General features: G+C 30.7%; 4 protein-coding genes and 1 long non-coding RNA gene across 5 annotated transcripts in view; 3 read left to right on the top strand and 2 right to left on the bottom strand.

Annotated features, from left to right (window-relative positions):
- LOC111613826 (alpha-tocopherol transfer protein-like) overlaps positions 1-6,736 on the top strand; it is a 10,294-nt gene extending 3,558 nt beyond the window's left edge. The window contains exons 2-4 of the mRNA XM_023355177.1: positions 4,147-4,340; positions 5,494-5,607; positions 6,551-6,736. Coding sequence (XP_023210945.1) covers positions 4,147-4,340; positions 5,494-5,607; positions 6,551-6,736 — 494 coding nt within the window. The remainder of the gene's footprint in view (positions 1-4,146; positions 4,341-5,493; positions 5,608-6,550) is intronic.
- Positions 6,737-10,331: 3,595 nt separating this feature from the next.
- LOC111613825 lies at positions 10,332-10,998 on the top strand. Its single transcript, XR_002754829.1, has 3 exons — positions 10,332-10,494; positions 10,585-10,675; positions 10,767-10,998. It is a non-coding gene; the product is annotated as an uncharacterized LOC111613825 (long non-coding RNA).
- Positions 10,999-25,337: 14,339 nt separating this feature from the next.
- LOC111613824 (alpha-tocopherol transfer protein-like) lies at positions 25,338-44,505 on the top strand. The gene is made up of 6 exons (XM_023355175.1): positions 25,338-25,400; positions 26,477-26,595; positions 29,000-29,242; positions 39,837-40,030; positions 42,908-43,021; positions 43,983-44,505. Exons 2-6 carry the CDS (start codon positions 26,508-26,510, stop codon positions 44,166-44,168), a joined length of 825 nt encoding a protein of 274 aa, XP_023210943.1. The 5' UTR covers positions 25,338-25,400; positions 26,477-26,507; the 3' UTR covers positions 44,169-44,505.
- Positions 44,506-49,872: 5,367 nt separating this feature from the next.
- LOC111613827 (clavesin-1-like) lies at positions 49,873-51,464 on the bottom strand. The gene is made up of 2 exons (XM_023355178.1): positions 51,357-51,464; positions 49,873-50,395 (listed from the first exon to the last, which is right to left on the bottom strand). Exons 1-2 carry the CDS (start codon positions 51,438-51,440, stop codon positions 50,210-50,212), a joined length of 270 nt encoding a protein of 89 aa, XP_023210946.1. The 5' UTR covers positions 51,441-51,464; the 3' UTR covers positions 49,873-50,209.
- Positions 51,465-53,823: 2,359 nt separating this feature from the next.
- LOC111613823 (glutamate receptor ionotropic, delta-1-like) lies at positions 53,824-57,970 on the bottom strand. The gene is made up of 5 exons (XM_023355174.1): positions 57,866-57,970; positions 56,628-56,665; positions 56,471-56,556; positions 54,143-54,233; positions 53,824-53,994 (listed from the first exon to the last, which is right to left on the bottom strand). The coding sequence occupies exons 2-5, from the start codon at positions 56,628-56,630 to the stop codon at positions 53,824-53,826; spliced, it is 351 nt and encodes a 116-aa protein (XP_023210942.1). The 5' UTR covers positions 56,631-56,665; positions 57,866-57,970.
- Positions 57,971-72,089: the final 14,119 nt, after the last annotated feature.

Raw genomic sequence — 72,089 nt, 5'->3', positions numbered from 1 at the left:
ATGATATTCTAATAATATACAACGAAACAGAAATAAAGATAGAAGACGTCAATATAAAAATTAATAATATACAGGAAGAGATAAAATTTAATACAGAAATAGAAGACACAACCAGAAAAGAAATCAATTATTTAGACATTACGATAAGAAGATTAAAACAAAGTTTAGAATTTAGAACATCTAGAAAGCCTGGATCGAGTCAGATAACAATACGATACCAACACAACGTACCACTTCACGTCAATAATAACATATTTAAAATGGAATATTCTAAGATAAAAAACAGGACAAGTCAAGAAATACATAAATCCGCAGATTTAGCCGAATTAAAAAAGAAGTTTCTCCTGGCAGGCTACCCACAAAGACTAGTGAAAAAATGGGAACCTAAGTTAAGATAAATAATCCTAAAACACAACAGGATAATAAAAAAACAAATAGCATTAAGTATATTGGATTTCCATATATTAAAGGATTACACGAACAAATTGATAATGAAATAAGCAATATGCACTTTAAGTTAGCACCGTCATACCAAAAAATGTATACAAGATTAAAACAGTTCGAAATTGAGAAAAAACAACAACCACCAACAGAAACTAAGAATGTATAAAATTCATTGTACTTGTAGCAATAATAAATATTATATAGGAGAAACAAAAAGGAAGTTAAAAACTAGATTAAAAGAACATATAGCGGATCTGAAATACGATAAAATAAATTCTGCCTTCCATGATCATTGCACCATGAATGATTGTACAATAGATAAAGATAATATACAAATACTGCACAAAGAAAAAGAAACATATGGTAGAAAGTTTAAAGAAAGCGCAGAAATTATCAAAAGCAAAAAATGCATAAAGAAAAATGTAAGTATTAAAATTAATGAAAACTGTCTAAATATCTTATAATATTCAGAAAAGATAATCTATACTAATATTATAAAGAGGTAATGTTTGTATGTTAGTTTGTATGCAGCAGGTAATCTCCGAAACTACTCATCCGATTTCAAAAATTCTTTCACCAATATTTAGAATGGAACTTCAGGGTGGAAATAGGCTATATATTATTCCGTTAAACATGGGGGATGGACAGTTCTTTACGGTAAGCCTTATGGAAAAGGTTACCGTAAAGAACTCTGCTTCTATTTATACCATTTTAGATGCAGTTTTTTCCGTTTTTGATTGCATTTTAATAGGATACGTCAACAGAATGTACACTAAGAAGGGATTTTTCGAAAAATTTTCCTCCACTGGGCAAGTGTTATACATTTATAATAGATACATTTTGAGCCACAACAAGGCGTGGCGGGGTCTGCTAGTTTATGTAAAAAGGTAATTTCTTGAAAAGAAATAATTTGTATAAAAAAAGACATTTTAAGAAAAAAGATATTTTATGTAAGACGTAATACTGCCACAAGGTGGCCTACTAGTCATATGACTATAGTAACCAGTGGTACGCTTAACTTCAACTAAATAAAATTTGATGATAAAAATTGCCAAGTGCCTGAAAATAAATACAATAAAAATTTGTGTTTGCGATTATAAAGCGATAAAAGTAAAATAGCTATATCTCCGTTAACTGTGACCTATTGACACGGAAGTTTCTTTAGCACTATACTAATAACGATAGAGGCTTAAGTTTAAAATTTGAGTTTTTTAGATCCGATAGTTTTTTTTCTCGACGGGTGTCTGCAATATGACTGGTGAAATAAATAGAAGAAAAATTTCCAACAAGGCGTTACTTAACATTTCTGGCAACATTTTATGCCGCTATCTTCTATTATATTTTATTTAAAATGTTTTTTTATTTTTTTAATTACTATAAAATGAAAACATCTTAATTTTGAAGTAGGGATTGGATTTGTAAAAAATTGCAAATGTAAATAACGAATAAAATCCTCTTTAAGTCCGACCATAATGAAGGTATTATATGACTCCTTTTACTCTTCGCCTTCTCAAACTTAAATCACTAAAATGTAATAGCATCAATCCACCAATACAAAAACCTCCTTGCAGAATTTGATAAATTTTCGATAAAAAGAACGGGAGTTATTAGCTTCCAAGGTATTAGCTTCAGCTTATTAGCTCTTGAACAAAATCGTGCTTCCCAACACATTAACATCCATACATACGGAAAATAACCTAATTTTTTCTGCACGTTTCAAGGTCGCCTGAGTTCAAAAATTTTAAAGTATTCGGGGAAAAGTGTATTTTTCAATTGATTTTCATACTTTCTTTCTGTTATATATAAGAAAGCAAAGATGTTATTTTGGCGATTTTTGCACATTTCGATTACTAATATTTCGTCAAGCCCTTTATTGAAAATGCTGAAATTTTGCAGTCTACCTAAGTGAATAATTATATTTCGAATGAGATATACATAATTATTATAGGCTTTTACAGATGAAGAAATTGAACCAAAAAGTTTCCTGTATATTTAGTGAGTCAGTGACCTTTTCAATTCGAGTGGGGTCACTGCCGTCACTCTCGATGTGAAATCAGTATATACTTGTGAATTATAGAATGATCGAAGAAAAATAACAAAGATTTTCCGAAGATGAATAATAAGTAAATTTTCATTTTAAAATGTCGGGATAATTTGAATCTTTCATATGTTCGCTTTTGAGCAATTAGGCAACGTTATTCATTTCTCGGATTGTAGAAGACGAGAGTTGTAAGACACATAAATCTTCCACATCCTTCTAGATACTAATACGAATTAGCATTCCTGTGTGGAACGATTGCCTAATCGCAGATCGACGACGTTTTCCAGCCCAAAATTGGATAGATGGATGCATAAATAAGAACGTTTGACTAGAACAGGAGAATATTTTCATTGCAATATAAAACATCTCGTTTACTACCAGGTGAAGTGCACATGGTAAAATTATGCAAGAAATTTCAGGAGTATGTACTAGCTCGAAGTAACGAACAGCGATCAGAATTGCAGTAGAACGTATTAAAAACAATTTAGTTTTATCTTTACCTATGATTTGAGAAAACAAAGAAAATAACTACATAACGATGTGAGTTACTGCTAAACAACAAAATGACCACATAGGGTTTTCCATATATCTCATATCTAAATGGGGATATTTCTCAAAGATAGCATTTCGATGGTAGTAAATATACATTGTGTTCTATTTTGTTTACCTGTCAACGTTGAATTACATTTAATTCAAAATCTCAAACCTGCGAAATACACGAATTAGAACTACAGTATTATAATGTACTTCATGTTTTAATCTTATGTAATATATATGTAATTTTAGACTTAGTTTTGTAGTTTTAACATAAAGTTGAAATGCAGTGTACTTTTGCTAATCCGAACTAATAATAATACAGAGTTATACGAATTAGCCTAGTTATATATAAAGAAAAGAAAGTTAGCATACTGAAGACTCTGGATATTACGCTGTAATACATGAAAGGATTAACTACAAATTTCAAAAGTCAATTTTCCAAATGAGTATTTAAGAAACCATTAATTTATATCATGTGCAGAGTAATTATGATTAATATACAGTGGTACCTCAGGTTACGAACGCCCCAGCATACGAAATTTTCAGGATACGACATGAAATTCGAACATATTTTTGCTCCACGATACGAACAAAAACTCACGATACGACGTTACATTAGTTCGCATTTTTCATTTGTTTTTCTTACTACAGTTATTTTTTTAAATGTATTACTTGGCTTTAATTTGAGTATGTTTTTCGCGTTGGAACGAATTATTTGGTTTTACATGTAATCGTATGGGAAAAGATGATCCACCTTACGACATTTTCATGATACGATCTCAGTTTCGGAACGGATTAATTTCGTATCCTGAGGTACCACTGTAATATGAAGTTTACAAAAATGTATATACATAATTTATGAGCAACACCAATATTGAAGTATGTGAAAACAACTATACTGCATACACATAAACGTTGATCAAAGTGCACACTCCTCTTGCTAACAGCCACCAAGTACAACAAGCACGATGCTGGAAGACTTTATTCGAATTAAGATAAACATCCGGAAAATAAGGACGTTGTGAAATTTCGAAATTTATTTACTTACGGAGTAACAAAAGTGCACTGTATTTACATTTAAATAAGAATATTTTAATTTATTCTTGATATTTTTTAATATACAGGACATTGGGATCCTTCAGAAGTACTTTTGATAGATGTTTACCGCCTAACGTTCCTCTTAGCAGATTTATTCTTTACTTTACACCAATGTCAAGAGAACGGAATAGTTTTAATTTTAGACTGTAAAAATTCCACTTTTAAGCAATTAATGGAATACACACCAAGATTTATACACAACTTAGTAAGCTTAATAAGTGTAAGTATAAACTTTTACTTAACATTTTGTTTAAATTCAAAGTTAAAATCATTAATATTTAAACAAAATTTTAATAACATTTTTTATTAAATTTCTGTTTCTGATATCTCTGTTACAATAATCAACACAGCTGAATGCGCAAGTATACTTTTGCCACGACGTCAGCTGTTTGGGCTGGCTATATCGGATATGTGTGATTGTTTTTCTTTTTCTTTTGTTACCTCTAAAGCCATGGAGGCCTTGTCTTTTGTATTGGGTGTTTGTAATTTCTATTCATTGGAGTTATACAATTGACACTTGGTGGCACCCTAAAGTCTCATATTTCACCTTTTCCTGTCATTCTTTTTTTTTTTATTATTCTAATCACTTCTGCTATAACCCTTCATATTTCCTTTACCAAGGCTATACCTATTGATGGAGCCCTTCTAATCCTTTGGTAAATGTAAAATGTAAAATGTTACAAAATCTGAAATTCTACTTCCTCCTAAACAGTCAAATTTTACAATACACTTCCTACTAATGTATCATTAAACAGTAGTTTATTTTTACTAAAAAGTACTGCTTTGTTATGGGTTCCTACTAACAGCAGCAACTATTGTAATAATTTAATATTTAATAAGAAACTTATTTAGTTTTTAGTAGGTAAACCATTATTTAGCGGGTAATCGCTGTAAATTCTTGCATTATAGCGGAAAAAACTTTGATTACTACTAACGGTTTTGTACGAAAGTAAATAGTTTTTTACTAAATACTAACTTTTCTATTAAAATATTCAGAACATTTCAACAACACTGAGCTCATACTGATGATATCCTAAGCTGAGCGCTGTTGAGAGTAATGCTGAGGAATTTTTAATGGAAACAGAAACATTTTAATTGTAACCACTGTAATTTTAAACTAAGATGTATATTTATTAACACCTATCAAGATATTACAAAAGTAAGGCTGACAGAAGAGGGGCGAATACCCAAAACGCGTATCGCCCCACAAAATTTTACAGAATAAAGAGTCATGCCAAAATGCCCAGAGTCTATCAATGCACCTAGTTGTGATCCAAAAAAACAAACTATATTATCTATACGTTTAATTTTGTAATTAAAAAAATGAAGAAAAAATTGTTAATTGTATTAAATTTTTAACTTGTTTATATTAGAATGATTCCAATCAAGTATTTATCAAAGAAATGCATTTCGTCAATTTGAACGTCATTGTCAAAGGATTAGTAAAATTTTCTCTGTCACTTTTTCCTGCAAAACTACGAAATAAAGTAAGTAAAATTTATTCTAAAGAATAAAGCAATAAAGTTTGTATTTTAAAACAGTATATTTTTAAACTAATTACTTATTATCTATTATTTACGATTTACTTATGAAACAATACGCCAAGTTGTGCAACGTACATTTCTTTTTAAAATGTTCTATTACTGACAAATTACAGAACAACGTTTATAAAATAGAAATTTAAACATATCGCTGTTCTTATTGTTTCATATTATGAATATTTCGTCTATAAATGTTCCTGTTATTTCGAAACGGTGACATTTTTCTCAAGAGTATGCTTCCCTTTCCTTGGATACTGCTATTGTCTTCAAAACGCAAGAGTCAAACGTTTATGAAAATATTGCTGAAAACTTTCATTAAGATATTTTAAACGTATTATATTTAATTACTGAAACAGTATCAAAATAAATGATTGAGAACACTCTATATCAATAAATAAATAAAAGCCTGTTTAATGCACAGAAGAAGGAAATACTGATAACAAGACTACATAGGTGAATTTTTAAGTAATATATTGTTACAAATGCATAGAGTGTATAAATGTATAATATAATATCTCTCTCTGTTCTTTTTTCACAATCATGAAGTTATTACATTAATTAGTAAATATATAATTGTTCACGATGACAAAGGAATTCAGCTAGTTAAGTTACCTGGAGTGAAATTATGAATTTATTATTTAATTGCAGCAAACCCTCTACAATTACAATACAAAATAAAAAAAAACAAAGAATGAATCATTAAAAGAGAATCGACATATTAGTTAGAAACGCTCTCTCTGTATGCAATTGCAAAATAAGTTGTTTTTTGGCTATTATATAGACTTATACTTTTATTACACTGAATACGTAACGTAAATATTTCAAAAGTAAATGAATATTAATGACGTTAAATTATTGTTTTATAATAAATATAATAACTCGTTTACAGATATTTCCACATAGTGACATGACGTCTTTACATGAATTCGTTCATCCAGAATATCTTCCTATTGAATATGGAGGTGAATTACCATATTTCGATTCGAGTGAATTATTTGTAGTAGTAAGACAAAACGAAGAATTTTATGTAAGAAACGAAAAATTTCTCAAGATGTACAATGAAACAGTTCAATAAATATTTTTTCGAAAATTCAAATATTTTCTTCTGGTTAATATAAACTGTTAGCAAATACGAAAATTTATTTACTTTTGATACAAGAATTATATAAAACATGCCAAAGAAAATCAGTCTTTGAAGTTATACACTATTAATTCATGATGTTTGGTGTCTTCAGTACTTATTTAAATAATTTAGAATTCGAATGAAATATTGTATGACGTATTGAATGAATTAAAAAGTGTTGAATATTTGTGAAATTTCCAATATAATGATAATGTTTAGTGATTATTTTTAATGTGATCAGAAATTATTAATTAATTATACATTTAATTGTTACCGATTATAAACAAACTGTAATAAATTACTCATAAAATTAATTTTTAAAATTGAATTTTAAGTGTGTTAGAAATTTTATTTTAAAAGCGATTTACTGTGTTTAAAAAATTGCAGCGCACTTTAAATTAAATAATTAGAATTTTTAAATTATAAACATGTTTTAAAGTATTTTTAAAATACAAGAACACTTATTGAGATAAATAAAGTAAAACCTATAAAAAATAATATCATGAAGACAAACGTCCATTGTTCGGATGAATCCGTCGTTTTCAGGTTATTTTGTACGCAATGTTTATTGTCAAAGACAACTCCCAAACTACTATACGAAGTTACATAATTTTAAACATTATAAATGTAAAAATGCGAAAACGGCAGATCTGTACTCAGAGAGAAACACATCATTACAGGTGTGAGATTCGGAATTTTTACCGATTATTTTGCCGACTAATTGTCCCATATTCGCCTAAAAATGTTATTAAATTTTCCTTTAACTTAAAGTGAAACCTAACGGAAAAAAAAAACTTTTCGTTTATGTTTGACATAAACATCCGTTCAATTCGAAACCAATCCCACATTTCAATTGCTAAGTTGATAGTTAGCATGGTCCCGGGAACAACTCTGACCCATCTGCGTACCTTTTACCTCACAACAATCAATCACGTGACCATTCTCCCACGCCGATCTTATAAAAACCCCTTCCTTCCCCTTCTCGGGGGAGTCGTTCCAGAGCAGGTGCCAGGAGCCGAAACTTTAAAAATAGTGTCCTTTTTACCCAGTGAACTTCCCTTAATCATCGATTTAAATATTTAACCAGTGAACTCTCCTAATCAGTGAACTTTCCTAACCAGCGAATTTTTTACCAGTGAATTTTCCTAATTCAAAGAGTGGATAATTTTCCTCAGTGGATAACAAATCAAGAGGTATGGAACCAATTATTGTAAGCTCTCTCTTGGTCTCTCCGCGTTTTAGGGACGCGAACTAGACGTTGTATTACCCGAAACTTGTTTAAATAAATTGTTAATTTTTCTTATGTTACATCTGGTCTCCTCGTTTACTCGTATATCGCCTGTCGTCTCACCGACGCACTCCTCCCTCCGCCAGTCGACCCGAAACATTAAAGCCCGTTACTGCGGGAAAAAGACTCCTTCCACCCATCCTGACAGTGAAAGGGTTTAACAACCTGTTGCCGGATCGGGAGACCTACCCCCCTCCGGTGTTTTCACACAGGCATACCATATAAATTTAGAATTAATATTGTAGAAGAGATTGTTAATGTATGCACAGACAAATAGTCGCTCAAAACTCATCGTTGAAATGCCACCCATACACCAAATAATCAAACTCAAGCAAAAGTTGCAAGTTGTAACAAGAGACGTTGCTCCACGAACGCAGAGTTGAGACTGGCAAGGGAGTGACAGTAACAGTATTGATAGACAGTTACGACTAATAATAACATAATGAGGGAAAAACGGTGTTGCGATTCCCATTGCAGAGTGACGCCGCTAAATGACGTATCCAATAGGTGCATTAAAAACACTAGACGAATGATTGAGATAGAGATGAGAAAAATGACATACACGAACTATGTCACAGACTTCGAATAAGCTCAGACAGATCTGCGTCATAACACAACAGCTAAACATTACTGAAGTGTTATTGCAGAAATGGCAAATTTTAGTGTAAATTTATTCAACTTTACGTGAATTTTAACATTCAGTATATACGATCTTAAACATTACAACTTTGTACTTTTCAGATAATGACTGAAATGAATGTTAAAAAATTCCGATATGAGAATTGTTTTGAACACAATAATTACTATCTGTTTATACTGTTTTACACTTATTACACATAAAGACAAATTTAATCTATCTAAATACTTTTTATCGTCTTTTAAATTAACATAAATTTTCACTTAGCAGTAGAAATAATGTATATAAATCTGATTCACGTGTTAATAAAAATGTACAATAAAAGTTTATTCAAAAAACGTTCGAGTTTATAGTTAACGCAATAGGGTGAAATTATACTTATTTATATACGTACCGGCATTCAACAACCTTTTGATAATTTATCATTGTCTTCTTCATCAAGCACAGCTCTGGCCTTTTTATTTAGAAGAAATTCTAAAATAAAAACGATAATTGCTAACAAATATCCTGACACAAAAAGATAAAAGGCTCCTAAAAAGTTTGATAAATTTATTGCTTCAAATTGACTTTCTATTTTCTGATTTTTATACTTTGTTTTATTCTTGGCTTGAATTATTCCGGTTTCGAACAATCGAGAAACCCTAGAAATTGAAGAAAAACAATTTATATTTATGTACAGTAGAACCCCTCAAGTCCGCCCTCGGCTAGTCCGTCACTCCGGTTAATCCGACCGTGGTCGGAGTCCAGAAACTTGTCCCGACTCGTCGGTGACTCACCGTCCGTGGCGTTTTTCTGTGTTCGTTACAGTATATGTTTTACATTGTGTGTACATGTACAATTTTGTGTGTGTTTTTTAACATGTCAGGAGTGAAACGTAAACACGTTACTCTTTCATTAAATGAAAAATTAGCAGTGCTANCGTCAGGGACCCTTCCTCTTCTATCTTCCTTCCTTCCCACTTTTCCATCCCCTTTGGCCCCTGCCACCAATACTTTCTCTTACGTCTACTTTCTTCTCACTTCTTTTCACCCACTTTACGGAAATACCTCTGAGTAACGCCGTCTATTCTTTACTATAATAATAATAAGAATAGATCCTAAACAAACAAAAATAAAATACATTCGTTTTCCATACATAAAAGGCTTATACGAAGAAGTCAATAAAGAAGTAAAAAAATTAATGTAAAATTAGTACCGACATATGATAAGCTACTCTCCAGATTAAGTGCAAAACAAGTTAACAAAACAAATATAATAAAGAAAGAAGAAAGTAAAAATATATTAATTGTATCCACTAGATTAAAAATATTGTATTATTATTGTGATCAATCTGCTAATATATAATAATAAATATTAAACTGATAAATAAATCAACAATAACAAAAAACTGTAGTATTGTAATAGGTGTCAAATAATATGTAAATTTATATTAAATGTTAATCATGTTTTCCAATTTCAAGACATCGTATTATTATTAGTTCATATAATATTTTATAATATTAAAAATTAAAATGTTAAATAAATTAAAAACCATATACACCGTAAAAATATAATAGACGTCAGATATGTAAATTCGTACTATATTGTCAATGCGTATCAAAGGAAGTAAAGAATTTGTAAGGCGGGTTCGCAAAACTGATTTATGAGTGGAAAGCATAATCAATTATATATCATTTTGATAATTGTTGAGTCCAATGTATGTTTTAAATCAAGGATTTTACGAAACTGGTTTATAAGTGGAAAGTATAATCAATTATGTACAACTTTAACAACGGTCGTACTTAAGGTATGCTTCAATTCAAGATAATTTTAAAAATTTTATAAAAATTGTGTGTATTTTTGTATATATATGTCGTATACTCTCCTAATATTTTAGTTGGTTGAAAAAATTTTGAGAATAAGCTGATGTCACTGAAAAAATATCTAGAGTAAGCTGTCACTTCAATTTATAAAACTTGTATGCATAGGTATGTTTAAATCACGATAATTTTAAAAAATTTCTACAAAACTTGTGTATTTTTTATATGTATGTGTTATACCTTCTTTTTTATGTTTTAGTTGGTGAAGAGGGGTTTAAGAGCCCGAAACGTGTAATTTTTTCACACGTATCAACTAAATAAAAATAAGAGAACCCGCCAAGTGTCTTAATTTATAGCACTTCATTGTGTTAGGAGCAGCTACAGGAAAGGACTTTGACGATAAACGTTTAGGTCACATGAAATGCCTACGAGTGGTCGCTGTATTCAAACTTTTAATTATTAATGATCGCCATTTTCTAAATTTTTCCAAATACAGCATGATATAAAGAGGGGCATATAAAAATGCAAAGTGTTATCTTCTCATAATCTCATGTGGCACAAACAAGTGCAGTAATGTTTAGTATATTTCGAAAGTATTTTAATTATTTTTACTGTTATAAAATTTTTAAACGTTTAAACAAATTAAAACATAACGATCAAGAAGTTTTTCAAGAAAAAAACGGTTTATTCTTACAACTTTTACAACGTAAAGTTATTAGCTTAATTGTTAATTATTTGAAAATTTTTTGTTCTAAAATTATTCGATTCATTGTAACGTTACAAAGTTTAAAAGTTGAAATTATAAATTGTCATCTGAAGTAGCATAAATCGATCTTCACGCTCAGCAACTAAGAAAAAGAAATCATTTTTCAAAATATAAGTATGATTCACCGAATTTCATTCTTCACGTTGCGCAGATATATCAACTTGTAAAAAACACATTACTTCTTCACTTGATGCAAATTTTCTTTTTGTCAAAATAACTCCTTCCTATTTCACCCTTCCAGTTAAATCTCTAATTTCTCTGATGGATACAAACTTACACAATAATGAGGGACGACACCGCGAATCTTCCGAGCAAAACTCAGTTGTTACTTCTGTCTTCTTATGTTAAAAGAAGGTTTTTATTCCCACCAAATAAAAATCAATAAAGCAACACGTGATATATCTGAGGGCTTTTCTTTTTCGCCAAGAATATGATCGTTCTTGGCAGGGTTGATTAATACAAAGGTGGGTACTTTATGAATAATTACAAAGTTTAGAGAAGCATTTCCATTTGGAAATGCTTCTCTAAACGCTCGAAACGATGGAACGAAACACATATCATACTGGAAAATATACACGAAACATTTCTTTTGTCTCATTCTTGATTTTAAACCCTTCAATTTATGGAATTTTTCACTGACTGTCTTATAATCACATCGCTTGTATTCAATGCAGATTGAAAGAGCATTAACTCTCTCTCCATAGAATAAAGTGAATCTTCTAAGATGTGTTTCGATACTGAATTTACAGTTTGGTATTTGTAGATTTTTGCGGCTACCTTGCATTACATCTCCGTAAGCGATGAGACATTTTGCTTTTTCTAATGAAATATTTATTGTGTGGCATACATTCTGCAAGAGATGCTTTCCTCCTGTAGCCATCAAGTCATCTACTGTGGGTTTGTTTACAATAAAATTAAATGTATCACCAAAACCGTTAGCTGGTATGTCATAAATTTCACGATACAATATACTTCCATCTTCACTAAGATCGAACGGATATTTTAACAATATTAAACCTTGGAATATCCGGAAACATTAATAATATTATTTCTGTCGTTTCTTGGGTTGAAGGAAACTTGGAAGACGGGAGGAAACTCTGTACGTCACCCATGTGTACATCGGTTACGAACACGTTGTCTGTGTTAAAAATTAAACTGATTACATAAATTACTTTGTAAAAATACTGAAAATTACACACAAAACTTACCGCATGGTTGTGAAAGCAAGAACTTTATGTGAAAATCACTAATGTTTAGGTCTTCGTCAATTGCATATCGACATTCGTTTGACAAGAAGAACAAATTATACTGGAAGTTATTGTTAAAGCCAGTGTAATGTAGTAATTTGTCCGATTCGTGTATAGTATTAAATTCATACGAATTTTCTGTCGAAAATCATAATAATTAAAATAAATACAAAAATGTTTATAAAAGGAAGTTATTATTAGATTTAATGCCAAACGAATTGCATTTTACACTTAACTAAAAACTTAAAGCTCAAAATATTACGATGATTTTTCAACAATAAATTATAATAATTTTAAAATTTATTTAGATTTTCCAATTTTAGATTTATATCGTTAAAGTAGGAAAATTAATTTATAATTATGTCTGCAATTAATTCAGTAAACTTTGAAAGTAAGTATAACATTTCTTATGTGAAATCCCTGAATTTAACGCAGTTGTCAAGGAATAAAATGTAAAATAACCCCGATAGAATAAACGCTCCTGGTAGAGAATTAGATCGGAACTCACCGTTCGTGGTAACAATTAGATGGGAAAGTTGACACGGTAACAATTAGATGGGAAAGTTGACACATAGGTGTCAAGAATGCACCGTTATTGTCAACATCTGACGATCATGTGACTCCTTTGTGTAAACTGGAAATTATAATTGGTGATAGTGCCATTTTGTCTCCCTGACCTCCATTCAACGGACTTGATCCAGCCCAAGGAGAAGACACAAGTTGAAAGACATTTTAGCGGTATCGACTCTTCCAGGAATCAACGGTCGTCGCCTACAACTTCCCATTACGACTGAGAGGTATTATATATGTCAGGGCTAAAACTTTATCAACTCTCTCTCGAAGTAGAAATTAGGGCAAGCAACATAGGTTCGAGATTAGTCGCTCAATTTCTGTAAATAGTAGCACAGGGGTGGCCAACACGTAGACCGCGGTCGACCGGTCGACCGCAAAGCTGAAATTGAACAATTTGCTTTCACTTAAATTAATGTTTAAATATCTTAATTCGATAATTTATTCTTAATAGACTGTCTGTGCAACGTACCCATACTTTTTGTATTTATCTCGATGAACAATGCAAATGAAAACGCATGCGCATATAAAAATCCTAAAATTGCCCATATTCATATTCGCCCGCAGACTATATTTTACTAAAAAAGTAGCCCCTAAGGAATAAAAGTTTGGCCATACCTAGTATAGCATAACCGCATTTAATCTTAGCATTATTATCGCCTCCTGCAATCTAGATTAAAATTAACTAACTAATAAATGCTTGTTTCTTTGTTAAAACCTGTCTATAATTGTTCTAAGGATGCCTGCCGGCTTACTGACGCACACCCCACTCACTTTTTACTTTCCTAGCCATCCAACGACTCCAAGACTAGGTTTTAACAGCCAATGCGGATAACGTGGTCAGAAGGGATTAAACCCTGACCCCCTGCTTGTCTCACACTTATGACAAGTTTTGCATAGCAATTTTACGCTTACTTTTAAAGAAGTTATAGAGAGCAAGAAACAATCGAGTAATAAAAAATTAAATAGAAATGTAGTTTCAGAAAAAAGGAATAACTGCTGTAACAATTATTACATCGTAACAATTTTTAAAACGGCTGATGAATTGTTAAATTACAAGCTTTAGTTTTAAACCGATGTTAGAGTTTTCGACTAGTGGCACTAATAATAAAATTAACAAAACACAGTAATTACCCTTTTGATCATTGTCACTTTGGTAGACATGATTCTGTCCACAATATATGTACAATGCTTACAGACTTGTCTGCATACGTCTAATTCCGCATCTTTTAAGTATTCAAATATTTTATAAATTATTTCAGGCAATACTATAAAATTGCCTGATGTAATTCTATAAAATTGACGTATATCTGTTAATTGATCAAGTGACGTTTCTTCCATTTTGGGTTTTACCTATAAATAAACACAATTTATTAACTCTTGGTATTGTTTAGCTTAAGTTCAAAAAACTTACTACTGCTAATTTTACATTTGTTAAAATAGATGATATCCCGTGGATTACTTTTTAAAATGATATTACCATTTATCACCTTCTAAATTCGTATCACTCGCGCGAAAACGTATCTGCATCGTTGGTTTCGAACACTCTAATAGCAAATTTCTTAATGTACCGTAGGTCTAAAAAAAATGTATAAACGAGATTTAATTTTATTACCTTTCACCAGAATGAACAAACGGAAAGTGCGTGTAACGTTTCCTCTTATTCCCGTCGTTAATTAAACTTGGTACCTTCTCGTCTTGCTCTTTCGAAGCATCTGTCCACTGGTAAAAGCTTCGAGTAAACGTTTTCACTTTCTTCTTTTGTTTCAAACGTGTTCTTTTGTTTCAGTCGTCACACCGATGTTTAGGCACTGAACCGTGCTTCCGGTTTAGGTGGATTATCTTTACATTTTCACATGTAAAATTATTGTGCACGTGTTGATGACGGTATATTAGGAAAAATTTTAAAAATTCTAAAATTTTTTTTTCTGCTAGACTTAACCCGACATATGTACTGGATTAGATCAATTAAGCAAATTGCGAGAATGCTTCTTAGTATCGTCTTTTATTAAAATAAAAAGGGGAAAATTGTTTAAATTTGTTTTATCGTTCAATGAAAAACGCTATTCAATCTGATAAGATGTCCAGAAGCCTTAATTTACTAAAATCATTCTTTCCGACTTGCAGAAACGATTTAAAAGTTCTACTGAGATGCTTAAGTGCACCAACTCACTACGTTGAATGAAAATTCCATAAAATATTCCAAAATATTTCAACTTGTTGACAAAACTGCAACGTCATATCCTGTATTATACTTAAAATTGATTAACATGTATAATTGTCAGAACCATTCACACAGCGAGCTGGAAGTGGCTGAAGTTCTATCGCTCCCATGATACTTTGCGCTTTGTTCTACATAGGTGAATATTTTTCTACCTTCTCTGATATACTGATGTCATATTAATGATTAATTGCTTGTAATTTTAAAGCATTGATACATATAATTTCAGCGATTATAAAAGAAATTGTTATGTTCTGCTACAGAAAACAAAAAAACATTATTAAAATAACATTATTTTTCGTAGGTGCATCATTTTCATCAGTAACTTTTATTTTCGTAAAAATATTATTTGCTGAACCTAACACAAATTTGAAATTTATTTGAAATAATTGTGTTTGAACGTTGTTAATTTAAAATATTTGAAGTTATTTAGTACGTTAGTTTGAAAGGTGTTTGCTAGGTTACTATTTTATTTTTACATTTATATATTATTAAACATAAGAAAAGTATATGAAAGAATTAATGTTCTTTATATTTTTTTGTATAAATTAATACATTTATTTAACTTGCATCTTATGGCATACGTATCCAGCAGACAGATGGCGATTTTTATTTAACTTCTCGAAAATAAATACCATTTGAACTGCAGGCTTTGAAGTATTTATCAAATATGTTCTGAACCAATTCTCACAATTGTTTTTGAGATTATGACACTTTCTCAAAAAAAATTTTACGAAAGACAATACCTTTCTACTACCTGCAGTAAATTCTCAAGGAGTTTGAGAACGCTGTACTCTCGCAATTTTTATGTGCAACAATTTCGATTCAATAAAATAATAATGCAGAATATTTAATATTTACCACAATGTTATAAATTCTATGTTTTTCTTCTAATTTCAATGATAGGGACAATTCCATTTCATTTCAAATAAATCATTGCAACTATTTTGGCAGCGCGATGTTCTCGCTTTGGTGTTATTGCCCTGCTGTCTGGAGATCAGAGCATAATAAGAAATTTAATTCTTTCAATTATACTTATGTTTATTACGTAGAAATACCATTTATTAATTGTGACCCGAACATTTATTTTGTGTATTTATAAATATTTTGTAAATTATTAAAAATAAAATTATAAAATTAATTACTGTCAATACTAGTAGTCAAATTCGAAAGAAATAATTCTGTTGAGTGTATGAAAACAATCCGTTAGTCATTTGACGTGCAATTGGCAGAGAAGGGAGTTTTTGAAAACAAAGTAATAAAACGATTAAAAGTTTGTTGTCTTTCACAGTGGGAGACCAGCAAAGTCTATTGCTTTCGTGCGATAAAATATGCAAAGTCTTACTGCCTCGAAGTTGAAAAATAATAAAATCCTGTCAAACTTAACAAATCTGATGTGTATAAGTGAAAGTGAAAATTATTTATATTCTGTTAACATTTGATAACTTTATTTTTGTATTTATAGATCAAATAACAAAAAAATCTAAACAGAAATGTCATTTTTTAAAACCCACAATTATTTTATAGACTTAGATACTAGAGAAAATGTAGTCAAGCATACATATCAGTAAAAATATAAACATTTTCATTAATTTGCTTTATGTATCCCGAAAAAGCAATGTGCCAAGTAAGTTTCTAAAACTCGATACGCCTAAAGGGGAGTTAATTAACGATACAATAGCGACGATTATTATTTTTTAAAAATATTTGATAGGCTTAACATGGAAAATTCAACGCGAAGTAGGTTAATAACGATATACTAATATACTAGTTACATTAGATATAATAATATACTACACTAATAATGAATTTTTTCATACTTTTCGGTAATCCGACTTTTCAATTATCCGACCAACACCAGTCCCCAATTGAGTCGGATAATCGATCCTCTACTGTATTTATAAAATAAATTTTACGGAAATGTTTTAATTATAATTTTGTTTGCCCAGTTGTGTCTACTCTTTGTGCAGCCTAAATTTCTTTCTGGTGGAGTTGTTATACCTTCCAACAGGGACCTTGTCATTGCTTTAGGCTATTTTCAATTATCTCAACATAAGATTATTCTTATTGTTCGGGAATGACTCATTAAAAATTAAAAAATTAAGCCTCGTTTAAATATTGGCTCCCTTTCATGGTTGATCCGTGTTGCCAGCTAAAACACAAAAAAATAATATTAAAGTAGCCAAGACATAGCCAAATATTGTAGCGTCACATCTCTAGCGGATATTTGAAATTTGCCGACTAGGACGCAGTCGGTTAATCGAGGTGACGGTTAATCGGGAGTCGGATAATCGATGCTCTACTGTAATTACGATTTGATTGTAATTTAAAACAATATTGAATTTTTTATGTTTTGAAACGGTGTCCTTCTTGAAATTTTATTTTGTAACACCATGTTTGGACTTTTTAACATGCACTTTATTTTTCTCCTTTTCCAAAGTTTTTTTCAACAGTTAAATAAACCTCAATGAACATAAAATAATTTCAACGTATATAGTTAAATGTACGATAAATTCAACATTTCTAAAATTTTGCCTACGAATAACAGCATCGATGCGATTCACGTGTTAATTACAAGCAATCACGTGGGAATTATAACATTATAATAAATATAGATGTCATACATATATTTAATTTTTTTTCTTTTTTACAAAATATAAATGTTAATACGTTAAATTTAAAGTACAAACTCTCGCAAGAGGTGAAAGATTCTAGTGACACACGATGGGACTACTGCTCACTTGACAAATCGATAATCTTTGAGTAGACCAAGCGCTAAATCAATAATAAATGTATCAAATAAAAGAAAATTGAAATAACTGAACTTTCCTGCAATTCTGGAATTCAGGACCTTTCAGTTAAAACGTACTTTTCTACATTGTATCAATAAAAAGTGATTAAAATATGTGAATTTTTTTTAAAATAGATTTACAAAAATCATTATCTGTGGAATATATTAAATAAAACTTCTTACCAAAATTTCAGTTGTACAACTCGAAACAATTCAAAACTATAACCATAGAGTAAGTATAGGTAGAGGGTTTCACTGAAAGCGTGTATATGTTAACCAGTAAAACCGTATTGTTAAAATCTTCACATCAGCGCCGTCTACTAATGGTTGTGTAGGCACTCTCATTACCAGGTTACACTGTGTTATAGTGACAATTATTAGCTACATAGAGGAAAATTTTGAAAAAACAAATGCACGTAGGTATTTTTCAATTAAATTAAATTAATTAGTTTTACACAATAAAATATATGTATATTTACAATAACCTTATTTTTAAATGAAATTTACTACTTCCTAGTCGAAATATAGTTGAAAGTACAGTACAGTATTTTGTTTAAATTGTTTAAATAATCCAACTTTCGTACTCTTAAAGGGGGCTACACCGTATTTCTGCTCACGGGCTTCTCATTTTTAAATTTGGCCCTGCATAAAATATGATCTTTTTTACACAAGAAACTTGATTTTTTACCAGCTGGATATTTTATCTCTATTTATTGTACGTTTGCAAGCTTTATGACAGTGTCTTCAATTGCAATCTGATTAATAAACATCTATAACTTCGTTTTACAACAATACTAAACAAGTCCAATAAAAACTTTGTTAATAGTTTCTGTATTCTTTACGGTTATAGTAATTTATCATTTTTTTGGTACTATCATATTTGTGGATTATGCTGGCTCAATTTGATGTTCTTGATGTTTTATCGTAATGAAAAATGTTTTCAAAAATAATCTAAATGACAATAAAAATGAAGAAAATGAATTTGAACGAACATATCCCACAAATATGGTGGAAACACAAGAATTAATTTAAAAATTACCACAACTATAAATATTACAGAACCGAATTCACAAGGATTTTACTGGACTTGTTTGGTTTTGTTGTAAAAGTAATAATGTAGATTCCTATTAATAAGATATGTGTCGTAATTTGTAATAATTGTACTGTTAACATATGTTGTAATATTAGAAATTGGGACCATATATTCTGGTTTTTCTATGTCATCCAACTGATAGAGTCAGTAAAGCCGAAATGCAGGTTGTATAAGTTAAGTAAATAGGCTTGGTGTATAATAAGCCTGTTCTTTAGCTATAAAAACCTAAGTAGTTTTTGTAATTATAAATATTAATCTAATTTCCTTTAAGTTATTCTATACCCACCAAGAGCAAATGCGGTTCCGAGAGCCGCATGCGGCTCTTTTTGAGTTTCATGCGGCTCTTACTGAATGTGTTAATTTCTGCTTTTTATTATTATTTTTACAATTTTATTTTCACAGTTTTCTGAATATATGTTGTTTTAAAAAAATCAATATTTGTTTTATATTATATAATAAAATCGCGGTTCAGAACTGCGGTACAGAATAAAAAAGTACAGAACTGCAGTTCCCATGCATTTTTCAAAACCTACATTTCGGCTCCCACTGAATCTTTGCTTGCCCAGCCCTGATCTATACTATCGCTTTGGATTGCCATTGCTCTTCAGTATTAATCCCGACAAGACACACAGAATGTGTTGAAAAAAGACTGGTTTACATAAAAATTACTCAGAAAGTTTGTATGGGTACACGACTAGAAATTTCAGGACCACATTGCTATGAGTCACAAAACACTGAATCATTTTTAACTGATAAATAAATATGTATTATATGTATATACGTACTACGATCCAAAAGTTCGGGGGACTTGGCTTAAAATTCCTTACCTTAAAAAGTTTATATTGCCGATGCATAACCACTTTTAAAGTAATCACTTTTGCCAGCGCTTGCGTAACTTCTAGAAGCACTGCTGGAAGGCATTTTTTGAAACCGCCAGTAAGGCCTCCTGCAATGCTGCTGTCACCTCATCTGATGACAGAAAACAGCGTCCCTGCAAATGCTTTTTCAGTGATGGAAACAAATAAAAATCACACGGAGTTAAGTCCAGTGAATAGGCGGGGTGTGGAAGCACATTAATTTGAATTGTCATGCAGAAGGTACCAGTGTCCATCTGTTGCCATTTACGACGATCTGTGGCCATTTACGACGAAGGAATTCCCTCAAACTACATAAAATGTCTAGATAATGCTTGTTGTTTACCGTTCTGCCTTCGGGAGTAAATTCTGGATGAACAATTCCTTGAGAATCAAAAAACACCTCAATCATGTCTTTTTTTTGCTCGGTGCATGTTAAGTTTTTCCGTTAAAATACGCTGGCAACTAGTCTTTGATAAGTGAGTAGCCGCAGTGATTTTTTCAAGGGTTTGGCGACAATCTTTGCCAACATATTGAGAGACCAACTCAACATTTTCCTCGTTCCGTGAAGTCAAAGGTTGGCCAGTGCGTTCATCGTCTGCGATGGATTCTCGGCCCTTTTTAAAACGCCGATGCCATTTGTACATCTTTGATTTCGCCATGATAAAATCACCGTACCCCTTTCTTAGCAATTTTGAAGTCTCCGTAGGTGTTTTACCTAAACGCTGACAAAGTTTAATGTTGCAGCGCTGTTCTTGAAACTCCATTTTTATAACGTCGCAAAACAAAGATAATTTTCTCCGAAAGAAAACAACAGCGCTCGCGGTTTAATTACGTGACATGGGAAAAAATCAACCTGAACACATAGGAAAGGTTTGAGAGAATCAATTTCATACACTCTAACTTCAAATACATGCTTTTGTTGTCATACATTACTGTAGTCCTCGAACTTTTGAATCGTACCACGTATATTTTAAATTACAATTTTTATGAAAAATTGCGAATTTAATAACAGAATAATGTTGAATTGTGATATAGCATATATACAGCACATTTTAACTAAATCTAAATATACAAAATTAGTTGTCCTGACTGACTGAATCACTGATTCATCATGGCCCAGAGAAAACCGCTGGACCTAAAGAAATAAAATTTGGTACACACTTAGGGTACGTCATGGAAACGCACACAAAGAATGGATTTTTTCGAAATTCCCCCGTGGAAAGGAGAGGGAAAGAATTAAGGCTTAATCTGAAGAAAAGATTAAAGGTTTAATTAATTAAAGGTTACTTCTACTGTACTATTTTAGATGCGATGTTTTGTTTTTAACTGCGTTTAGTGTTCATTGAGTGCTTAGGTGTATTAAATTGATAACTTTTCAGATATTGTTATAAATATTTTTTTAATATATTTCGATTTTTAAACAAATATTCAAACCGTTTTAAATTTGAATTTGTTATTGCATATTGGTTCGATTATAGAACGATCGTAAATGTTCCAGAAAATTGGTCAAATTGAAAACAGTTCTTTTGATTCGCAGCAATTCTTATCATTCTTTGAGAGAGGTGTTATAGATACGCGTTTATTTTAAGGAGGAATTATCACGAGCGATCTCGTCGAGGACTTCGGGTTCAGTATGGAGGTGATAATGCCGGAAGAAACGCACACCAATCCAAGTTCATTAACACTATAACCGTTTATTGTTGAACATTTTAACATAGATAATTAATTAAGGAGTCGAGAGTACAGTTCCCTCTCGGGTTAACATCCCATATAGGTAATTCCATTCGAGAAAGGTAGCTAACAATATTTAATAGTCGTGTCCCTATCCGCATTTCGAAAGTACTCGAGAGAGGGCTTACATATCATTGCGAGTAGGATAAATACCTCTAGTTGTAAACGTTGATGTCTAGGTGATATCCAAATCCTCGTCATTCTCAGTGTTCATAGTGATGTTCAGAATCAAAAAGTCTATTGAAGACGGTGGCGACGAGAGGCAGGAAAATCCACACACGCAGTATAGAAAAATAACTTTCCCCCCTGTATGGTCATCGCACTTGCCTTTTATATCGGGGCTCTCTTTTCGAGATTTCCATATGTACGTCACATGTGATAATCTTCTTTGACCAATGGTGGGCGAAGTGACAGAATTATGACACAACAGTTAACTCATCTTCTACAAGACAGTATTTTCGTGGGAACGGAGTTTTATAATAGATTTTTATGAGAAAATTTTGTCTGTTGTTTTTCTCTTTTTGAGTTAAAACACAGTTAAACTTATAAACTAAATACTACAGCAATTTTACATATCAAATGACTCCATAATTTCCATACCACTGTAAGTACTTTATTTAATTTTTGATCATTCAATACCATTCAAAAATAGATTATTTTGCCCGAATTTCATATGTCTTTGACAATACTGGGTGGGTGTAACACTTCTAATTTCCGCCAGTGTAGATCATTCTATCCTCATTAATAAATAAATAAAATAACAAAATCTTGTATAATGGCTGATAAATACTTATATTTATTATATGTCTCTTCAATCCGAATAGTTAACAAACGGTAGACTTTCTTTCAGCTCTGAGGTTAAGTATTCCTTTATTGTAAATTACATATATTACAATTGTAATTTACAATAAAGGAATACTTAACCTCAGAGCTGAAAGAAAGTCTACCGTTTGTTAACTATTCGGATTAAAGAGACATATAATAAATATAAGTATTTATCAGCCATTATACAAGATTTTGTTATTTTATTTATTTATTAATGAGGATAGAATGATCTACACTGGCGGAAATTAGAAGTGTTACACCCACCCAGTATTGTCAAAGACATATGAAATTCGGGCAAAATAATCTATTTTTGAATGGTATTGAATGATCAAAAATTAAATAAAGTACTTACAGTGGTATGGAAATTATGGAGTCATTTGATATGTAAAATTGCTGTAGTATTTAGTTTATAAGTTTAACTGTGTTTTAACTCAAAAAGAGAAAAACAACAGACAAAATTTTCTCATAAAAATCTATTATAAAACTCCGTTCCCACGAAAATACTGTCTTGTAGAAGATGAGTTAACTGTTGTGTCATAATTCTGTCACTTCTCCCACCATTGGTCAAAGAAGATTATCACATGTGACGTACATATGGAAATCTCGAAAAGAGAGCCCCGATATAAAAGGCAAGTGCGATGACCATACAGGGGGGAAAGTTATTTTTCTATACTGCGTGTGTGGATTTTCCTGCCTCTCGTCGCCACCGTCTTCAATAGACTTTTGGATTCTGAACATCACTATGAACACTGAGAATGACGAGGATTTGGATATCACCTAGACATCAACGTTTACAACTAGAGGTATTTATCCTACTCGCAATGATATGTAAGCCCTCTCTCGAGTACTTTCGAAATGCGGATAGGGACACGACTATTAAATATTGTTAGCTACCTTTCTCGAATGGAATTACCTATATGGGATGTTAACCCGAGAGGGAACTGTACTCTCGACTCCTTAATTAATTATCTATGTTAAAATGTTCAACAATAAACGGTTATAGTGTTAATGAACTTGGATTGGTGTGCGTTTCTTCCGGCATTATCACTTCCATACTGAACCCGAAGTCCTCGACGAGATCGCTCGTGATAATTCCTCCTTAAAATAAACGCGTATCTATAACACCTCTCTCAAAGAATGATAAGAATTGCTGCGAATCAAAAGAACTGTTTTCAATTTGACCAATTTTCTGGAACATTTACGATCGTTCTATAATCGAACCAATATGCAATAACAAATTCAAATTTGAAACGGTTTGAATATTTGTTTAAAAATCGAAATATATTAAAAAAATATTTATAACAATATCTGAAAAGTTATCAATTTAATACACCTAAGCACTCAATGAACACTAAACGCAGTTAAAAACAAAACATCGCATCTAAAATAGTACAGTAGAAGTAACCTTTAATTAATTAAACCTTTAATCTTTTCTTCAGATTAAGCCTTAATTCTTTCCCTCTCCTTTCCACGGGGGAATTTCGAAANTATACATCAAAACCAGTCAAATAACTTTTCCTTTAGCCAATTTTATCTTGAATTGAATTAGCCAATTATGACTGATTTCATGTTTATAGAGTTAAGGCAACACAATACAATGGTGATCTGCCAATGGAGATATTTCCCAGAAAGACTTTTACGACAAACTGGCCCCTATTTAGGTTTTAGATATATGAAGAAAACCTGAAAAACTTCATGCAATCAGCCCATTGGTTAGTTACAAATATGTGATCAACTATGATCAGTGCTTTCAGCCACTGCATTGGTACTGGTGAACCACACTAATGCTAATGTTGTTTTCTAAATTTTCAACTTTACATGAATATTCCTTCCAAGAATTTTATTAAATTTTTAAAGAGTAGAGTAATAAGTAGTAACTCAATGCAAGTACAAAACAAAATAAAAATAAACTTACATAATAAGCCATGTATTTTCTGACACATGTGCATGCCAAAATGTAGAGTTATCTAATTGGTTATTTTTGTTTGAATTTGACTTTTATCAACTGGCAGTAAAAAAATTTGAAATGTTACAATTGCTCAAAGTAAAACAGTTGAATTGATCTTCATAAAAATCAAGATGTGTTTGCTCTACTCAACACAATAGATTATGGTAAGGCAAATAATATTATAGTGAATTAAAAGGAAAAGTAGAGTAATTAAAATTAAAGTTAAGTATGTACTTTAATTACATCAGTTGTTAACTATTGCCCATCTTTGTTAGGTTAATATAAAAAAATACAAATGTATATTATTGTAACATAGTCACAATAGCAGGTAGCAATTTGTAATCTTGTCTTAATTTAAAAATTTACGTGACTTCCGATCCAAACCCGAAGTAGGCATACGGTTAATCGGACTTTCGGCTTCTATACTTTTCATATCTGGTACTGGATTTTCATCTATCTCAATACATATTCGAGATAAACGAAGAACAGAGAGTCAGACAAACGACAGTGAAAAGTAATGGGTCTGCAATCAAAAAATTCCAGCCAAACATTTTCGTCACATAAAAAATTGAAATATTTTGCGCCAGGTTTGTTTCCACGTGGTTAAATTTTAAAATTTTTCAAATATTTCGATTCCAGACGTAATAGTAAATACTTTATTTATGTTCGTAATGTTATCAGGAATGAAGTGACGTTTGTACAGAAGAGAGATTGCAATCGTTTTTATTTATCTTTATATCTTAATGTATAAGTAGTTATCAGTTTATTTTATTCACATGCACAGCTGGTTAATTTCTATTGATTTGAACAATCGACAGACAAAAGTCTGCTTATATTAAATCAGGTTAGTTATTTTAGTAATAGATTTTCATACGAGTTTTACTTTATGTAGAGATATTTTTAAATGTTATCTAGAAATACTAAAATAATATCTATACAAATATTTTATATCGATTTATTGAAACCATTACAAAGTTGTTTCTGTTTTACAATCTGTGTTTATTGGAAGGACAAAGTTTCGATAAGTTTAAGTTTGTCCTTGCAACACCCAAATTGTATTAATTTTCTTCGTTAAAAATCGTTTTTATTTCTTATATAATAATGCTAAAATGTAAATAATACAAAATAGCTTTTAAGCTGCAAAATTAATGATTTATCCTTAGGAAAAATGTATTTTAAAATATATAATGCATAAAAGTACAAATTTATGGCTGATAAATTTACTACGAGTAGTTTGTAAGACTCTGGACTCTAAATTTGAATTTTTTAATAGCCATTTAATAAATATTTAAAAACATTAAAGGTCATCTCCAGCAGATATCATTAAAAATGTAATGTTTTATCAATAAAAAAATTTTTATGTAAAAATTCTCAAAACCAGAAGTAGATAGGACGAAACAGCTTTTTGTGTTAGAATCCTATTTAATTCTTCTATTAATGCACGGTTTAAATTTTTAAAAATAAAATTAATTAATTTTCTAAGATATTTTTTACGATTTACATAATTCACAAAAAATTAACGAATTTGATTTTCGAAATTTTAAACCGTATTCTAGTAGAAGAATTAAATAGGATTATAAGACAAAAGGCTATTTGATCCGGTCTTCGAGAATTTTTACAAAAGAATTTTTTCATACATAAAGCATTACATTCTAAGGCCATCTGCTGAAGATTGCGTGCGTAAAAAAGGTTACAATTAGCCTTAAGTGAGACTGTTCTTAAAACTTGAGGTTTACGATAAAGTTCGCGAAAGCTGAAACTGGGCCTATAAGAATTTCGATTTTTGTTTATTATAGTTTTATCTGATATAATTTGTGTTTATATTAAAAAAAATAAACTCCATTATATATTTAAAACATGTTAAATGTTTACTTATAACGTTTACAGCAGCATCTAAACAGTTTATAATTTCGTTTCCAGGACAGAAAGAATAAACTCTAGGATTATTAAGATGGATGCATTTCAGAAAATGTTTCCTGAGGACAGTAAAAATTACCCCTGGGATGAGAAAGCTCTTGAAGATTTTAAAAAAGTAATAAGTAAGTGTTATCATAAATATTATGGTACTGTATATAAAATATTTCGAATGTATTATTACGACGGTAAATTTATATAATATTATATATTTTTCAATAATTGGGCTGCAATTTGAAAAATTGTAGACCTATAAATTCCTACTGTCCGTTTATCTATCTGTCTTTGCTTAATCACGATAATGTAGTTAAGGAGGTGAAATATTAAATGAGATATGGAAAAACTAGGGACTCCCGTTTCCGATTAACTGTACAGCAAGTTTCGTTCTAAACAGACATTATGTTATTTCAAATTCGAATATTTTTCCCTAAAAGGAGTTAATTAGATGTACCGCATAATTCTGTTGCTAACAGGAAATGTATGATGTACAGGAGCATGACACTTAATTTCAGACGAAGTGTATATAGTTTAAATTGAACAAATTGCAGCAGGCATTCTGACGACGTCACAATATTGCTCGTTCTTTTATGAATTAAATTTGGAGATGGTTTTAGAATACACAACAGAATTAGTAAAATAGTCGGAAATAAAAATGTTAGTATAATTTGACTACAGAATTTTAAAATTTTATTCCAGTTAGAGTAGGTACGGAAGAATACAATGAAACCTCGATCATTTGTTTACTTATGAAATTTGTCTAAATCAAATGTGACGTTAAACGGAAAAACCTTTGTTATCAATACCCATATTGATAATACCAATGAGCCCTGAGAGTTGGTATTGGGTTCCCTCCTTGACAACGGGCTGGCCAAGATGTAATTTTCCGGAATATCTTCACGTTTGTAATATCTAATTAGAAACCAACTTGCCTTACAAAGTCTTTCCTGGAGACAGATCGAACACGTGTAACTTTGCCGTAAAGAAATAAACCAAACCGAAGAATCTCAGACAATAAGAGTTATATAAAACAGTGGAATCTACAGACAAGATCGAAGTTTAAGTATGTCACGTTATTTGGCGAAGCGATCCCTAAACAACGTAAGATTGTACGGTACGTTTATTAATTCACAAGGCTAAAGCATTCCTAATTTTATTTTTAAGAGAAATATTCATTCGAATTACATGAGAGGGGCGCGATATGGAGGTCCGATTCTCTTGATACGTTATCAAAAATCGAATTGAAATATTTAATTTGAAATAGAGTTCCAAATTCTAAATTTATATCATAAATGTTTTTTACTTTTTTATTAACAAATAATTCTGATACAGGTATGTGCCTCTTAACTATTCGGGATACGCTCTAAGAAATATGTTGTTAAACGAACGTTATTAAGTTTAATTAGACAAACGATATCCACTTATATAGGTCTAATATAACATAATCACAACAATCACTTAAACGTAGAAAATTTACAGTTGGTAACGAGTTTTTGCAACTTCATTATAATCTTAGGAAATCTTCGTCAAACAATGAATCAAATTCTCCATTTTTTAAAAATTTTTTTTATTTTTCTTCACTACTGACGTAAGTAGATTTATTTTCATTAATTAGTAAAAAAAAAGTTAGATAAAGGATCCTAAACCACATCTCTTCAGAAGTTTTTGTATCTGCTTCTTTTGCTCTTTTTCATTTTATTGATGCTTGGTTTTCTTTATCTATCTTATGCTCTATTGCGTGTATTTTAATACAGTTGCTTGCTCATTCTATATATTTTTGGTTTCAATATTTTCTTCGTTTTAAAATTAGAGATAACTGTTTACTTTGTTTACGTACGATAGTAACTCCAACATCAAGATATGAAGAAATTTTTTCAGTTGATATTATTTTGACTCGAGGGCTGTTGAGTTCATTTTTTTTTATTTTTATTCGAGAAATATTACTGTAGTTAATTTAATCTTTATATTAAATAAATTCCTGTTTATTATTTAAATATGCTGTATTTCAAGATGTGAAAGAATTTTTTCAGTTGATGTTACTTTGCATCGAGGGCTGTTGAGTTCATTTTTTTTTATTTTTATTCGAGAAATATTACTGTAGTTAATTTAATCTTTATATTAAATAAATTCCTGTTTATTATTTAAATATGCTGTATTTCAAGATGTGAAAGAAGCATTGCAGTTGATGTTACTTAGCATAGTTATGAAATTATATTTTTATGGTAAGACGTAATTTTAATGTTATGCCAAACACATAATATGCATACGTCATCTTTCTAGAATTACACTATGAAATTCGGTACACATATCAATAAGTAAACTGTATACACAACCAAAAATAAAGATATACTCGTATTAAACATTTAATAGAGATTATAGTATTTAAAATTCAAAATATCAAGTAGTATTTTTAATATCTATTAATTTCGGAAATATGTAAAAATGTCTTTGGTCATGAATCTTAAGATAATTTTTATAACAGTATTACTATTAAATGCATTATTTTATAATGAGTTTTAATTAATTTTTCAGTTCAACATAAAATCAAATGCAAAATGGACGACATTTTTCTTCTTGGATTTCTTCGTGGGATGGAATTTAATGTTGAAAGTTCACTTCAATTGCTTAGGAATTATTATTCTACAAGACTAGAATATCCGGCATATTTTAAAAATCTACTTCCATCAAAGTTAGAAAAAGCTTTATCTTCAAATTGTATGAGAGTTTTACCTCAGCCTGATCAAAATGGACGCTTTATTTGTATAGGACAATTGGGTAAGATTTCTAAAAAGTTTTAATTTATTTTTTAAGTTNAGGGTAATTCCAAGGAATTTTAACAAAAAAATTTTAATTGTAACTAATGTAATTTTAAACTAATATGTATATTTATTAACACCTTTCAAGATATCTCAAAAGTAAAGTTGACAGAAGAGGGGCAAATGCCCGAAACGCGTATCGGCCAACAAGATTTTACAAAGTAAAGAGTTATGCCAAAATGCCTAGTGTCTATCAATGCACCTATTTGTGACAGAAAAAACACAAACTATATTGTCTATACGTTTAATTTGGTAATTAAAAAATGAGAAAACATTTTAATTATATTAAATTTTTTCGTGTTTACATTAGAATGATTGCAATCAAGTATTTATCAAAGAAATGCATTACGTCAATTTGAACGTCATTGTCAAAGGATTATTGAAACTTTCTCTGCCACTCTTTCCTGCAAAACTACGAAATAAAGTAAGTAATTTTTATCCTAAAGAATATAGCAAAAAATATTGTATTTTAAAACATTATATTTTTAAACTAATTGCTTATTATCTATTATTTTTTATTTACTTATGAAACAATACACCAAGTTGTGCAACGTACAGTACATTTCGTTTTAAAAGGTTCTATTACTGACAAATTACAGAACAACGTTTATAAAATAATAATTTAAATATATCGCTGTTCTTATTGTTTGATATTTAGAATGTTTCGTTTATAAAGTAGTTGTTAATTCGAAACGGTGACATTTTTCTTAAGAGTATGCTTTATTTTCCTTGGATACTGCTTTGTCTTCCAAACACAAGAGTCAAACGTTTATGAAAATATTGCTGAAAACATTAATTAAGATATATCAAACGTATTATATTTAATTACTAAAACAGTATCAAAATAAATGACTGAGAACACCCTTTTTCATTAAACAGGCCTGTTTAATGCACAGAAGAAGTAAATTCTGATAACAAGACTACATAGGTAGCATCAGTCAATAAATTTTTTTTAAAAATATATTGTTACAAATGCATACAGTATATACAACTTACAATATAATATCTCTCTCTGTTTTTCCTTCACAATCATGAAGTTATTACATTAATTAGTAAATATATAATTGTTCACGATGACAAAGTAGGAATTCAGCTAGTTAAGTTACCTGTAGTGAAATTATGAATTTATTATTTAATTGCAGCAAACCCTCTACAATTACAATATAAAATAAAAAAAAAACAAAGAATGAATCATTAAAAGAGAATCGACATATTAGTTAGAAACGCTCTCTTTGTATGCAATTGCAAAATAAGTTGTTTTTTGGCTATTATATAAACTTATACTTTTATTACACTGAATACGTAACGTAAATATTTCAAAAGTAAATGAATATTAATGACGTTTAAATTATTGTTTTATAATAAATATAATAACTCGTTTACAGATATTTCCACATAGTGACATGACGTCTTTACATGAATTCATTCATCCAGAATATCTTCCTATTGAATATGGAGGTGAATTACCAGATTTTGATTCGAGTGAATTATTTGAAGTAGTAAGACAAAACGAAGAATTTTTTGTAAGAAACGAAGAATTTCTCAAGATCTACAATGAAACGGTTCAATAAATATTTTTTTCGAAAATTCAAATATTTTCTTCTGGTTAATATAAACTGTTAGCAAATACGAAAATTTATTTACTTTTGATACAAGAATTATATAAAACATTCCAAAGAAAATCAGTGTTTGAAGTTATACACTTTTAAATCATAGTCTTTCGTGTCTTCAATACTTATTTAAATAATATAGAATTCGAAAAAAATATTGTATGACGTATTGAATGAATTAAAAAGTGTTGAATATTTGTGGAATTTCCAATAAAATGAAAATGTTTAGAGGATATTTTTAATGTAATCAACAAATATTAATTAATTATACATTTAATTGTTACCAATTATAATCAAATTGTAGTAAATTACTCATAAAATTAATTTTTAAAATTGAATTTTAAGTGTGTTAGAAATTTTATTTTAAAAGCGATTTGCTGTGTTTAAAGAATTACAGCGCACTTTAAATTAAATAGTTAGAATTTTTAAATTATAAAGATGTTTAAAGTCTTTTTAAAATACAAGAACACTTGTTGAGATAAATGCAGTAAAACCTATATAAATAATATCATGAAGACAAACGTCCATTGTTCCAATGAATCTGTCGTTCTCAGGTTGTTTTGTACGCAATGTTATAAAGCAGAAAACAAGTTCCTGCAAAAAGACCGCTGTTTGGAAGTCACCGCAACTAGAGATTCAATTGTTATATAAATAGTGTTATAAATATATGTTAATTAAGTATTTTACTCTTCTTGTATATTAAAGTGTGTAATTAAATATGTTTAACTAGGTAATGGTATTTTAATACTCTATTTACATTAAATTTAGCAGAAACATATTTTTTTATTTATGTAATCTATTTAGATACTTGCTTGTTTATTACATTCGTACAGAATTATAATGAAAATTGTAATTAAACATAAAAATTTTGATGCATAGAAAAAATTTCTGATCAATGTTTTGGAAGTAAAAATAAAGAATTCAAAACAAATTATGTAACTTTTTTCATAAACAGATCCTCGTAGAGAGAGAACACGCATCAATTTTAAGTTACCTATAATTAAATGTTGAAGTGTAACAATGAACCAATTGTTTTTTCATTGTAAGTGTTGTTAGAATGTTTTTATTAACCATTAAAGTCGGACACAGGCTGAGGGTTTTCCTTATATTTTATATATTTTTTACTTAATTTAACCCATTTAATGCACCTTTCGTCCACTATTATAATAAATTGCCAAATGATATTTAATTAATTAAGAAGGGATTTTTGAAAATTCCTTCTGCGAGGGCTAGAGGGAGAGGATTAAGGCTTTACCTGAAGAACGACTTATACAGTACTATTTTAAATGCGATTTATTGTTTTTATCAGCGTTTAGTCTTCATTGAGTACTTGGGTGCAGTAAATGCATAACATTTTAGACATTGTTATAAATATTTTTATATATTTTGATTTTTTAAGCAAATGTTGCAAGCGTTTTAAATTCGAATTTGTTGTTGCATATTGGTTCGATTATAGAACGATTGTAAACGTTCCAGAAAATTAAGCAAATTGAAAATAGTTCGTTTAATTCTCATCAATTCTCAACATTCTCAGCAGTAGGTGTTGTATAACAATTACTATGGTTGTTGAAATACTGAATATAAATGGGGTTTGCTTGTAATACCCCCACGGGCGAAGTCGCGGGTAACAGCTAATTATATAATAAAATGTAAACATTGAAAAAAACACAAACATTTCCGAGATGTTCGATTGAAATATATAGAATGTTTATTATCATAAGGTACAAGCATACATTAATTGAAGAATTTCGAAATTGTTATTTGCAATGTCTATTACATTGATAGCTAGGAAAGTGACTATAACAATTATTTTACATATCATTGGAACTATCACTGAAAAAAAGATTCCATCCCCGAGTAACATAATTGACCCAAAAGTACAATAAAATACTATAAAAAACAAAATATAAATATTTTTAAAACGATAAAAAGTATAATAAGAAAGAAACATAATACCCAACTTCACTGTCTGTAACCGCCGTTCTTCTTCTCCAATACAGAAGACTTTGCAAACGTTTTCGAACCTAATGTGGTTCTCCTTCAGGCGCTATGGAATTTCCTATATGAATTCGAATTTCCAGAATTAACCGTTGTTTTTGAAAATTTTTTGGAACGTTGTCACGTATTACCGATGGCGTCATTGTAGACTTGCGCATTTTCCGTATGTTGTTATGTTAGAGATTTATTGAGGAAGGCTTCCCATGCTGTTGATATCTTCATTTCTCATTTGAAGTTAATGCAGTGCTTATTCCTGAGGGTGTTAAGGCAAATGTATACGGCCTCAAGCCATCTGAGGTGTTCTGTGCGGACCTTTCGCCATAACACCCTCAGGAATAAGCACTGCATTAACTTCAAATGAGAAATGAAGATATCTACAGCATGGGAAGCCTTCCTCAATAAAACTCTAAAGTAACAACATACGAATAATACGGAAGTCTACAATGACGCCATCGGTCACACGTGACAACGTTCCAAAAAAATTTTCAAAAACAACGGTTAATTCTGGAAATTCGAATTTATATAAAAAATTCCATAGCGCCTGAAGAAGAACCACATTAGGTTCGAAAACGTTTGCAAAGTCCTCTGTATTGGAGAAGAAGAACGCCGGTTACAGGCAGTGAAGTTGGGTAATTTATCTATTCCGGTGTTAAAATTTCTGTATAGAAACATCATACATTATGTAAAAAGCATTGTCATAAATGTTTATATTTTTTTAAAATCTTGACGAAGGATATAATCAATAGGCGACACGTAATCAATGAAGCGATTTAAAAAAGATCAACGACTTAATGCTAGTCAATAATAAAGAGTATTTAGAAATGATTATGACGTAGATATTTCAGTGGGAAGTTTCAACCTGTGCCAGTAATTATATATTATTCCTGATGTTGTCGAAACCGTGTTGTATTTGCTTATTGTGTACAGGCACAATGAAGTGACGTTTTTTTCAACACTGGGCTAGTTGAATCTTTTATTTAGTCTAACTAAATAAAAGATTCAACTAGCCCAGTGTTGAAAAAAACGTCACTTCATTGTGCCTGTACACAATATATATTATTCCATTAAAATATTTATAGATTCGGTCGAAATACTAAACTTTTAGAAATTGGGTAGTCCCTGTCTGAGTCTTTCGACATCGGAATGTACGGAATAAGTGTACGGAAAATGGCAAAATTGTTTACTTGTTCTTTAATAACTTTGAGTAATAAAGAAGGGGCAGACATTGCTCAGATTACTATGCAGTAATCTATTAAAGATTAAAAATTTCTAAAGAAAATCGGCCTTAGTACACTTTTTAAGGATATAGGTTTAAAACACGGCCATTAAATTCCACAGCAAATTGCGATAGATTTTGCGATTTTTCTACATCACCTTTAAAAGTCAATTTATTGTCAAAGACAAATCCCAAACCACTATACGAAATTACATAATTTTAAACATCATTATAAATGTATAAATGCGAAAGTGGCAGATCTGTACTCAGAGAGAAACACATCACTACAGTTTTACGAGTATTAATTCTTAAATTTACTTTCCTAAAAGCTAATGATAAAATTTTAAGATCGGTTTGTAAAACGTTAGGATCGTGATTTATAAGAATTATAACGCAGGCATACTATAAATTTAGGATTGATATTGTTGAAGAGATTGTTAATGTATGCAGAGACAAATAGTCGCTCAAAACTCATCGTTGAAATGCCACCCATACACCTAATAATCAAACTCAAGCAAAAGTTGCAAGTAGTAACAAGAGATGTTGCATCACGAATGCAGAGTTGAGCCTGACAAGTGAGTGACAGTAACAGTATTGATAGACAGCTACGAATGATAATAACATAATGAGGCAAAAACGATGTTGCGATTCACATTGCAGAGTGACGCCACTAAATGACATATCCAACAGGTACATTGAAAACACTAAACGATTGATTAAAATAGAGATGAGAAAAATGACATACACGAACTATGTCCCAGACTCCAAATAAGCTGAGACATATCTCTGCATCAAAACACAACAGCTAAACGGAACTGAAGTGTTATTGCAGAAATGGCAAATTTTCGCGTAAAGTTATTCAAGTTTACGTGAATTTTAACATTCAGTATATACAATATTAAACCGTAATATTTTGCACTTTTCAGATAATGACCGAAATGAATGTAAAAAAATTCCGATACGAGAATTGTTTTCAACACAATAATTACTATCCGTTTATACTGTTTTATACTATTTACACATAAAGAAAAATTTCATCTACATAAATACTTTTTATCATCTTTTAAATTAACATAAATTTTTACTTAGCAGTAAAATAATGTACGTAAAATTGACTTGCGTGTTAATAAAAATATACAGGAAAAGTTTATCCGAAGAAATTGCTCGAGTTTCTACTTAATGCAATAGTGTGAGATTATACTTATTTATTTATGTATACGAATGCAACAAACTTTCGATAATTTATCATTTTCCTCTTGATCAAGCACAGCTCTAGCCTTTTTGTCTACAAGTAATTCTAAAATAAAAACGATAATTGCAAACAAATAACCTGAGACAAGAAGATAGAAGGCTCCTAAAAAGTTTGATAAACTTAATGCTTCAAATTGATTTTCTATTTTCTCATTTCTATACTTTGTTTTATGCTGGGCTTGAATTATTCCGGTTTCGAACAATCGAGAAACCCTAAAAATAGAAGAAAAACAATTTATATTCATATAGTCAGAAATAATAATTGTAATTAAAGAATAAACATGAACTACAGAATTCAGCATATTACAATGTAAACACATATTTGCGCCGCACACATGGTTGTTTTTGAATTATTCAGACACTATATTTGTTTTACTTTCTCAGCTGTGTTATACGTAACAGGGGTGAAATATGATGTAAAGTAATGGCTTTTAAGTGCAGAGAGGAAAAAAAAAGAAGCGCGACGTTGACAATTGGACCCACGTGTGATCCAGTGGCGTGCCGCCCTTGGAAGCGGTGGACGCGCCGCTTTCCATTGTAGTTTCTAAAATATAAATACATATTGCACGATTATTTTCATAAGTTAACGTACTTTGAATTAATTAAGATTAATATTTTATTATAACCGCATTATGTATCTTATTACAATTTTCTATACTACACGTGAAAAAACGATAAGATTGCTATTGTATATTCGAATATCAGTGGCTTAATAGAACCGCTGTATTGTCGAAACCGGGTCAGCTTCCAAACAGCCAGATTATACGCATTTGCGGATGCGCTTTACAGAGCATTAACCTCACGCGGTTCAGCTGTGAAAGTTACACACGTATAAAGTTTCCAATGATTCTATCCAGGACCGGTTCTAGTCTGTTAGCTGCCTGCCTACTAGATGTTTGGCCGCCCTCGCTCGATTATGCTAATCATGAGTACATTTATAACTTATAAGTAAATTCCTATCGGTTGAGTTATGTTTCTGTGATAGTTCTGTATACTTGACAGGAGTTTAAAAAAATTCATTAAAATATTTGATATATTTATTCTTTTTTTATTCTGCTCTCCAATTTTGTATTACTTACGGATTTCAATGTTAATTAATCTAGAGTGTTATTACGATTTCGCATGTCCCGTCTATAAGGAAATGCAGAAAACAAGAGTACAATTCCTATACAATGTTAAAAATTAACTGTTACTTTGGCAGCATCATTTACAACCAAATTTAATGAATGAGACGCACGAGGTATAAAAAAATCTCTAGAATTTATATTTCTTAAATTTACAATTTATGTATCTGTTGTCATAAAAATTTGTCTTTCCACTTCCTTCCCAAGACTACAAATATTCGAGTACAAAGTAACTAGTTTCGACTTATTTCTACTTAACAAGTAGTTAAATAGTTTAGAGATGAGAGAATTAGAGACATAAATAAAACCATGCTGAAAGAGACGGAATTTTACTTAAACAAAAGCTTAACAGAACCAATCTCTAGCCCNTTCTCAGTTTACAGGACGATTAATTTCTAAGTCATTCATACGTATTTATTCCCTGTAACCGGAACAAAATTTTACTTTTAAAACTAATGGTAAATACCATATTTGTATTCTTCAAGAGTGAATTTAATCCTAATAACACACTGCAAATATAAGAAACGAGACGCGCTGTGTTAAGTAGGATTAATTAATGAGAGTAATCATAAAACAAAGTGATTTTGTTTTCCGTTTGGAAAGGCAGTTTTTCAATTCACCGTTAATCATACTTTACCAATTTCTCAAGGATCTCTTTAAGGGAGGATCTGAGTGAAAGCTACTGGCCCAGCTTTGAAATGGACAGTCGTTGGACATGAAGAATTTCTTTAAAAGAGGACCAGAAAAAGAAGAAGAAGAGAGGAAATGAAATAAACAAAGCCTTGTTGGAGTGTCGACAGAAAGAAAGAATGTTACGATAGCGTTTGGACTCTCTACGAAGTTATCTGTGTAATTTTCAATCTAAACATAAACACCTGAGATGTACGCCAACAGGAAAAATAATTTACATAAAATTTACATAATATAGTCTAATAATTTACATTATGATAATTTACATAAAAGTCAAATTTGTTTCTCATAGGAGATTTTCTTCGGTAAAGGTAAACTTCGTACATGAAAAAGGTACACAACAGATTTTTATTATCGTTTCCTACATTTCATTTTAAAGAACCAAGCTAATATAAAGCGAGAAAAGTAAAATAGCTATATCTCCGTTAACTGTGACCTATTGACCAGGAAGTTTCTTTAGCACTATACTAATAACAATAGAGGCTTAAGTTTAAAATTTGAGCTTTCTACATCCAATAATTTATTTTCTCTACGGGTGTCTGGTGAAATAAATATAAGAAAAATTTCCAGCAAAGAGTTACTTAACTTTCCTGTCAACATTTTATGGCGCCATTTGCTATTATATTTTATTTAAAATGTTTTTTTATTTTTTAATTACTATAAAATGAAAAGTTCTTAATTTCGAGGTAGGGATTGGATTTGTAAAAAAATTGCAAATGCTAATAACGAGTAAAAACCTCTTTATGTCCGACCCTAATGAAGATATTACACGACTCCTTTTACTCCTAGCCTTTTCAATTTTTAATCACTAAAATGTAATAGCATCAATCCACCAATACACGAATCTCCTTGCAAAATTTCATAATTTTTCGACAAAAAGCACGGGAGTTATTAGCTTCAAACAGGGTGAACAAAATCGTGCTACTCAACACACTAACATCTATACATAAAGAAAATAACCCAATTTTCTCTGTACTTTTCATGGTCCCCTGGATCCAAAAATTTAAAAGTATTCGTTGAGAAGTGTCGTTTTTCGACGGATTGCCATACTTTCTTTCTGTTATATATAAAAGAGCAAGGACGTAATACAGCATTTTGGCGGTTTTTGCACATTTCGATTACTAATATTTCGGCAAGCCCTTTATTGAAAATGCTGAAATTTTGCAGGCTACCTAAGTGAATAATTATATTTCGAATGAGATATACAGAATTATTATAGGCCTTTACAGATGAAGAAATTGAACCAAAAAGTTTCTTGTATATTTAGTGAGTCAGTGACTTTTTCAATTGGCATGAAGTCACTGCCATCACTCGATGTGAAATCAGTATATACTTGTGAATTGTAGAATGATCAAAGAAAAATAACAAAGATTTTTCGAAGATGAATAATAAGTAAATTTTGATTAAAGAAAATGTCGGGATAATTTGAATCTTTCATATGTTCGCTTTTGTGCAATTACGCAACGTTATTCATTGTCTCGGATTGGAGAATACGAGAGTTGTAAGACACACAAATCATCCACATACTACTAAACACAGATGTGAGTCGGCTTTCCTTAATGAAACGACTGCCTCATCGCAGATCGACGATGTTTTTTAGCCCAAAATTAGATAAATGGATGCATAAATAAGGATGTAAAGTAGAACAGAAGAATCTTTTGATTGGTGTAAGACACTGTAATATAAAACACTTCGTTTACTGCTATAAGAAGTACACATGGAAAAGTTACGAAAGAAACTTCAGCAGAGTATGTATTAGCGCGAAGTAACGAACAGCGATAAGAATTGCAGTAGAACGAATTAAAAATAATTTAGTTTTATTTTTACTTTTTGTTTGAGAATAATAACTACTGAACGGCGTGAGTTACTCCTAAACAATAGACTGACCACATAGAGTTTTCCACATTTTATTATATATCTCACATCTAAATGGAGATATTTCTCAAAGATAACATTTCGATGGTAGTAAATATCTACTGTGTTCTATTTTGTTTATCTCTTAGCGTTGAATTGCATTAAACTCAAATGTCAAACTTGCGAAATACACGAATTAGATCTACAGTATTATAACGTATTTCATGTTTTAATTTTATGTAATATATATGTAATTTTAGACTTAGTTTTGTAGTTTTAACATAAAGTTGAAATGCAATGTACTTTTGCTAATCCGGACTAATAATCACACAGTTATACGAATTAGCATGGTTATATATGAAGAAAAGAATGTTAGTATACTGAAGACTCTGGATATTACTCTATAATACATGAAAGGATTAACTACAAATTTCAAAAGTCTATTTTACAAATGAGTAGGTAAGAAACCATTAATTTCTATCATGTGTAGAGTAAGCATGGTTAATATAATATGAAGTTTACAAAAATGTATACACATAATTTATAAGCAACATAAATATTAGAATATGTGTAAACAAATACACAGGATACACATAAACGTTGATCAAAGTGCACACTCCTCTTGCTAACAGCAACCAAGTACAACAAACACAATGCTGCCAGAAATTACTTGAATTAAGATGAACCTTCGGAAAATAAAGGATGTGGTGAAATTTCAAAATTTATTTACTTTCGGAGTAACAAAAGTGCACTGTATTTTCATATAAATAAGAGTATTTTAATTTATTCTTGATATTTTTTAATATACAGAATATTGGGATCCTTCAGAAGTACCTTTGATAGATGTTTACCGCCTAACGTTCCTCTTAGCAGATTTATTCTTTACTTTACACCAATGTCAAGAGAATGGAATAGTTTTAATTTTAGACAGTAAAAATTCCACTTTTAAGCAATTAATGGAATACACACCACGATTTATACACAACTTAGTAAGCTTAATAAGTGTAAGTATAAACTTTTTACTTAACATTTTAATTTGTTTAAATTCAAAGTAAAAATCACTAATATTTAAACAAAATTTTAATAACATCTTTTATTGAATTTCTGTTTCTGATATTTCTGTTACAATAATAAACCCAGTTGAATGCGCAAGTATAGTTTTTCCACGACATCACCCGCTTAATAAGAAACCAGCAATTGAATTGGGCATAGGATTAAACACAACTCAGACATTAAATACTTAGGACTAAAGATTGACGAGACTTTAACGTTGAAATCACACATCAACCACATCTACAAGAAGGGAGTTACGATACCCCACTCTGTACTCTGCATTTCTCGGAACATGTGGGGAATAAATTATAAGACCAGACAGACAATTTATAAATGTGCAATCGAACCGGCCATTACTTATGGGGCTGAGATCTGGGGAGAAGCCGCCAACGAGCAAAACATTAAGAAACGTCTTAACTCAATCCAATGAATGAGTTTAATATCGATAGCTAAAGCATATAGAACAAGACCGACAAACGCATTACATGTAATTTCAAACATTCTACCACTAGACCTAGAAGTTTTAAAAATATATTGGATAAACCAACTTTTAGGTCAAAGTGTAAAGTGCAATCAAACTCCCATTGTTCATGCTTCCATGGAGGAATTTATAAAAGACGTTCAGAAGTACAGCCTGGACTCACAGCAAAAGACATAGTTCACCCTGCTAAACCAAACTCGAAAATTACCGAGGCACCAGCAGTAAATGACAAAACGTACAATGTGTTTACTTACGGGTGCAAATCTGTCGAGGGCATTAGTCGTTAATAACACCTCTGAAAGGTCAAATTTACCAGGCCTGCTTCAAGTTAGGAATGAAATGTTCAAACTACCAAGCCGAAATTTTGGCTATTTTGAGGGCGTTGCAATATATCAGAGAAGCGGATGTTCAGAAACAAGACAATACACATCAACAGCAATAGCAAAAACGGCCCCAGTCCAAATCTAGAATCTACGTACGAAGTTAACTATAGTTCAAGAAACTATCAACCTTGTGATGCTACTTAGGGAAAAGACGATTAAAACCCTTTTAAACTGGGTCAAAGGGCATGCTGGGATAACTGGAAACGAACGAGCCGACCTACTCGCAAAAAAGGCAGCTAAGGCTGACATGTCCATCTCTTTCAACACCAACTAGTCAAGTCCTAACTAGACAACATCATGACCCAAATCTGGCAACAGAGGTGGAAAGCAGAAAAAACAGGCAGACTTGCCTTCCAAATTTTTCCAAGCATTCAGAACGGGAGGCACATATCATTTTACCATCCAAACTTCATTACCACCCAAATCGTTACAGGGTACGGGAACTTCAGGATATACCTCAAGTGTTTCCTGAACAAAGGGAATGGGAAATGCCCCTGTGCCCTAGATGAGGATCAAGATGTGCAGCATGTCATCTTTTTGTGCACTAGATACAAAAATTAAAGACGAATTTTAGCGAGCACGATGTATGACCATGCCAGTTGAAAACCTTTTTCATGAATCAAAAGACCCTACAGGTTCTTGAAACTTTCATCAGAGCTGCAGACATTCTAAAGTATAACAGCATGGCGAACTATTCAGCGGTTCCCCTCTGGTTAGAGAGGGTTGTATATACACGTTTTGTTTTGGCCCGATGGCAAGTCAGCTGTTGGGGCTCTTTTCTCATATACTGGCTGTATTGTACATGCGCGATTGTTTTTCTTTTTCTTTTGTTACCTCCAATATTATGGAGGCCCTGTCATTTGTACAAACGCGACCGTTTTCTTATGTTACTTCCTCAACCATGGAGGGCTTTGTCTGTTTTTTCCCGCAAGTGAGTTGTTCATACGCATTTTGTGTGTCGATTTCCAAAACAAGTTAGCTGTTATGGAGGTCGTACTGCCTCAATTTGCAGACAGTTATTCTGTACACAGCTATATGTTTGTAATTTGTATTCATTCGTGTTATATAATTGGCACTCGGTGGCGCTCTGAAGTCTCATGTTTCAAACTATACCTGTCATTCTTTTCTTTTCTTCATTCTTCTCACATCTGCTGTAACCCTTCATATTTCCTTTTTCAAGGCTATACATATTGGTGGAGGCCTTCTACTCCTTTAGTAAATGTAAAATGTAAAATGTTACAAAGTCTGAAATTATACTTCCTCCTAAACAATCAAATTTTACAATACGTTGCCTACTAAAGAGTCATGAAACAGCAGTTTATTTTTACTAAAAAGTAGTGCTTTGTTATGGTTTCTTACTATAAGCAGTAACTATTGTAATCATTTAATATTTAATAGAAAACTTATTTAGTTTTTGGTAGGAAAAACCATTATTTAATAGGTAATCGCTGTAAATTCTTGCTTTATAGTAAAAAAACTATGAATACCATAAACAGTAGCGTATCGTAGTGGGGGCGCTACGCTACTGACTACAAGCAGTTTTGTAGGAAAAGCAAGTAGTTTCTTACTAAATAATAACTTTTCTATTGAAATATTCAGAATATTTCAACAACACAGCTCATACTGGTGATGTCAGGAGTTGAGTCCTGTTGAGGGTAATTCCAAGGAATTTTAACAAAAAAATTTTAATTGTAACTAATGTAATTTTAAACTAATATGTATATTTATTAACACCTTTCAAGATATCTCAAAAGTAAAGTTGACAGAAGAGGGGCAAATGCCCGAAACGCGTATCGGCCAACAAGATTTTACAAAGTAAAGAGTTATGCCAAAATGCCTAGTGTCTATCAATGCACCTATTTGTGACAGAAAAAACACAAACTATATTGTCTATACGTTTAATTTGGTAATTAAAAAATGAGAAAACATTTTAATTATATTAAATTTTTTCGTGTTTACATTAGAATGATTGCAATCAAGTATTTATCAAAGAAATGCATTACGTCAATTTGAACGTCATTGTCAAAGGATTATTGAAATTTTCTCTGTCACTTTTTCCTGCAAAACTACGAAATAAAGTAAGTAATTTTTATCCTAAAGAATATAGCAAAAAATATTGTATTTTAAAACATTATATTTTTAAACTAATTGCTTATTATCTATTATTTTTTATTTACTTATGAAACAATACACCAAGTTGTGCAACGTACAGTACATTTCGTTTTAAAAGGTTCTATTACTGACAAATTACAGAACAACGTTTATAAAATAATAATTTAAATATATCGCTGTTCTTATTGTTTGATATTTAGAATGTTTCGTTTATAAAGTAGTTGTTAATTCGAAACGGTGACATTTTTCTTAAGAGTATGCTTTATTTTCCTTGGATACTGCTTTGTCTTCCAAACACAAGAGTCAAACGTTTATGAAAATATTGCTGAAAACATTAATTAAGATATATCAAACGTATTATATTTAATTACTGAAACAGTATCAAAATAAATGACTGAGAACACCCTTTTTCATTAAACAGGCCTGTTTAATGCACAGAAGAAGTAAATTCTGATAACAAGACTACATAGGTAGCATCAGTCAATAAATTTTTTTTAAAAATATATTGTTACAAATGCATACAGTATATACAACTTACAATATAATATCTCTCTCTGTTTTTCCTTCACAATCATGAAGTTATTACATTAATTAGTAAATATATAATTGTTCACGATGACAAAGTAGGAATTCAGCTAGTTAAGTTACCTGTAGTGAAATTATGAATTTATTATTTAATTGCAGCAAACCCTCTACAATTACAATATAAAATAAAAAAAAAACAAAGAATGAATCATTAAAAGAGAATCGACATATTAGTTAGAAACGCTCTCTCTGTATGCAATTGCAAAATAAGTTGTTTTTTGGCTATTATATAGACTTATACTTTTATTACACTGAATACGTAACGTAAATATTTCAAAAGTAAATGAATATTAATGACGTTTAAATTATTGTTTTATAATAAATATAATAACTCGTTTACAGATATTTCCACATAGTGACATGACGTCTTTACATGAATTCATTCATCCAGAATATCTTCCTATTGAATATGGAGGTGAATTACCAGATTTTGATTCGAGTGAATTATTTGAAGTAGTAAGACAAAACGAAGAATTTTTTGTAAGAAACGAAGAATTTCTCAAGATCTACAATGAAACGGTTCAATAAATATTTTTTTCGAAAATTCAAATATTTTCTTCTGGTTAATATAAACTGTTAGCAAATACGAAAATTTATTTACTTTTGATACAAGAATTATATAAAACATTCCAAAGAAAATCAGTGTTTGAAGTTATACACTTTTAAATCATAGTCTTTCGTGTCTTCAATACTTATTTAAATAATATAGAATTCGAAAAAAATATTGTATGACGTATTGAATGAATTAAAAAGTGTTGAATATTTGTGGAATTTCCAATAAAATGAAAATGTTTAGAGGATATTTTTAATGTAATCAACAAATATTAATTAATTATACATTTAATTGTTACCAATTATAATCAAATTGTAGTAAATTACTCATAAAATTAATTTTTAAAATTGAATTTTAAGTGTGTTAGAAATTTTATTTTAAAAGCGATTTGCTGTGTTTAAAGAATTACAGCGCACTTTAAATTAAATAGTTAGAATTTTTAAATTATAAAGATGTTTAAAGTCTTTTTAAAATACAAGAACACTTGTTGAGATAAATGCAGTAAAACCTATATAAATAATATCATGAAGACAAACGTCCATTGTTCCAATGAATCTGTCGTTCTCAGGTTGTTTTGTACGCAATGTTATAAAGCAGAAAACAAGTTCCTGCAAAAAGACCGCTGTTTGGAAGTCACCGCAACTAGAGATTCAATTGTTATATAAATAGTGTTATAAATATATGTTAATTAAGTATTTTACTCTTCTTGTATATTAAAGTGTGTAATTAAATATGTTTAACTAGGTAATGGTATTTTAATACTCTATTTACATTAAATTTAGCAGAAACATATTTTTTTATTTATGTAATCTATTTAGATACTTGCTTGTTTATTACATTCGTACAGAATTATAATGAAAATTGTAATTAAACATAAAAATTTTGATGCATAGAAAAAATTTCTGATCAATGTTTTGGAAGTAAAAATAAAGAATTCAAAACAAATTATGTAACTTTTTTCATAAACAGATCCTCGTAGAGAGAGAACACGCATCAATTTTAAGTTACCTATAATTAAATGTTGAAGTGTAACAATGAACCAATTGTTTTTTCATTGTAAGTGTTGTTAGAATGTTTTTATTAACCATTAAAGTCGGACACAGGCTGAGGGTTTTCCTTATATTTTATATATTTTTTACTTAATTTAACCCATTTAATGCACCTTTCGTCCACTATTATAATAAATTGCCAAATGATATTTAATTAATTAAGAAGGGATTTTTGAAAATTCCTTCTGCGAGGGCTAGAGGGAGAGGATTAAGGCTTTACCTGAAGAACGACTTATACAGTACTATTTTAAATGCGATTTATTGTTTTTATCAGCGTTTAGTCTTCATTGAGTACTTGGGTGCAGTAAATGCATAACATTTTAGACATTGTTATAAATATTTTTATATATTTTGATTTTTTAAGCAAATGTTGCAAGCGTTTTAAATTCGAATTTGTTGTTGCATATTGGTTCGATTATAGAACGATTGTAAACGTTCCAGAAAATTAAGCAAATTGAAAATAGTTCGTTTAATTCTCATCAATTCTCAACATTCTCAGCAGTAGGTGTTGTATAACAATTACTATGGTTGTTGAAATACTGAATATAAATGGGGTTTGCTTGTAATACCCCCACGGGCGAAGTCGCGGGTAACAGCTAATTATATAATAAAATGTAAACATTGAAAAAAACACAAACATTTCCGAGATGTTCGATTGAAATATATAGAATGTTTATTATCATAAGGTACAAGCATACATTAATTGAAGAATTTCGAAATTGTTATTTGCAATGTCTATTACATTGATAGCTAGGAAAGTGACTATAACAATTATTTTACATATCATTGGAACTATCACTGAAAAAAAGATTCCATCCCCGAGTAACATAATTGACCCAAAAGTACAATAAAATACTATAAAAAACAAAATATAAATATTTTTAAAACGATAAAAAGTATAATAAGAAAGAAACATAATACCCAACTTCACTGTCTGTAACCGCCGTTCTTCTTCTCCAATACAGAAGACTTTGCAAACGTTTTCGAACCTAATGTGGTTCTCCTTCAGGCGCTATGGAATTTCCTATATGAATTCGAATTTCCAGAATTAACCGTTGTTTTTGAAAATTTTTTGGAACGTTGTCACGTATTACCGATGGCGTCATTGTAGACTTGCGCATTTTCCGTATGTTGTTATGTTAGAGATTTATTGAGGAAGGCTTCCCATGCTGTTGATATCTTCATTTCTCATTTGAAGTTAATGCAGTGCTTATTCCTGAGGGTGTTAAGGCAAATGTATACGGCCTCAAGCCATCTGAGGTGTTCTGTGCGGACCTTTCGCCATAACACCCTCAGGAATAAGCACTGCATTAACTTCAAATGAGAAATGAAGATATCTACAGCATGGGAAGCCTTCCTCAATAAAACTCTAAAGTAACAACATACGAATAATACGGAAGTCTACAATGACGCCATCGGTCACACGTGACAACGTTCCAAAAAAATTTTCAAAAACAACGGTTAATTCTGGAAATTCGAATTTATATAAAAAATTCCATAGCGCCTGAAGAAGAACCACATTAGGTTCGAAAACGTTTGCAAAGTCCTCTGTATTGGAGAAGAAGAACGCCGGTTACAGGCAGTGAAGTTGGGTAATTTATCTATTCCGGTGTTAAAATTTCTGTATAGAAACATCATACATTATGTAAAAAGCATTGTCATAAATGTTTATATTTTTTTAAAATCTTGACGAAGGATATAATCAATAGGCGACACGTAATCAATGAAGCGATTTAAAAAAGATCAACGACTTAATGCTAGTCAATAATAAAGAGTATTTAGAAATGATTATGACGTAGATATTTCAGTGGGAAGTTTCAACCTGTGCCAGTAATTATATATTATTCCTGATGTTGTCGAAACCGTGTTGTATTTGCTTATTGTGTACAGGCACAATGAAGTGACGTTTTTTTCAACACTGGGCTAGTTGAATCTTTTATTTAGTCTAACTAAATAAAAGATTCAACTAGCCCAGTGTTGAAAAAAACGTCACTTCATTGTGCCTGTACACAATAAGCAAATACAACACGGTTTCGACAACATCAGGAATAATATATAATTACTGGCACAGGTTGAAACTTCCCACTGAAATATCTACGTCATAATCATTTCTAAATACTCTTTATTATTGACTAGCATTAAGTCGTTGATCTTTTTTAAATCGCTTCATTGATTACGTGTCGCCTATTGATTATATCCTTCGTCAAGATTTTAAAAAAATATAAACATTTATGACAATGCTTTTTACATAATGTATGATGTTTCTATACAGAAATTTTAACACCGGAATAGATAAATTACCCAACTTCACTGCCTGTAACCGGCGTTCTTCTTCTCCAATACAGAGGACTTTGCAAACGTTTTCGAACCTAATGTGGTTCTTCTTCAGGCGCTATGGAATTTTTTATATAAATTCGAATTTCCAGAATTAACCGTTGTTTTTGAAAATTTTTTTGGAACGTTGTCACGTGTGACCGATGGCGTCATTGTAGACTTCCGTATTATTCGTATGTTGTTACTTTAGAGTTTTATTGAGGAAGGCTTCCCATGCTGTAGATATCTTCATTTCTCATTTGAAGTTAATGCAGTGCTTATTCCTGAGGGTGTTATGGCGAAAGGTCCGCACAGAACACCTCAGATGGCTTGAGGCCGTATACATTTGCCTTAACACCCTCAGGAATAAGCACTGCATTAACTTCAAATGAGAAATGAAGATATCAACAGCATGGGAAGCCTTCCTCAATAAATCTCTAACATAACAACATACGGAAAATGCGCAAGTCTACAATGACGCCATCGGTAATACGTGACAACGTTCCAAAAAATTTTCAAAAACAACGGTTAATTCTGGAAATTCGAATTCATATAGGAAATTCCATAGCGCCTGAAGGAGAACCACATTAGGTTCGAAAACGTTTGCAAAGTCTTCTGTATTGGAGAAGAAGAACGGCGGTTACAGACAGTGAAGTTGGGTATTATGTTTCTTTCTTATTATACTTTTTATCGTTTTAAAAATATTTATATTTTGTTTTTTATAGTATTTTATTGTACTTTTGGGTCAATTATGTTACTCGGGGATGGAATCTTTTTTTCAGTGATAGTTCCAATGATATGTAAAATAATTGTTATAGTCACTTTCCTAGCTATCAATGTAATAGACATTGCAAATAACAATTTCGAAATTCTTCAATTAATGTATGCTTGTACCTTATGATAATAAACATTCTATATATTTCAATCGAACATCTCGGAAATGTTTGTGTTTTTTTCAATGTTTACATTTTATTATATAATTAGCTGTTACCCGCGACTTCGCCCGTGGGGGTATTACAAGCAAACCCCATTTATATTCAGTATTTCAACAACCATAGTAATTGTTATACAACACCTACTGCTGAGAATGTTGAGAATTGATGAGAATTAAACGAACTATTTTCAATTTGCTTAATTTTCTGGAACGTTTACAATCGTTCTATAATCGAACCAATATGCAACAACAAATTCGAATTTAAAACGCTTGCAACATTTGCTTAAAAAATCAAAATATATAAAAATATTTATAACAATGTCTAAAATGTTATGCATTTACTGCACCCAAGTACTCAATGAAGACTAAACGCTGATAAAAACAATAAATCGCATTTAAAATAGTACTGTATAAGTCGTTCTTCAGGTAAAGCCTTAATCCTCTCCCTCTAGCCCTCGCAGAAGGAATTTTCAAAAATCCCTTCTTAATTAATTAAATATCATTTGGCAATTTATTATAATAGTGGACGAAAGGTGCATTAAATGGGTTAAATTAAGTAAAAAATATATAAAATATAAGGAAAACCCTCAGCCTGTGTCCGACTTTAATGGTTAATAAAAACATTCTAACAACACTTACAATGAAAAAACAATTGGTTCATTGTTACACTTCAACATTTAATTATAGGTAACTTAAAATTGATGCGTGTTCTCTCTCTACGAGGATCTGTTTATGAAAAAAGTTACATAATTTGTTTTGAATTCTTTATTTTTACTTCCAAAACATTGATCAGAAATTTTTTCTATGCATCAAAATTTTTATGTTTAATTACAATTTTCATTATAATTCTGTACGAATGTAATAAACAAGCAAGTATCTAAATAGATTACATAAATAAAAAAATATGTTTCTGCTAAATTTAATGTAAATAGAGTATTAAAATACCATTACCTAGTTAAACATATTTAATTACACACTTTAATATACAAGAAGAGTAAAATACTTAATTAACATATATTTATAACACTATTTATATAACAATTGAATCTCTAGTTGCGGTGACTTCCAAACAGCGGTCTTTTTGCAGGAACTTGTTTTCTGCTTTATAACATTGCGTACAAAACAACCTGAGAACGACAGATTCATTGGAACAATGGACGTTTGTCTTCATGATATTATTTATATAGGTTTTACTGCATTTATCTCAACAAGTGTTCTTGTATTTTAAAAAGACTTTAAACATCTTTATAATTTAAAAATTCTAACTATTTAATTTAAAGTGCGCTGTAATTCTTTAAACACAGCAAATCGCTTTTAAAATAAAATTTCTAACACACTTAAAATTCAATTTTAAAAATTAATTTTATGAGTAATTTACTACAATTTGATTATAATTGGTAACAATTAAATGTATAATTAATTAATATTTGTTGATTACATTAAAAATATCCTCTAAACATTTTCATTTTATTGGAAATTCCACAAATATTCAACACTTTTTAATTCATTCAATACGTCATACAATATTTTTTTCGAATTCTATATTATTTAAATAAGTATTGAAGACACGAAAGACTATGATTTAAAAGTGTATAACTTCAAACACTGATTTTCTTTGGAATGTTTTATATAATTCTTGTATCAAAAGTAAATAAATTTTCGTATTTGCTAACAGTTTATATTAACCAGAAGAAAATATTTGAATTTTCGAAAAAAATATTTATTGAACCGTTTCATTGTAGATCTTGAGAAATTCTTCGTTTCTTACAAAAAATTCTTCGTTTTGTCTTACTACTTCAAATAATTCACTCGAATCAAAATCTGGTAATTCACCTCCATATTCAATAGGAAGATATTCTGGATGAATGAATTCATGTAAAGACGTCATGTCACTATGTGGAAATATCTGTAAACGAGTTATTATATTTATTATAAAACAATAATTTAAACGTCATTAATATTCATTTACTTTTGAAATATTTACGTTACGTATTCAGTGTAATAAAAGTATAAGTTTATATAATAGCCAAAAAACAACTTATTTTGCAATTGCATACAAAGAGAGCGTTTCTAACTAATATGTCGATTCTCTTTTAATGATTCATTCTTTGTTTTTTTTTTATTTTATATTGTAATTGTAGAGGGTTTGCTGCAATTAAATAATAAATTCATAATTTCACTACAGGTAACTTAACTAGCTGAATTCCTACTTTGTCATCGTGAACAATTATATATTTACTAATTAATGTAATAACTTCATGATTGTGAAGGAAAAACAGAGAGAGATATTATATTGTAAGTTGTATATACTGTATGCATTTGTAACAATATATTTTTAAAAAAAATTTATTGACTGATGCTACCTATGTAGTCTTGTTATCAGAATTTACTTCTTCTGTGCATTAAACAGGCCTGTTTAATGAAAAAGGGTGTTCTCAGTCATTTATTTTGATACTGTTTTAGTAATTAAATATAATACGTTTGATATATCTTAATTAATGTTTTCAGCAATATTTTCATAAACGTTTGACTCTTGTGTTTGGAAGACAAAGCAGTATCCAAGGAAAATAAAGCATACTCTTAAGAAAAATGTCACCGTTTCGAATTAACAACTACTTTATAAACGAAACATTCTAAATATCAAACAATAAGAACAGCGATATATTTAAATTATTATTTTATAAACGTTGTTCTGTAATTTGTCAGTAATAGAACCTTTTAAAACGAAATGTACTGTACGTTGCACAACTTGGTGTATTGTTTCATAAGTAAATAAAAAATAATAGATAATAAGCAATTAGTTTAAAAATATAATGTTTTAAAATACAATATTTTTTGCTATATTCTTTAGGATAAAAATTACTTACTTTATTTCGTAGTTTTGCAGGAAAGAGTGGCAGAGAAAGTTTCAATAATCCTTTGACAATGACGTTCAAATTGACGTAATGCATTTCTTTGATAAATACTTGATTGCAATCATTCTAATGTAAACNTGGCTTGGCGCGTTGTAGTTATGAAGTTTCTGCGTGTCCTTGATGTCATTTCGGCAGCGCGCGACTAGGATTTCAGTGTTTTGAACACTTCCAAGTAGAAAGCTGCATTTATAGTGGTCCTGACAAGTACGAATTCGTGGTGGTTAAATGCCTCTGATATCAAAGAAGGCAATTCGAGAGGTTGATGGACGTCCACTGCGGGGTTCGTCGGTGACCTCCTCTCGGCCATCCTTGAATGACTTGTGCCATCGAAAGACTTGTGATTTGGAGAAGCAATCTCTCCCAAAGGCCTGCTGAATTAATTTAAAAGTTTCGGTGGCGGACCTTCCAAGTTTAACGCAAAATGTGATAGCGTAACGTTGGTCCACAAAATGATACATTGCTCCGTGTTACATTAACTGAAAACGGGGAATAACTAGCTACGGCACATCGTAGCGTGGTGAAAAAATTAGTCACATTACTTATGGAACGCACCTTGTATTTGCTCGTTATCCTGATATTTAAAATTTTGGAGTTAGTCTTTCTTTTTGTATATGTATGCCATAAACTTTTGACTGGACTATGTTACATAAGCGCTGAATGACTCAGGAGGGCAACCTTCAGATTGGCACTAATTTTAACTATTATCATAAATAAAATATTTTTTTTATATTCGAACATGGTGTATACCGCTTAAAATATTTAAATACTTTTAACCTGTTAACGTGTAATAAACGTGCTATCACATGTTTACAAAAACCAGACAGCCCGCTTTGCACTTGAATTTTTCCTGTAATTCAGATCTATTAAAATGATAATATCTGAGATTACAACACTAAAGCAACAACATGAACTTCAGTGTTGTTGTTAGAGTTTAATCCACAAAATACCGATGTGTCCAGCATCCAAAACGGCTTCACCTTCTACAAGACAACGTTTCCTGTCTCCGATATAGTCTAGAATTGAAGAACAAATCATTGAATTTATGTGAATTTGGTCCTCCCAGTAGTCGTCACGATGGAAACTGAATCGACTCAGGCACTGAACAAACACTTGGTCGGTTCCTTACCTATTTCAGCAGCCATCTTGGATTAAAAACAGCGCCCTATGTCGGATTTGGGGCTTGCCAGTACTAGTCTACTATTAATATTTGAAAAGTGGTCCGTGCTGGAAAAATGATAATTAGGGGTGGAATGTACGACTTCAGAAGTTAAATTAATTTGACTTAACATGCAAATTCTGTAGCAATTGATCACACGGCACAGGAATGCGTAAGAAACAAAAAACAAAAAAACAAAATCCTCATTTATATATATACTAGCTTACCCGTCGCGCATTGCTGCGATCTCAGAAGAAACGAAATTCAAGCAAACTCGTTATGATAAAATTAAATTTACATTTTATCATTTTTATTGAAACTTATAATAATAATAATAATATTATTATTATTATTATTCATTTTCATCGGGAAAACATTTCAAAGTGTCGTTTCAATTCTATTTACTTATTGGAGTGCTTGTGAATGCACGATATTTTTTTGTTTTTCTGTCTGATGCGTACACGAATAAATCAGAAGGTTTTCCGACGCGTGAACAGGCCACATACAGTTGTACTGTACATGTGAGAAGCACAGATTCTTTAAATTTAGCCCACATACTCACAGAGATTGTTAGAAGTGCGATATTCCTCATTTGTATATATATTTTTAAATCCTTTATAATTTTGAATATTTAATTGCTCCTTCCTCTCTTCCTTGGCACGTTGTAAAATTTCTGATAGTTGGATAATAAACCGTTTTATTGTAATTTGTCTTTTTAAATTATTTTGAGTTGATATTAAAATTTGGGAAAGGGGAATCCTAGATCGGTAAAATAAGCGAATTTCCTCCTACAACTTCGGGTGTTGTTTGGATACAGTTAAGGTTTTAACGAAGTTCGAATGAATACATAATTAGCAAAAAAAAGTTGAAATAAAGTGATTAAACAAAAATTATTACAAATATCGTAAATAACAGTTCACATATGCATATATAGAGATATTTTTGGAGGGGAAAATGGTCTTCACAATTTGAAATCGATCGAACACACAGTGCTTGAATGATCATGTAAACGCGCGCCATCTATCGTAGGATAAATGTTCTTCGCGGGAGTGTATTAAAAACTTTTCTAAAGTTTCATGGCAATCGTACTATGCCACAAACCTTCGCCGGAATATATTAAACAACTTCCCAAAGTTTCACGGCAATGGGATAAACGGTGTGGTAATGCATGAAGGACAGACAGACACACACCTATACATTCATTTTTATATATATATATATATATATGTATAGATAATTATGTTACAAAACAGATAGCATATGTCATACACTAACTTGAATTGAAAAAGATTTGAAAATTGCATTCCATCCTGGCCTTATTTCTATTCGTTTAATAAAAAAGTTAATAGTATACATTCCAATTAGAGAAGAGAAGTCCATAACTTCTTGTCTTTTGTGTGTGATTGCAGTATAACTAGGATATATATCTGCTGTCTATAAAAAATACATAAATATATTATTAAATGCGATTTTAAATAACTTATAAAAGTATAAATCAATTATTAATTTATGTCTTTGGATAACTTAAAATTAATTGTCTATATTACTTCCGCGGTAAATATAATAGTCTATCATTTCTCACCTTGTTAGCCAATTGCCCAAGAATACCAATCCATGAGCCATTTACGTATGACTTTGAAGGAAAATTCACCATTGGTTTCACTATTTTATATCTGTGGACATATTATTTTACTAAAACATTATAATTATGGGTTGAAGTCTAGATACGTATACCATCATGGCACCGTCCCGACTGTTCGTACATAAGACTGAACCGGCAGGCCGCCATGTGCCAAACGTTACTAATTATTGATTCACGATAGTTATTGATTTTCGGTAGTTCTTGAACACGTATCAATAACAAGTATGAAGTGCCACCATGAAGGTATACGTATCTAGACTTTAACCTAATTATGTATAAATAAATTATGTTAGAAGTATTATTTAAACGACCCACTGGTGAGAAAACTATCAAATATACTGTACTTATTTTCGTCGTTATTATTATAAATAAATAAAAATTAATCTACTATATTTTCGGCGATTATACAGTAGATACCCCTATAAGACTGGTTCCTATAATTACGATTCCTATAAGACGGCGAAAAAATTGTGGCGGTATCCCTACACAACGGTAAAAATCTCCTATAATTACATAAAAAGTCATCGGGCAGCCGAACTACTTTCCCGCCATCCGTAGCGCCATGCTACGGCCGTTTAGGCAGGTAAATTGAGTTTAGTTTCGTCTGTACATATAATTATATATTAATTATATATAAATTAGGTACTGTATATATAATTATATATTAACTCAATTTATTGTAACTTTATTATAATTATATATATGCTTTCCGCCGCCTGGCGCTACACTACCGAGAGTTTAGGCTAACTATCGTCTGTACAGTATGTAAATTAGGTACCGAAAGTCTAATACAGCACTGTAATTTTATACGTTTTTTATTCAACGGCCATAAAAATTATTTATATTAATGATGTCTCCAAAGTTCAACGAAGTTTTCGCAGAAAAATAACATCAGAAATCGTGGCCGCGGTTTGCTGAGCTGTTCCGCAACAAAACAAGCTTGAGCAACGGCGGCGATGTCGAATGGTGCACACTCAGTAAGTAATCCTACAATTTTTTGTTTATAGCGTAGTTTATACGGATTATTTCGAAAAAAATATACGTATTTTGGAAATGTTGAGTCGGATTAGTCTAGAATCGGTTAATTTTATAGAAGAAAACCTTTCAAACAGCCGTAGTCCGTAAACTTCATACGTGTCGGGCTGTGATTGGCTGTGATTCCTACAAAATTGATTCATAAAGAACGAAACGTATCTACCGTCTTATAGGGGGATCTACTGTAAATAACAAAGCGAAAGTATGTCATCAGTCCAAAACCGACTCCCCTGTCTTTAACATTTTTTAACTCAGAGGAACCGTAAAACCTAGAGGAATGCAAAAAACTGGGGGTTTCCTATATGTACGGTGTCAGTGGCTGTTTATGTGCAAGAACGAATTTCTTCACACATTTTGAAATTTATGAAAGTTTGTGCAATTTGTCGAAATATTATGTTATGTTTCTAAAATCAGAAACAATCAAAGTCAAGATCACAATATATATAAAGCAACTGTATTTTTCTAGGGTTGTCAAGCGCTCTCCACTGTCAATTATTTCACTTATATTATAAACAACAATACTTAAAAAGTTTAAAAGTTTAGGAATATTTCTAAATAGACAAACGAAAATTCCTTTTTTTCACTTGTTCTTTCACACGCAGACCAAATATTATTATTGTTTTAATTTGATTTCTCTACTGTACTAATTAAAAAAATCGAAGCTCTGCCATTTTGTACTATCATAAACAGCTATATGTCTAATTATTTCTGTTATCATGTTATCATTGGCCATACTATTTTTCATAGATGTCTCATGATATTGTTTTGAATTCTCAATCATTAGACTAAAGTCAAATTACGCAATGACTTGAGAAAGTCAGAGTTTCAACAGTGTTGTTCACAAAGCTATGCTTAGGTTGAATATGACGTAATAGTAATGTTATTTTGTTACAACAAACGGTAAATGCAATCAATTACACTTATCTATGCTAATAGAATTCAGGATTTACTATCAGATAAATAAAAATATTAACTCAATTCTTCAGCAGAATAACACATCAAATGTTTTATTAGATAATTGACATAAATATTCTGGAGTAAAACTAAAGTCTCGTTCGTGACTAGATAAAAATTCAGGTTGTGTGATATGAAGTTGATCAGTGAACAGATAAAAGGTAGAAGAGAAAACAAAAGTGAAGAGGGAATTTATTTAAAAAAAATGCTAAAAAATAATAGAAACAGAATCCCTTCAGTAAAAAAATTTCAACAATAAATTTCGACGTTTTAACTCACCTAAATTTTAATTTCTTCTGAATAATATTAAATTCATAAAAGTCTTTAAAAATTTGGTCGGCAGGAGTATTTTTATATCTTGGTTTCTTAAAAAGTATTTAAATTAATAAAAAAAAACAGTTATTAATAAATCTATAATAGAATTGACTTTTCATACCATTGCTATTTTCACCACGTAAGATTTTATATCGTCACCTAAAACAAATTATTATTTATTATATTTATATTTCGACAAAGTAAAATAAAATTCATTTAAATATTATAAATATAATAAAGGGTTCTAAGAAGTGTTTTCTTAATAGACCTATTAAAATCGAGCAGCTCGCTTAAATAAGAGAGTGCTGTTCTCTATTTAGAATTTCTCTGTTTTATGTTTCGTTAATAGAGTACTTGATAATAGAGCTTAACTGACCTATAGGATATTCGTTAACGTTTTTACACCAAAATTTCGAATTTCATTTAGGCCTCAAATCACATAATCTTCTTGTGAGTTAGTTGATTTGTGTTTTCTGAACATCTCATTTCAAACAGAAATTGATAATATTATGGAACCTAAGAAGAGTGAAGTGTCAAGAACCGTGCTCATCATAGAAACCAAGCGAGAGATAATAGCCAAGATAGAGAGAGTTTGCAGATGTTTGATGTTGCTATGCAATATGGCTTGAACAAGGTCTAGAGTAGGCACAATCTTAGCTAAGAAAGATATGGTCACAAAACTCAAGCAGGTAAATGAGTAACAAAAATCACATCTGAGAAACGAAGATGTGCCATCGATGAAAAAATGGAGAGATTGTTCATAATTTAGATAAAAGAAATGAAAATGAAGGTGATGTGTCTAGTATGACTATCACTCAAGAAAAAGCTAGAGAAATTTTTGAAGAACTGAAGAAACTCACTTCACATTTGTCACGTGAGGAGATAAAATTCAAGGAAACACTAGTTTGAAAAGTTTAGGAGATCTGGCATTTAACATGTCGTAATTCACGGTGAGTTTTCAAGCGCAGACAAAGAAGAAGTTGAAATGTTCTGTCTCAAATTTGAATAATTCATTAAAAAGAAAAATATTGACTATAACAAATTTTAAATTTTGATGAAACTGGTTTATTTTGGAAGCGCAAGCCGAACCGAATCTACATAATGATAGACGAAAAATTTTTCTGGGCGTAAACCTACGAAAGACCGGTTGACGGTACTTTTGTAAGCTACTGCTAGTAGTAACACGAAGTTTATCCCGCTTTTTGTCTATTACTGTGAAAACACTAAAGCAGTCAAAAAATTCTATAATTAAAAGAAAGACTGCCAACGACGTAGAGATAGAATAAAAGGACATGGGTCACGCAGGCTCTTTTCAAAGAATGGCTGTCTGAAGTTTGTACTCCAAGAATCAAGAATTACCTTTAGACCATTGAAATCCAATTGAAAGCAATGTTGCTATTAGACAATACAGCAAGACACCCAAAAGACCTTGAAGATTTTTCCTGGCTGACAGTTCAGTTTTTGCCCGCGAATACCACTTCGTTGATTCAACAAATGGATCAAGAGATTATTGCGGGTTTCAAGAAATTGTATATTCAAGCACTGTTTTGTCGGTGTTTTGAAACATGGCAATTATCTTCAACGATGATATTAAAAACGGTTTAGAAAAAAAATTCATATTCCTGAAGCAATACATTTCATTCGAAAGGCATGGTCAGAAGTCACTCAACGGCAGTTGAATTCTGCTTCTCGAAAAGCTGTGTCGACGTTGCTTTCAGATTTTAGTTTTTAAGACTGTCGACATCTTCTGTTTTTATAGTTTAATCTTCGTATTTCTTAAAGTTTATTTGAACAATTATTAATGGGTTTTATTAATTTTTTATAACTGTAGACATTATTATTCATAAAAATGACAAAAGAAATACAGGAAGATCACGGCACTCGAATTGTTTTAAACTCGAACAATTCGTATTCCAAGAAACATTGTGGAAAAAATCACTCGGTACTTAACTGAACAAACGCGAGCCGCTAGAACAAATTATCGATTAAAATAGCATAATTTTACTTTTAGTTTTTCTGGCATTAAAAAGTTGTATGGTAAAAATGTAGAAAAAAAAGATTAAAATCAATGAAAAACATGACGATACTTCGTAAAAAAACGCTTTCGTTTAACTAAAATTAATATTAACAATACTTTTAGTGGTTCTCATTAGTTAATTATCAATTACCTTAATAAACACATTTCTCTTAGTAACGAAAGAGAATAGTATAAAGCTCGTTCACATTCGTCTAGTCATTTGAGTCGAAGTAACTCGAACTCAATGCTCTGTTTAAGCAATTAACTTCCATCAAGTAGATATTTAAAACAGCGTCAAATCAGTGAATGCATGATAGAATTTAAATAACAACAGATAATGTGAACGAATTATTAAAACTCTTGGAAAGTTATGGTAAATAAAAATCATCAATATATTGCAAGAGTGGATTAACAGAAATAATCGCCTTATTGCATCTGCGACTCTGTTAAAACATACGAAAATAACCTAAGAATAGCCTATATATAGAGGAGTTTGATGACGTAATCAGTATGATTGTCAATACCATACAGAAACCATTTATATGAGAACGAATATCAGCAAGAATTCATGTAGAAGTCATATTGAAATTGTCATTCTAAGCAAGAAAAATTTAAAAGAATGTCAACTGCAGTTTGAACTTAAAACAACATCTATTATTTCATATTTCAAACCAAGTAAATAACAGGTTCATATTAGTCAAGTGTTTCGAGTCGCTTCAATTCAAGTAACATAACTAATGTGAACAAACTTTAAAAGTGAAATGTTAGAATAGAAAAAAAGCCGAAGTCAAAACAATAGTTTATATGACAAGACAAGATATAATAATGATATACCGACGAATTTTACAGAGAAAACTTCAATTTATAAAAATTTTATGATGAAAACCAAAAAATCTTTATTACGACAGCGTCACAATCAGCAATGAAATTTTTATTCATATTTTTGATTTACTTAATTAAAAGTATATTCTCTCCACATCAAATTTGTAGTGTCTTGTCACCGTACATAGTACTTTTCCTGTATGCAACAGAGTTATATCTGTAATCTGTTTAACTCTTTTCGAGAGAAATATTTGAATTTAAATAATGCTACTTACGTTACAAAGCTTTAATTCAAATAATGTTACTTACGTGACGATTAATTATACACGTTCGTGTATAATTAATCATCACGTAAAATCACGATTAATTATACACGTTCGTGTATAATTAATCGTGATTTTATCTCCCTAATCTTTTTATATGTTTTATTCGTTTTTATGTGCCAAACTCAGGTCTCGTGATTTAGAAAAGACAGGTTGACAGAGATATAGACAAAATTAGTCGGTCTAAAATTTTTCAAATTGCAGTCTAATAACAATAGATAATTTTTGTGTAAATAGCATCTTTCCGTAAACAAATGGGCAGATTGAGATACTTCTTAATGAACAAAGAAATATAATATCTACAAAATCCAACGTCATTGTACATTTTACATTATTAATGCAAGAAAGCTTTTCATATTATTTCATAAGATAAAATCTACTTAACTAACTGTAATAAACCCTTTACTGTGCGATTTATTATATAAAAATTTTTATCTTAAATAATATTAGAAATTATTTTAAAAATGACGTAGCCTATATGCAATACCGCTGAACGAAACTTATATATGAGTTATCCTTTATGTTAAAACTTTTATTTTTGAGAAATACATTGTTATTGACCATAATTTCCGAGAAAAAGACTTTTAAAAATAATTCTATTTCACTCACCTTCTACTATGTTACCTTTTGTAACGGCAAAAAAATAAATTATCATTAACGTACAGAATATTTTTGCCTCCATTCTTCTTCTAGTCTATAATCAACGCAAATATTTCTCTACTTTTATCGACTACTATGACGTTTGTGTTCACATGACAGTTATATCGTGTTTGACGAAATGAGTGGCGGTTAAGGAGAACCAATCGAACTGCGTTCATGAAGTGGTTGTAAACAATTGATTATCGATCAAGTGTAAATCTATTTTAAACGGAATAAACTAAAAACAATTGAAATTAAATCGAGCACACGTTAATTTCCCGAGTAGCGTTGAAACTAATGTGATTTCAGAGTCACTTGTTCCTTCTTAATGAGTAACTACAGAAATTTTCAAGATAACAATTTGCAAGAACAATGTAAAATACAAGAATAAGTAATGACCAAAATCGGATTGTTTTTCGATGGGGTTTCATTACTAAATTTAATAAAATCTACGATTTTTAATAAGACTTCAAATACATAGGTATATTACAAAGATAGCACTTGCTTTAACTACTTCAAAAATTTGTAACTTAGAAGAAATCTAAAAGAAAAAAATAATAATTAATTTAAACAAAAAATTTATGAAATTAAAATTTTAGTTATTGTTAGCCTACTCCTACGTAACAAAATTGTGTGTTTAATTGTTACAATACCATTACTATTATTATTCTGTGAAATTTTGTTTTCGAGAACAATTTGATTAGTTAGATTGTTCTTGAAAACACGAATTGTATTTAAACAGTTAGTATTGTTAATTAATTAAATTTCATAATAGAACTAGCAGTGTTTCTTGAGAAAAATGTAATGATAGCGAGAATTAAGCTTAGGGGAGATCGGGGCAACTTCGGCATGCGGGGCAAGTTTGTCAAGCGCTTTTTTTAAAAAACAAATTAAAAGGAGACTTTGGTTATAGGTTAGGCAGTTGAGTTTTATTGGTGGCTTGTTGAGTGTAGTGTTTTTATTGTTCTCCAACAAGCGTAGTTGAATTATCAAGCAAATTTTCATTTTCGTTCAATTCCATATAATATTTTTTTTCCATTTATATTGAATTGGCAGGTTTTGTTATAATTCCATGATAACGAAAGTTACTTTTCCTGTTAGAAGGATGTAACTTCAACTTATTCACGTGGCCAGATCGTGGCTTGGCATTCTGTTCTCAGGGTTGTACTTAATGTTTCGAAATCATGACTAGCGGGGTAAGATCGGCAACATAAAGCCACATTAGAAGCAAAGGATAAAAATCAAACAGATGATAAATGAAAACATGTTTGCATTTGTTATTCATGTATATATGTCTTTGAACTTGCATTTCGTTGTAATAATATTAAATGGGTGTTGGATTTGTATTTCTTTGTTTTAATAGTGAATTCCAACTTATACATTGTTAATAACATAATTTTATATACGTGCCTATCTTGCCCCATTACTGTTGCCCCTATACCAGGGGCAACTTTAATAAAAATAATTAAAATAATTACAACTTTACAAAAAGAGAGAAGTTGCCGATCTTGCCCCTATACCCGGGGCAACTTCGTCAATTTCTCTCTTCTTGTAAAGTTGTAATTATTTTAATTATTTTTATTTCCAAACTGATTTTAACCAGTTCTATAGTAAGGTAACATTCCAATAGACAATATGCAAAGCTTTTTTTTCAGTTTACAGCAGTATTTATTACACAAAATTTAAGTAAAGCTTAACATGCCGATCTAGCCCCGATCTCCCCTATATTAGATTATAGACGATCTCGCCTATTTTTACCAGGTGGAAGAGTTAGGTCTTCCCTTTTCTAAGACGAATTTGAGAATTTTTGGATACTTTTAAAAATATATTATTTTCCCGCAAAACTGCAAAAAACTGCATCTAAAATAGTAGAGTAGAAAACGAGTTCTTCAAGGTAAGCCTTAACAAACGGTCGCTGTCATTCCGCGGGGTTAAGTTTTAAAAAAACCCATCTTAGTGTGTAGGCTCATAATGTACTCAAAATGTGAACCAAATATCAACTTACAACTGCTTGGCTTCAACGCTTATTACCATTAACCCATCTTGATTATACTATAAGATTTACTTTTTATTATTTTTGACTTCATATACTTTCATTAATTGCAAATTGAAACATATTTTTAAAAAGTTTTATAAAAAAAAATAGATAAAACATTTCCACACAAATATACACTAATTGTAATTAAAGAAGCTGATTTACATAAGGTAAGCAATTCCGCATTTTGTCTATTATTTTCTTTACTCAAAACATATACAGTCATACCTCGACTTACGCTACCCCGACTTACGCGAACCCGGAGTTACGCGATTTTCAAATCTCGTCGATTTATGTTTTGTTTGAGCGCCACGCAACTCTTGATTATTCACTCCCCCCACACTATTGTCCAGCTTACATGTTCGGACGTGTCGCGCGGAATCGACGCATAGCTACGATTTATTTTGTGAAATTTATTTCTGTTTGTTATATCTACGGAGACTTGAGAGACTCTATGTGATTTCTTGTAACCGTGAACGAACCAAATGGCGAGATAAGATTAACGAGAACATTTATTAGCTTACATACATCCTACTTGGATTTTACACAAAGACATCTGCAATCGTGAACAATTGACGAAAAAAGTATACATTTATCAGATAATAAACAAAGACTCATTTTGTAAACAATTTACCTTTTACTGACAAGATTACCTTTCAAATTATAAACAGACTCGATCCCAAGCGGTCTTTTGATCGTCGGACATACAAAAGAAATGAACAGATGGCGTCTAACTTAAGCGCGGTTTACAATAACGAATACGATTAATCTTAACACTCTACTATGTCATCCAAACGAAGAACTGATTCTTCTGCATCAAACAAGAAAAGAAAAACTTTATCTTTGGAATGTAAAGTTAAAATTATTAAAAACTTCGATACAAAAATAAAAATTTGTGAATTAGCAAAAGAATTTTATCTACCGGAATCGACGGTCAGAACAATTATAAAAGGCAAAGAAAAAATTCTCGAAGCTGTAAAAAATGCTCAATCTTTAAATTCAAGCATCATTCGTAAACGTTACGGTATTATCGCTGAGATGGAAACAATGTTAAAATTATGGTGTGATAATCAAGTTAATGTGAAAAATTGTATAATAATATGATTTGTTATACGTATGTATTATCTAAGATTTTATTAAACATTTTTTTCTACATTTTTGTTTTCTTTAGTCTCTGGTCCCAATTAAAAATAATTTGTATGTATTTATATGCAAAATTATACCCCGACTTACATGAATTCGACTTACGCGTTTATCGCTCGGTCCCACCTATCGCGTAAGTCCGGGGTATGACTGTATTAACGAGCAATTATTTTGTTGACACCGTCGCAATGCTAATGTACATTTTCATCATATTTTAAATTTATTTAATTTATTTAACGTTATATAGCGGAAGTACTTATATAATTAACTAGTAACCCTTATAGTTATCGCAACCACTATGGTGGTTGCGTTTCGGTAGCTATAAGAAAGACTTGGGGCGACTACCACACACAAACACCATTCATGTGCGATGTGTAATTTTGGCTGCGAAGTGAAATATAGACACAAACACGTTTGTTTATATATATAAGGGCGTCCTACCACGAATATTTCTGAACTAATTTTGGCTTTTCTCTTTTTAACTGCCTTCTCGAACTTAAAGAGGGATAGACAGATAGAAAAAACAGATGACTGAAGAAATTTGTAGATATATATATATATATACATATAGGCCTATATACTTTTACCAGGGCCATTCAGCTTCCTTCGTATTTTATTTTCGTTTTTAAAGTATTGATTGTTTCAATCGGAAAATCATTCAGAAACTTTAATTTAATAAAAGTCAATAATTTTAATTAAACTTAATTTATTATAATGCAAAACAATAATTTTTAATTCTATCGCGTGCGACAGAAGTTATTGAAAATAAGTGTATTACTGCTGTTATTACGAAAATAAAAATCGAATTTTTACTTTTTCGGCTGTTACATATAACTTTAGAAAAGTGTAGCGATCGATAAAAAAAATAACACTTGCCAGATTTATACATTTGTGGACTTAGGACATGTTTAAACTTCGAGAAATACAAAAAAAATTGAGGGTAATTTCTGTATATACAACTTCCAGACAAAAAATTAGAATATTCAACTAACTGAAAGTTTAGTGTACAATTTCTCATGAACAATACAGAGTAAGAAACTTATTTCGACCCTACATAAACACTGTTTATGTATATTTATTACATCCATTAATCAGACAAATTAACTGAAAGGTTTTTTATACAAATGGAAATGAAATGACAAAAAAATACAATAATTCTTTGACTACGAGAAAAAATTAGAATATCAGCTAAATGTGGGTTAATTAATGGAATTAAAACAAAGTAATCTGAATATTTTGTGGCGACGCCGTTTGCCATAATTAGTGCTCGCAATGGTGCGGAATCCGCACCAATGCGAAACATTAATCCGCACTGCGGATTAATGTTTCACATTCGTTTCTGGTGATGCAATTTTCAATATGTGGAAAGCACGTTACTAGTTCCTGTTTAGAAGTTGATCACCGTTCATTAAGTCATCGTTTCATGACTCCCCGCAAAATTTCAATAGGTTTAAATCTGGGAAATTGCTTGGACAAGGCAGGATTGCAATCTGTCTTTCTTGTACCGAACATATCGTTGACTTCGCGGTATGAAAGGATGCCCCGTCTTGTTGATACAAAAACGTTTTCTCAATTAAATCCATTGTTAATGGTATCATAAATGTCTCTAAGATGTTTTGATTTATTTTAAAAAAGTGCTAGAAAAAGACCCGAACTTTTCCCGGATGCAGTAAGTTGAAAAAACTCTATTCAAGAAATTGAAAGAGGGATCATTGGACTATGTTCGTTTAAAAAGATTACTTCAGATGGAAAACCGTCATTAAAGGCTAGGCGGGTTAAAAGATAGGACACAATAACAACAAGTATATTCAGCTAACGAGACGTTGGCTGAGGAGAAACAATCTGGTGTAAACAAGAGCGGACAAAAGTAAACATTTGGTTATTATGAAAAGACAAACCTACAACAGAGCTTTGAAAGATCACATTAAGTAACAATGGAAGTTTTAAGTAACAATGAAAGTGTTACGTAACAATAAAATTGTTAAGAGAAAGCGACGTGCAAGATTTATAGGCGCAGATGCAATTTTTTTGTTTTTGCGGGAAATCGAACATATTTTTAGAACCATCTAAAAATTCTCTAATTAGTCTGGAAACAAGGGGACCCAATTCTTGCATTTTGTGAAATCTTGTAAGATTGACTGTAACGTAATAATCTTTACCTTAGTTATCGTTACTTTTGCCCGAGCAATGCCGGGCCCACCTGCTAGTATAATAATAATTTTATCAAAATACAGTGATAAAATACAAATATAGGTAAATTTTGACAATGTTGCATAGGTGTTGCAATGTTTCAATAGCTACCTCTTCACTATTATAGCACTGATATTTCCATTTGCACCAAGAAAAATAAATCAGAGAGTAAGTATTGTTTTGAATTTCTGTTCAGGATTATATTGTAAGATACTGTTTCTTTCGAAATTTAACCATTGTTTTATATAATCCCACTTTCAATATAATAATGGAAAATCTTTGATTTTAATATTTATTCTTAATTTGTATTTAAAATTATCAAGGAAATATTTAATTTGTATTTAAAATTATCAAAATAAGAATATCTAAACCAAGATTTTTTTAGATACATTTCCATGGATCTAATTTAGAAGAGCTTTACAAAGTAATTGATCCGAAGTATCTCCCAGCGGAATTCGGATAAAAATTAACCTCATTCGATTGGTCTGAATCTAATCAGCTGATAAGAGATAACGAAGAATTCTTTGTAGAGAATGAGAAATACTAGAATAATGAATGAAAATATTAAGTTTTGCAAGAAAGTGTTTGGGAAAGTTATGACTAGAAAAGAACCTTTTTCATTACATATCAACTGGATAAAATCATCTCTTACGGATGTAATTATGAAAAAATNTTAAAGAGGGATAGACAGATAGAAAAAACAGATGACTGAAGAAATTTGTAGATATATATATATATATACATATAGGCCTATATACTTTTACCAGGGCCATTCAGCTTCCTTCGTATTTTATTTTCGTTTTTAAAGTATTGATTGTTTCAATCGGAAAATCATTCAGAAACTTTAATTTAATAAAAGTCAATAATTTTAATTAAACTTAATTTATTATAATGCAAAACAATAATTTTTAATTCTATCGCGTGCGACAGAAGTTATTGAAAATAAGTGTATTACTGCTGTTATTACGAAAATAAAAATCGAATTTTTACTTTTTCGGCTGTTACATATAACTTTAGAAAAGTGTAGCGATCGATAAAAAAAATAACACTTGCCAGATTTATACATTTGTGGACTTAGGACATGTTTAAACTTCGAGAAATATAAAAAAATTTGAGGGTAATTTCTGTATATACAACTTCCAGACAAAAAATTAGAATATTCAACTAACTGAAAGTTTAGTGTACAATTTCTCATGAACAATACAGAGTAAGAAACTTATTTCGACCCTACATAAACACTGTTTATGTATATTTATTACATCCATTAATCAGACAAATTAACTGAAAGGTTTTTTATACAAATGGAAATGAAATGACAAAAAAATACAATAATTCTTTGACTACGAGAAAAAATTAGAATATCAGCTAAATGTGGGTTAATTAATGGAATTAAAACAAAGTAATCTGAATATTTTGTGGCGACGCCGTTTGCCATAATTAGTGCTCGCAATGGTGCGGAATCCGCACCAATGCGAAACATTAATCCGCACTGCGGATTAATGTTTCACATTCGTTTCTGGTGATGCAATTTTCAATATGTGGAAAGCACGTTACTAGTTCCTGTTTAGAAGTTGATCACCGTTCATTAAGTCATCGTTTCATGACTCCCCGCAAAATTTCAATAGGTTTAAATCTGGGAAATTGCTTGGACAAGGCAGGATTGCAATCTGTCTTTCTTGTACCGAACATATCGTTGACTTCGCGGTATGAAAGGATGCCCCGTCTTGTTGATACAAAAACGTTTTCTCAATTAAATCCATTGTTAATGGTATCATAAATGTCTCTAAGATGTTTTGATTTATTTTAAAAAAGTGCTAGAAAAAGACCCGAACTTTTCCCGGATGCAGTAAGTTGAAAAAACTCTATTCAAGAAATTGAAAGAGGGATCATTGGACTATGTTCGTTTAAAAAGATTACTTCAGATGGAAAACCGTCATTAAAGGCTAGGCGGGTTAAAAGATAGGACACAATAACAACAAGTATATTCAGCTAACGAGACGTTGGCTGAGGAGAAACAATCTGGTGTAAACAAGAGCGGACAAAAGTAAACATTTGGTTATTATGAAAAGACAAACCTACAACAGAGCTTTGAAAGATTACATTAAGTAACAATGGAAGTTTTAAGTAACAATGAAAGTGTTACGTAACAATAAAATTGTTAAGAGAAAGCGACGTGCAAGATTTATAGGCGCAGATGCAGTTTTTTTGTTTTTGCGGGAAATCGAACATATTTTTAGAACCATCTAAAAATTCTCTAATTAGTCTGGAAACAAGGGGACCCAATTCTTGCATTTTGTGAAATCTTGTAAGATTGACTGTAACGTAATAATCTTTATCTTAGTTATCGTTACTTTTGCCCGAGCAATGCCGGGCCCACCTGCTAGTATAATAATAATTTTATCAAAATACAGTGATAAAATACAAATATAGGTAAATTTTGACAATGTTGCATAGGTGTTGCAATGTTTCAATAGCTACCTCTTCACTATTATAGCACTGATATTTCCATTTGCACCAAGAAAAATAAATCAGAGAGTAAGTATTGTTTTGAATTTCTGTTCAGGATTATATTGTAAGATACTGTTTCTTTTGAAATTTAACCATGATTTTATATAATCCCACTTTCAATATAATAATGGAAAATCTTTGATTTTAATATTTATTCTTAATTTGTATTTAAAATTATCAAGGAAATATTTAATTTGTATTTAAAATTATCAAAATAAGAATATCTAAACCAAGATTTTTTTAGATACATTTCCATGGATCTAATTTAGAAGAGCTTTACAAAGTAATTGATCCGAAGTATCTCCCAGCGGAATTCGGATAAAAATTAACCTCATTCGATTGGTCTGAATCTAATCAGCTGATAAGAAATAACGAAGAATTCTTTGTAGAGAATGAGAAATACTGGAATAATGAATGAAAATATTCAGTTTTGCAAGAAAGTGTCTAGGAAAGTTATGACTAGAAAAGAACCTTTTTCATTACATATCAACTGGATAAAATCATCTCTTACGGATGTAATTATGAAAAAATTTATTTTTATAACATTTTAATAAATTAAGGCGTTCTTTACTCATTCAATATAAGCTTATAATCAGTTATTCTCTATTAATTAGTGATAAATATCTATTAGCCCGCTGGCCTTATTGTTACGATAANTTACCGATCGAACATGTCCGGGATCATCTAAGACACCAAGTTAAACAGTCTAGGAGTTTGGCCAAACTAGATGACCGTTTGCCAGAAATGTCAGGTGCAGTATGGTGCCGCGGGACACCATAATGTACCTGAATGCATCCATGACTGCCCGTATCACATCGTGCATTTATGGTAGAGGTAGCGCAATAGAGTATACAACCTCCTTTCATTTATAGTTTTTAGTGCAATAAATGTTCCTTTTGCTTTCATTTCGTAATCACTTAGTCTACATATTTACCACGCGTAACAAACTAAAAAAATAAAATTACACTCAGCGATGCCTGTCATCGTCAAACAGATATCGTTAAGGTTTAATTTTATTATTAAATTATTCACCCATTTTATCATTAAAATCTTTATGGGTAGAAAGATTAAAGTAAATAAGAAATATTTAGTCATAACTTATAATTGTTTTTCTAAACAGCAAGTGATTTTTGATCGAAATCAGAGCGATTTTCTCTCGAACGTGTGTTCGAAGATCGAATGCTTCGAGTTCAAAGTAATTCGAGTATCGAGGTATCACTGTAGAGAGATACAGAAGCGTTCTATTCAAAACAACTTCATCTCTTTCTACTTAAATGTTATCGCGATCAATAACAGTTCTAAACTTCTTTCCTATAAACAATTCTAAAATAAAGCAGATAATTGCTAACGAATATCCAGCTAGAAGAAGAGAGAAGGCTCCCAAAAGGTTTGTTAAATCCAATGCTTCAAATTTCCTTTCCATTTTCTGGTTTTTGTACCGCATGCCTTCAAAAATTGTACTTGTTACACCGGTTTCGAACAATATAGAAATACTAGAATGAAAATGAAAATAAGTTTTGTAGATGTACTGTATATTAAAAGAGACCTTTGAATAATAAAAATTAATNGCAGAGCGATTTTCTCTCGAACGTGTGTTCGAAGATCGAATGCTTCGAGTTCAAAGTAATTCGAGTATCGAGGTATCACTGTAGAGAGATACAGAAGCGTTCTATTCAAAACAACTTCATCTCTTTCTACTTAAATGTTATCGCGATCAATAACAGTTCTAAACTTCTTTCCTATAAACAATTCTAAAATAAAGCAGATAATTGCTAACGAATATCCAGATAGAAGTAGAGAGAAGGCTCCCAAAAGGTTTGTTAAATCCAATGCTTCAAATTTTCTTTCCATTTTATGGTTTTTGTACCGCATGCCTTCAAAAATTGTACTTGTTACACCGGTTTCGAACAATATAGAAATACTAGAATGAAAATGAAAATAAGTTTTGTTAATGACTTAAAAAGTTAATATTATAAGAAAATAATAAAAATTAAAGCATAAAATTGAGCATATGAATCACGTAAAAACAAATAGATTCATATCAATGGTATACACCTGGTTTTTTTTTCAATTAGAGAAATATGACATTGATACATCACCATTTCATTCTTTAATATAAAGTTTTATAGAAAACATAGATTAAAAAGCTTGTATAAAAATTTAAATTCTCACTTACATAAAATCAAATTTCTTTTTTAANTAAAATTTATAAATTATTATAAATTAATATAAATTATTTTTATTGATTTTATAGTATATAGAATAGAGAGAAAACTAATAAAATGAATTCATAATGCAACATATTTCTTTGTATAACTGATGGATCTCGTTATAGATACATAGTCTGATATTGTAAAACACAATTTATCTAGTAAAATCATATAGTAGTTGCTAATTAATTTAGTTACAATAGTTATAAAAAATGTCAACTTTCAATATTACGGTATAAAATTATAATATGAATAATTTTAATTAAAAATATAAGTATAATGTTACGTACAGTATTTCATTGACGATAATAAGTTTTATACATTTATAAGGATTTATGTATAAGTTTTCTATATGTTTTATTATGTAATTAACTAATTTTTATGTTATTACTTAACTAAAACAACAACTTAATAGTTTTGTATTTTACAAGAAATTTATACTGAAGCCTTTTAAATGTAATTTGACTTTTATTGTTTCTAAGACAATATTAATGTAAATTTAATAATTGCATTAATAAAGCGTTTTTTTAATTTTTGTATCATTTTTGTCACAAATCATTAAAAAAAAGTTGATATTCTGCCATAAAAATTATCGCAGCAGATTGTCGTATCGATTCGAAACTTCGCACAGTGGTTAAGTTTCAAGCAGAAATAATAATGATTACAGTTATAGTGATGACTCATGGTGTGATGCCTACAGAGGGTGTCAAATTGCATCTATCCTTGTCTATTAAAAGTGTGCAAAGACATCCTGTTTGTAGTTTATATGTTTCAGAAAAACGCTGTATCACTAGAGATACCTTTATATCGAAATCTCTGTCCATAAGAAGAACTATTTGAGTTTCAGAGGAAAAGGTCCATCCGTTTGTGAAAAGTTGGATGATCATCTCGTCTGTTACCTAGACTGTTCTGACAACACTGTAATGAGGTGTTGGAACCAGTGGAAAAGATAGAAACGCTTGCACACACGTAGCCCATGCTCAGGACGCCCTAGGCAGACCATCATCTCTTCCATTCTATTTCGGCAGACCATCATCATTGTCTCTTCCGTTTAGACTGGTGTCGCTCTTGTCAGAATTGGACCGCAAAGGAATGAAATTGGATTGTCTACGTCGAAGAATCTACATTCAGATTGAGCACTGAGGATGACATTGTTCGTGTCTGGAAACACCGTGGTGAACGCCGTAATCTTTCCTATGCTTTGAAGTGGCACACTGTCCCCAGAACTAGTGTGATGATCTCGGATGCCAACAGTACAATATCCGGTCACCTATAGTAGTGATTTAAAGGAGAACTACAGCCCAGCGGTATGTTACTGACATCCTGCAGCCATCTGTTGCTTCTTTTGACATAACTTCCAAGAGCAAATTTCAGGACAATGCTCGACCATAAACAGCATGGGTGTCACACAACTGCCTCTGCCCCATTGCCACACTTTCTTGCCTGCCAAGTCCCTTAATATGTTACCGATCGAACACGTCCGGGATCATCTAAGACACCAAGTTAAACAGTCTAGGAGTTTGGCCAAACTAGATGACCGTTTGCCTGAAATGTCAGGTGCAGTATGGTGCTGCGGGACACCATAATGTACCTGAATGCATCCATGACTGCCCGTATCACATCGTGCATTTATGGTAGAGGTAGCGCAATAGAGTATACAACCTCCTTTCATTTATAGTTTTCAGTGCAATAAATG

The sequence above is a fragment of the Centruroides sculpturatus genome, unplaced genomic scaffold, assembly GCF_000671375.1.
Source record: "Centruroides sculpturatus isolate CEXI.00-Female unplaced genomic scaffold, Cexi_2.0 scaffold2061, whole genome shotgun sequence".
In the NCBI taxonomy this organism is placed as follows: Eukaryota; Metazoa; Arthropoda; class Arachnida; order Scorpiones; family Buthidae; genus Centruroides; species Centruroides sculpturatus.
This window is presented reverse-complemented; position numbering and strand designations above follow the sequence as displayed.

What these genes read in the sequence shown, in the direction of transcription:
- LOC111613824 (XM_023355175.1), top strand. Translation starts at nt 26,508, where the DNA reads ATGGATGCATTTCAGAAAATGTTTCCTGAGGACAGTAAAAATTACCCC. An exon ending in AGATTTTAAAAAAGTAATAA is followed by an intron (nt 26,596 to 28,999) that starts GTAAGTGTTATC and finishes TTAATTTTTCAG; the next exon opens with TTCAACATAAAATCAAATGC. An exon ending in TATTTGTATAGGACAATTGG is followed by an intron (nt 29,243 to 39,836) that starts GTAAGATTTCTA and finishes TTTAATATACAG; the next exon opens with AATATTGGGATCCTTCAGAA.
- LOC111613827 (XM_023355178.1), bottom strand. Translation starts at nt 51,440, where the DNA reads ATGCATTACGTCAATTTGAACGTCATTGTCAAAGGATTATTGAAACTT. An exon ending in CTGCAAAACTACGAAATAAA is followed by an intron (nt 50,396 to 51,356) that starts GTAAGTAATTTT and finishes ACTCGTTTACAG; the next exon opens with ATATTTCCACATAGTGACAT.
- LOC111613823 (XM_023355174.1), bottom strand. An exon ending in CAGAAGAAATTAAAATTTAG is followed by an intron (nt 54,234 to 56,470) that starts GTGAGTTAAAAC and finishes ATATGTCCACAG; the next exon opens with ATATAAAATAGTGAAACCAA. An exon ending in TTGGGCAATTGGCTAACAAG is followed by an intron (nt 53,995 to 54,142) that starts GTGAGAAATGAT and finishes TATTTTTTATAG; the next exon opens with ACAGCAGATATATATCCTAG.